This window comes from Solanum verrucosum, unplaced genomic scaffold (assembly GCF_900185275.1).
Source record: "Solanum verrucosum unplaced genomic scaffold, falcon-dt-bn FXZP01000062.1, whole genome shotgun sequence".
NCBI lineage: Eukaryota > Viridiplantae > Streptophyta > Magnoliopsida > Solanales > Solanaceae > Solanum > Solanum verrucosum.
This window is the reverse complement of record NW_026020477.1, coordinates 4,856,471-4,928,559: the sequence shown is the minus strand read 5'-3', so window position 1 is coordinate 4,928,559 and position 72,089 is coordinate 4,856,471. Positions and strand designations below refer to the sequence as shown.

At 35.3% G+C, this 72,089-nt stretch overlaps 2 protein-coding genes across 2 annotated transcripts in view; both read right to left on the bottom strand.

Annotated features, from left to right (window-relative positions):
* Positions 1-1,871, bottom strand: part of LOC125809336 (receptor protein-tyrosine kinase CEPR2-like) — a 4,491-nt gene extending 2,620 nt beyond the window's left edge. Inside the window, exons 1-2 of the mRNA XM_049488993.1 lie at positions 1,732-1,871; positions 1-659 (exon numbers count right to left, since the gene is read on the bottom strand). The exon at positions 1-659 is cut by the window's left edge and continues 1,988 nt beyond it. Coding sequence (XP_049344950.1) covers positions 1-569 — 569 coding nt within the window. The 5' untranslated portion in view covers positions 570-659; positions 1,732-1,871. The remainder of the gene's footprint in view (positions 660-1,731) is intronic.
* A 32,648-nt stretch (positions 1,872-34,519) lies between these two features.
* LOC125809346 (protein TIC 40, chloroplastic) lies at positions 34,520-50,708 on the bottom strand. The gene is made up of 14 exons (XM_049489004.1): positions 50,306-50,708; positions 45,512-45,626; positions 45,293-45,350; positions 45,172-45,189; positions 44,005-44,311; positions 39,117-39,211; positions 38,971-39,040; positions 37,818-37,896; positions 37,495-37,535; positions 36,988-37,033; positions 36,095-36,189; positions 35,448-35,551; positions 35,240-35,287; positions 34,520-34,939 (listed from the first exon to the last, which is right to left on the bottom strand). Exons 1-14 carry the CDS (start codon positions 50,499-50,501, stop codon positions 34,880-34,882), a joined length of 1,332 nt encoding a protein of 443 aa, XP_049344961.1. The 5' UTR covers positions 50,502-50,708; the 3' UTR covers positions 34,520-34,879.
* Between the last annotated feature and the right edge of the window lie 21,381 nt (positions 50,709-72,089).

Sequence of the window (72,089 nt, the reverse complement as noted above, 5' to 3'; positions counted from 1 at the left end):
TTCTTCAACTTCCCAAATAAATCAGGAAGTTTACCTTCATCATACTCATTTCCACCAAGGCCTAATGCAACCAAACTAGTCAACTTTCCAAACCAAGCTGGAAACTTTCCAGAAAAACAGTTATCTGACAAGTCTAACACCTCCAACTTAGCCAAGCTAGATAAATCAGGTATCGTACCGTTCATGTTATTGTCAGTAACATTCAATACTTTGAGATTGGCGCAATCCGCCAATTCACTTGGAAGATTTCCAGACAGGTCATTTGTAGGAAGCACTAGAGAAGTAAGGCTTTGGAGGACTGATATTGAAGGGGAAATAACTCCAGAAAGGGACTTATTGTCAAGTGAAATTTCAGTGACCAAGCCAGTGTGTTTGTCACATTGAATACCATAGAATTTACAAGGGGAATCTGAATATTTCCAAGATTCCAAGACATTCAAAGGGTCAACAAGATGCTTTTTAAATTCAAGAAGTGCTTCTGTCTCAACAGACAATGAATTAGAGAAAACAAGAAACTTCAAGAAAATAACAAGGATTTGGAGGGAATGGAGAGTTTGGATTCTAGACATGATTGAATATGGGAAGGGCTAAAGAGTCATTTAACAAGTGGATGACAAACTCCATAACAGATATGATGGATGCCCATTCTTAATGAGTAACTGAAAGAAGAGAAGTAGCAATCAGTAACCAAACAATGAAGTATAGAAACAAGAATATACATATAACAAACCCCTTTTACTTTAAAAGCAATGTATACCTAATCAAATGTTTGTTGTATAATAAGAAATTAAAAATATCACTTAAAAAGAATAAGATAGCTTATGAATTGAGTAAAGCACATATGAAAGATGTTAAACAGATATACACAAGACACATAAAGGATGTTGGGTGATTGGCTGATGTGTTTAAGATGTCAATTTGTATTTAGTTGTGGATTTACTATATTGCAAATGAATTTACATCTTTCTTTGAAGTGACTTAAGTATATAATGTTTCACTTGACTTTACAATCTTGGTTATAAGGAAAGATACTAAAGAGCGACCTTTGTTTTTTCATCTTTCCTACGATCATATTCTCCATATCTGAAGCGCAGGAAGGATCTGACTATAGTGGGATAGAAAATAACACCAGAAAAGATTAAAATCTTGAACTGAATAGTTCTAAACTTATTGCACCAACGTTGTGGCCTATTGGTCAATGAAGTAGGTGAGAACTATGAGGTAAGTTAAAATCCTAGTAGAGACAAAAAAACACTAGGTTATTACTTTTCATCTGCCTTAACTTTGGTAAATAGAGTTACATGATATTTATTATTGGTGAGAGATGACACATGTCTCATAGAATTAATCAAGATGCGCTCAAACTGACCCACACCTTTATTATTGAATGAACAAATTGGGAGATTCTAATTAATATGACAAATCATCAAAAAAAGGAGGAATGAGTATGGCATATACATATGGGAAGAGAAAAAGAGAGTGATGACAGACAAAAAAAAAAAAACATATAACTTTCATAATTGAGTCCTAACAACCAAAATCATACATTTTTGTGCCTAAAATCATTTAACTCTAATTAAATTTAACAGAAACAGAGACATTAAGTACAACAAAAAGTAGAATGCATATTTGGTATTAAAGAACATGTTATACTATAACTCAAGAATTTGTTGCATACATAATATTACAAAAACAATGAAGAAAGAGTTAAGAGGAAACAGAGTTACTTACCTAAAATATAATAGTAACAGTGTGTGCTTTAATTAGTCTCATGTTTGAGCAGCAGAATTCAGAAATCTAATGAGAAGAAAAAAGATTTGTTAAAAGGAAAAGAGTGTTATTGTGGAGTGAAGAAAGAAGGATGGTTCATTCATTTTAATTAATACAAGAAACAGTACCTGTGTTTTATGGAATAAAAAGAATAAGAAGCTGACAAAATTTGGGTAATAAAGGAGTTGTATAAGCACCAGACACTTTGATTGAGACCCATCTTTTCTCTCTATCTCATGTATGTAATCTACTCTCTTATGATATAATAATTTATATGATATAGTTTGACCAGATATCAAATTTAAAAATATTAGCAGTATTTTAAAATTTACGATTTAAAATAAGTTATTATTGGTGGAGTTAGAAGATCGATTAAGATGTGTCAAAATATAAGAAAAAAAATAATGTAAAAATTGAGGTCTTGAGGAGTGTCATATATATATATATAGTTGTGATTTTAACTAAGCAATGTTTTTCAAAGAAGGAGTGTGAGGCGACACCCCTCAACTATTGTAAGTCAATATTTGTAATGAAAAAGGTGAAATTGCTATTTTAAATTAAATTATTATTAACTATAAATGTGTTTTTGTTGGACGGACTAAAAAAAGTGTGTTATATAAATTGGGATTAATGAAGCATATTATTTTCATTTATATTTATGGGCACAACACAAGTAATTAATGGTATACTAATATTCATTAAATTATAGGCATGTTAGCCTATAAAATATATTCTTATACCATTAATTACATTTAATCTCTGAATATAGTAGGTTACTTTAATACTTCTGTGGCTTAATTCACACTTACTTTATGGAAAGAACATTTACTTGTATTTAGTAAAGGTCCCTATGATGGTTGGTTTAAATGGTAAATCCTAATAGCAGGAGTTTGAATATGAGTGGTAATATTTAGAAATAATATTTGAAGTTAAATTAAAAATGAATATATAGAAATTGGTGTAGTGAATTCACATTTCACTTGAAAAAATTATTCAAACTTGAAAAATTCAATATTACAATTTACACTAATAATTGGGGAGAAAAATTAATTTCAGCGAATAAATTTTGTCATTGATATCAAAAATTAAAACTATGTTGGTATTCAAACATGAAAAATACATTCTAAACAATAAGATAATGAAAAAACAAACTACATTATATATGAGCATAATAATATTAATTAGGAAAAATTATGCGGATAAGCAAACATCTACTAGTTAATTAGCTAACAGAGCTATAGGGTGTGTTTGGTATGAAGGAAAATGTTTTCCTGAAAAACAAAGACATTTTTGACTTATTTTTTTATGTTTGGTTGGTGAGTAGAAAATATTTTCCGAAAAAGATTTTTTAGTGTTTGATTTATAAATAAAAATATTTTTGAGAAAATATCTTTTATTTTTACTAGAGAGTAGAAAATAATTTTTGAATTGAAATTGAAAATATTTTTTAAAAATAAACTTAATGGGGTGGTGAGGTGCTGATGGGGGGGGGGTGAAAAAATAAAAAATTGAAATTGAAAATATCTTTTAAAAATAATTTTTTTTCGGGGTTGGGGTCAGGGTAGGGGTGGGGTGAAAATAAAAATTTAAAATTGGAAATATTTTTTAAAACAAACTTTAATTTTATTTTTTTGGGGGTGGTAGGGGGATGGCAGGAGGGGGGGGGGGTCGGGTAAAAAAATAATATAATTGAAGTTGAATTTTTTTAAAAAAAAATAAGCTTTAAATTTATTTTTTCATCAAGAAAAAATTTATTTTTTCAACAAAAAAATTGTAATTTGAAGTTGGATGAAAGTTTTGAAAAATGTTTTCATTAATTTTTAAAGGGAAGTCATTTCCTTAAATTTGAGGAAAATGAGTTGATTTGGAAAACATTTTACCCAACCTAACATGAGAAAATTGGAAAATATTTTTCAGAAAATGTTTTCCTTCATACCAAACACACCCATAGTTTGAATTAACTACCACTTACATCCTCTTTTTAGCTATAATTACGTGCACCTCTCTCCTCTCTTCCTCTCTCTAGTCTCTCTCCTCTTTTATACATACAAATTATACATATACATATACAATTATATGACATATATACAAATACAATTCTCCTCTCTCCACTCTCTACCCTCTCCCGCTTGCCGCTCTCCTCCCTCTCCTATTATCGCTCCCCAGATATACAAATACATATGTATACCAATTACATATAAACAATTATCTATCAGATACATATACAATTTGACAGATATACAAATGCAATTCACCTCTCTCCACTCTCTGCCTTCTCTGGCTCGCCTCTCCTTCTTTTAAGTTCTAACATGTAGCTACGAATCGTAATTAGAAAACTATAGTTATGGAGCCTAATTAAGTTAGTTTTAGTGGCTATTTAAGAAATTTCCTCTATTAATTATCTTCGTTGTCATGACTTTTCTAGAAGCATTTTCATTATAAAATGATAGTAATATAAACTTATGTGTATATTTTTTTTTCTTACTATTTTTAATAATTGTTAGAACTTAATGATATAAATAAAAAAAAATTAAAAATATTTCTCTCAAAATCTATGGTCAAATACACGATAAAACTTCACCTAAAATAACTTGTGAAAAAAATATTTAAAAATTTATGACCAAGCGCTTGCATAGTGTATTCCCAGCTAGCTGGAATGAATTAAAGGAAAGTGCTAAATGACCAGAAAATTTAAAAAACTATAATATATTTTTTATTTTAAAATAAACTGATCTTCTTTTCATTTTTTTGTTAAAATGTATTAGAATTAAAAGGATAAAAATATTTTAAAAAATAAAATAACATAAATAAAATATCATCCTGACCAAATTTTCTGGTTAAAAAGATTTTTCCTAAATTAAATATATTTTCCCATGTAAAAGGTGGATATTTATTGTATACTGGAAAGAAGACGTGTACTGAAAACAACATGCACTCGAAAAGGAACAGACGTTGGAAAAGAAATGAAAGACAAAATAAAATGAGTCATGTGAGATAATGTTCAACTCAAAAAGCATCCAAAAGTGTGGCTAATTTATTGTTACAACTCTAATCAAAATAATGACATTTTACGTCTCAAATTACTATAGGTTTAAAATGTTAGGCAATTTATGTTTTGTGTACTTAAGATTAACACGCAAAGTTAATAGATAGAGGTATAATCTATGTTTTCTGTGGTTTTACATAAAAACTGAAGGGAGAGAAAAAAAGATATCACACATTATTTATATATTTGTATTTATATTGTTCGATGTTTTTGCCGACGTAATATATTATAAAAAGATTCAAATCATTTTATCTTTAAAAATCATTAGTAACTATTCTCGAATCACAGAGAAAATTTAGAAAAAGAAGAATCAAGAAAATACGCAAAGTTACCCACAATCTTGATAATAAAATAGCTTTTATTTATTTGTTTAATGATTTTAATGTATTTTTTGTTATTTTTGATGTCTACATATATATTTTAATCCTTTTTAAATATAAATTTGTGAAAAGCTTCTCATTTAAATGAACTGCAACATATATGTGCAACACACGTATATATTAAAAACTCATCTAATTATAAAAAATAAAAATAAAAAGAGCTTAAACTATTAAAGAAAAGACAAGGAAATATCCAATAGATTGGAATAGAAACTTTTATTTAAAATTTGTCACAAGTATCCCTTTTTATTCATATTCAGGTACTACATTTTCCCTTTCTTAGTTTTTCCATTTCAAACTTCTATCAAATACTTTCGCAGTTCTATTTTATGTGGTATTTTTTTTTTATTCATACGTTAAATAAAAAAAAAAGAAAATTAATTTTAATTTTTTTATTTTAAAGTTAAGACTTCACATGTCCCTTAAATTCGCCTATTCAACATGTTGATATTTTCTTGAATTCTCAAGCATCTATAGGTCTAGCGTCAAAGTATATTGATATTTTATATAATTAACTTAATTATCATTAAATATTATACAACCAAGAAATTGTCGGATGGATATGATACTATAAATTTTGTATTTTTTGTTTTGCTATACTCCAAATTAAATTAAATTCCATCAAATAAATCAAAACGAATGAAATAAATATGTTAGTGATTGCAGTACATTTTGGAGGGGACATAACATAATGCTATGGGGACCAAATATAAAAGAGTAAAAGATCCAGCTCTGAAAGGCTGACTTTGGTCAACTCAAATTATTGATGTAAATACTTTTGTTGTGTTATAAAATAACCACTCAATGGAATTGATAAGACATGCTCCACTTGAGTAGAAGTTTATCTCACATTTCAACCCAATTATTTTCTTGTCAATCAAATCATATTAAGTATACTACTCCCTCCGTCCCTATTTACTTGTCCATATTTCCTTTTTTAGTTGTCCCTATTTAGTTGTCCATTTTGACAAATCAAGAAAGGACAACAAATTTTTTCCTATTATACCCTTATTTACACTTCTTGAAAATTGTAAAAGTGTATGTTGTTTCTCTCCAATTTATTTCACTTTAATTCAAATAAGTGGTTGTAATTTTGAAGTGAAAAGTTGTCATAAGGGTAAAATTGTAACTTCACTGTGCTAATCATTGTTGCCTTAATCTGTGTGTCATTTCTAAAGTGGACAACTAAAAAGGGACGGAGGGAGTATTCTATAATTTTGAGTCCTTGAATGGGGATAGTAAAATGAAAAAGAAAACTATAGAAATTTATCTCACATTTCATCTACTCAATTATTTTCTTGTCAATCAAATCATATTAAGGATACTATTCTATAATTTTGAGTCCTTGAATGGGGATAGTAAAATGAAGAAGAAAACTATATAGAAGGAATATTGTTAATAATCAAAGATATTCGTGCTTCTAACGTGGGCCGTCTTGATCATAAGGTCATTAAAACAATCGTTGGGGACTTCAAATTTTTTAGGTATATATATAGAGAGAGTAATTTCCCTGGATAGTCACCCATGTTTGGGAAATTACCTTGGAATATCACTTATGTTTGTTTTAGGACCACAATATCACCCAACTTTACCTCTTTTCCTCAAAATATACTTACACAAAAAAAAAATTATCTCTCTCCTAATAGGATGCCATGTCACATTATTCCTTTTTCATTATTAACATTTTTTTAAAAAAAATTTAGACAACCCATTTTACCTAGTAAAAAAAAATTACATAGCCCAAATATTTCGACCCTAGTTCTAGAGGATTAGGCGGCAAATCCAAATATGAGCTCCTCCGATTCTTCAAGAAAATATGTGGCTTCCTCCGATTTTTCAAGCGAGATAATGTTTTTATATGAGCACTAATGGGCAATGGCACCTTTTTGTTGAGTCCGGAGCCAAAAGTGCAACTTTTTTTCTTTAAAAAACAAAAATGGCACATCAAAAAAAAAATTAACCAAAAGGGCAAAATCGCTCCTAATGAAGCGATTTTGTTCTGACAAAAATTGACGCCGCTCCGCTAAAAGAAATAAAATTTGCTGCTATAACAGCGTTTTTATATTAAAAAAATTAAAAGCAAAATAGCAGCGATTTTGTTTAAGAAATTAAAAAAAAAGTTTTGAAGTTAAATCGCTACTATAGCAGCGATTTTGTTTAAGAAATTATTTTTTTTTAAAAAAATCCTACCCTTGCAGAGAATTTAATTAAAATTAAAACTGAAGCCAGCGATTTTCATAAAAAGCTTTTTTTAAAAAAAAATCTTTACCCTTTCAGCGATATAAATGAAGATTAAAAAAAATTAAAACTGAAAATCGCTGCTTCGACAGCGATTTTTTTTAAAAAAAACTTGTTTTTTTTAAATGGTTGCCGCTGGAAATTTATGTAATTTAAAACTTGTTCTTTATGTTTTTTTTTAATTCCTTAACAAAAAATCGCTGCTATAGCAGCGATTTCACTTTTAATTTTATTTTATTTTATAAAAAAGCTGCTATAGCATCGATTTTAAAGAAATAATGATTTTTTTTTTGAGAAAATCGCTGCCAAATGCAGCAATTTTTATTTCTTTTAACGGAACGGCGTCAATTTTTGTCAGAAGAAAATCGATCCGTCAGGAGGGATTTTGCCCTTTTGGTTAATTTTTTTTTTTATGTGCCCTTTTTATTTTTTGAAGGAAAGAAATGACCATTTTAGCTTCGGACTCCCTTTTTATTGATATTTTAATTCATTAGAGTAATAAGGTAACCATATTGTCAAACTACAAAAGATATAATGTTTTTAAAGAATTTTAAAAAATGTTAATAATAAAAAAGAAATTAAAGAAATGTTAATAATGAAAAAGGAATAATGTGACATGGCATCCTATTAGGAGAGAGATAATGTTTTTTTTTGTAAGTATGTTTTGAGGAAAAGAGGTAAAGTTGGGTGATATTGTGGTCCTAAAACAAACATAAGTGATATTCCAAGGTAATTTCCCAAACATGGGTGACTATCCAAGGAAATTACTCATATATATATGGGGTGGAGCTAGCATATAATTAGGGGGTTCATACTAACCCCCTTTGACATAAAATATTACTATTTATACATGGTTAACATTAATTTTTTGTATATACAGTAGATGTCGAATTCCCTTCGATTAGTTCGTGGTTTACTTCTTCAGATTTTGAATCCCCTTATTAAATATCCTAGCTCCACCTATATATATATATATATATGTTGATCAATTTAAAAATAATTTTTTCGTAAAACATATAATAGTAATTATTTATTTTATTTAATGTAGAGGTTGTTGTAATAATTGAGAAATAAAATAGTGATATATATTGATAGATTTGAAAGAAAAAATTGGGAAGGAATATAATAGATAATGATTATTTTATTTAATGTGGAGGTCATTGTAATAATTTAGGAATGATATAGTGTTTAGTAAATTGTTGCATCCTTTCTTACGTAACTATCTATTTTGTTGATTTATTTATATCGTGGCGATTATCATGAACCAACATTACTATTCATACATTTATCTTTTTATTCCCTTTTTGTTTTTGCTCTCCTATTATCCAATATTCTAAAGTTTACCAAACGGCCAAACATTTAGCATTATGTAAAATCTATTGCTGTGTTTTTATAAATACATAAAATATATTTTTGGTGTATTCTTTAAATTTCAAGTACCGCAACAAATCAATATTATCTTAATATCATTATATCAACTTATCAAATTCAATACAATCATTTTAATATTATTATATAGACTTATTAAATTTTTGAGTAAGGTTTTATTATTCTAATATTATATTAGATTTTTTCATTAAAAAAATTCATTCTTTACATTCTTACTTTGTAAGGTCTGCGTACATTTTAATGAAATTTGACTTTAGGCCCTCAAACTTGTTGAGACGGCCATGTTCCGAGGAAATTAATTGTAAAACATTTTTTTTTAAAAATTGACTTATTTTATAATAAAAAAGAATTTTACTGAAAACTTGTTTGCTGTTTGGTTAATAAGTGAAAGATATCTTTTACAAAGAACATTATCACTTATTAAAAGTCTCTTCAAGCACACGTCTTCATAGACATGCATGATATTCAAATGGCGTCAAAGGGCATTTTTGTCTTAAATTATTAAAATGAATTTTCAATAATTTATATATTTCGAAATTATGTAAAAAGTATTATAAATTACAATAATTAACAATTTAAAATTTTTTAAAAATTGTATAAAAATTTGATTAACTCTCCAAATTTTATCCATACCACACAAATTGAGACAAAGGGAGAAAAGACATAAATTGGGATAGAAGCTATAGCATATATTGAGTTATCGGTTTAGGTTAGATTTTGAACCGCCCTACTTGAATCTAGTCTGTTTAGAATTGAAAAGAGTAGCACATTTGATCTAAATTTTTATGAAATTTTTGAGTATTAAAGGTTAATATTATCTATAATATGTGTTTGTTAATGCAATGCTATCAATTAAAATTTGAAATAATCGTAAAAGATAAATTCTGCTGAAATGTGGGAATAGTCATTTCATTCGTTCAGCAAGAAATAAAATATTTTTCTACAACCAAACAGGAAAATGTCATTTTATTTTCATTCGATAAAAAATGTCATTTCTTAAAAAATATTTTCCCACTGCCGCCAAACATGAAAGAAGACTTTTACTGAAATTTTTTAAAATACTTTGTGTCATACCAAGTGGTATACACCCAAAGAATAGATAAAGAGTAGGATACGATTTACAGAATCGGGTGAAGATGAAGTGTATTGAAACGCGAAAAAGATATTATTAATATAAAATATCATTTATAATTTTATTTTTTAAAAAAACATTTTTAAAAAATTTACTTTTCTAGAATTTTTTTTTATTTTTTTTTTGGATTTGATGCAACAAAATTTAAATATTGATTAGCCGTCTATACATGTCCAAGAAGATGAAAGCCTAAGGTTGATGTCGTTTCTTCTGGAATCTTTTACTTCATTTATCTTCTTCTAGAAACTCTTGTTGTTGTTTTTTTATTGTTAGATTTCTTCTTTTTTTTATTTATTAGTAAAAAAAATGATTATTTTATGTTTATCTTTATCGCTACTAAATGGTGCTCTTCTAATTTTGTAATGTTATCCATACTTCACTTTCATTGATTTCTTTCAATTTCATTTTAAACCATTGAAAAAAATATATTATATATTCAAGCAAACGAGACACCATTAACAGTAAGTGGTGTTTGATTCAAAAAAATTGACAATGAACTTCTACTTTTTTTGGCAAAATAAATGTTTTCTCAAGAAAGAAAGAAAAATTATTTTTTAAAAATACCAAACTTTTTTCAAAACTTTGAACTAAATGTGTCAAGTCGTAACAAAAAGAAGGAAAAAAAAGTCTCAATATAACAACTACTAATTTCTTTCCTTTTTTAAATTATAAATTATCTCCTTTTTAAAAAAAAATAGTCATGGCTCGAATCCAATAGTTTTGACTAAGGAAGGAATAAACTCATCCACTGCAATGCTGCATGACTGCATCATACCTTTTGATAGTCATTTCATCAGTATTTGGTCAACATATGCATCAAACTGTCTCAATCTAAATCATAAAACGAAAATCAATTTTGTGATATTATTTAAGCTTATTCTAGCGATATTATGAGGAAATTAATTAGGTGTTTGGGACGTTGAATAGATAGGGTTAACGAAGATTCAAATTTGATGATAAAATTTAAAAACTAAATAATTTTTCTTGTTTAAATCCTAGTTTGGTTGCTAACTCCATTGTTTTCCCTTGGTGTTATTAAATGTCGTTATTGAAAAAAGCTAAAAAGAATCATTTAAGATAGAATAATATAAACGGCAGCTAAAATAGCACTATGCTGTTATTATGTCTTTGTTAGTTGACTAATAATAATATTCTTACTCCCATTTTTGTAGGCTTTTTTTTCTTGGCATTGGTCATGTCATGTTAATTAATATATGGGCTACTAGGACTTCAACATGCAAGTTATAATAAGGTAAAATAATAAATAGTTTTAAGTTTACAACACTTTTTAAGCGTTTCCTACTATTTTAATTTGTTTAGTTCAAGTTTGCATCGACTTTCCAAATAATATATTTGCACGTGTATATGAAAAACATATAATTTCTCTGCATATAGTAAGCAATACATATATATTATTTTGCTAGTTGTTATTTTGATGGACGACTATACAATTAGTTTTCTTCAAAAAAAATTCTACTCATCATTTTTTCAGTCAAAGACATTAGCTAAACTACCACATAATTAAGTAATTGATCATGCACAATCATATTAAAGGAAGAAGTAAGGGGAAAATATTAATTGTTGCTTAACTAGTTCTTAGACTAATATAAATCAAATGTGTTATTTATACTTCTCTGCCTACATCCAATCATGTGCTTTTTGAATAATCCAGAATTAATACTAACTTATTAATATGCGGTAAAACAATAATTAAGTACCTAATTGTTAATTACAAGAACATATTATTAATGATAACAATATACATTTTTTTTAGTTTATATTTTCCTTCTACTTTTCCGTATTTTTAGATTAGAAGTACGTCTAAAAAAAATAAAATAAAAAGATTAGAAGTACGTCTAGTTCATCCGATTCCTTTCGATCACATTCAACAGTGAGAGAACTCTAATTGTCAATTCAGTAGTTGAGCTTAGCTTGTTTAATTAAGTAGTTAACTAGACAGCTTTATGAAATTAATAGCCTAGCTTACAAAATGAGGAAAATTTTCTAAATACACATCTTATTTTATCATAATCTCTAAAATTTCCTACCATTTAATTTTTTTTCTAAAATCCCCTATTGGATACATTACTCTCCTCTGGCTGATACATCCCTATCCCCCTCTCGGATACATCCCTCCCCTCTTTGATACATCCCTCACCTATGTATTCAGATGTCTACTGATGTATCCGGAAGTCCATTGATGTATCTGGATATCCTATCCCCTCTCTGATACATCACTCACTTATGTATTCGGATGTCTGCTAATGTCACTACAACAAAAACAACTTTCAGCGGCAATAAATATTGACATTAATAAAGAGTGCTAAAGTCTTTACCGGCATTAGTTAAGTGTCATTAGAACCAATGTCGCTAAGGGCTTTAGGGACATATACAAAGAGTGTTAATTGTCGCTAAAAATACATATTTAGCGGTAATTAAATATTAATTGCCGCTAATGATCATTTTTGATGTAGTGTGTATCCGGAAGTCCAGTGATGTATCCGAGATCCATACATTTTTTGGAATTTTTGTAATTTGAAAAAGAGTATAGGGAAATAATATAATTAGCTCATAACGCTATGAGATTTAGGTAAATTATACAAAATAATATATATAATACCTATTATAGGAAAATATTCGGAATTATACAAAGTTTGTGATTTTTTTTTTTTAAAACCTTATTTTCAACTCACGTGTCTATTTTCTGAATATTAATGGAAGCTATGGAAGGGATAGAAAATGATACTTTGACTAGGCCCACTTATATAGCAAGATAATGCTGCATTGAAAATTATGAAAATGATTAATATATTCTTAGCTTTAACTGAGGAGTGGTTGTGAGAACAATTGGATCGATATGGGGTCATTTTCCCAATAAGTAGAGAATTTAACTATGGAATAACTACTTATTATAACTCATCCAACATTTTAGTTTGATGTGTTTTTAATTTGTAGTTAGGAGTCGGACTATTTTGGACAATTTGTATTGGGGAAAAGTAGTTTATGTGGCAAAACTCGGGTCGATTATATGATTACGATAAAACATATTGCTTCTGCTATTTGGCATCGTAGGATGTGATAAAATGAAATATATTTTCATTCTATGTTATTGTAACTTTTGGATATTGTTATTGTAACTTTTTGATATTGTTAGTGTGACATTTTAATATTTATAAAAATATATCATACATCACATTATATATCATGTTATGTTCATTGGTGAACATTATGTAACCACCAACTCTTCATTTCACCCGTTATTCTATATTTATGCCTTGTAACTTATGTAACCTTTGGGCCATTCATTTAGCAAATTTACTACCCATTATCTCCCTATTCATTGCAAGAAAGAATTCCTCACCTATAAATAGTAACGGTCTTGTGTTTAGAACAACAAGAGATATGTGAAAGAGTGTATGAAAAAGAAGAGAAATAATGTAAGAAAAGATGAGAAGTTTATGTTGGTATAGTGAAAGAGAGAGTTGAAACATAAAAAAATATTCTAAGTCGTCAACTATATGCATTATACAAAAGAGAGTAATTATATGTTGAAGGAAGTTGTTCTTTTTGTGGAGCTTTGGACTCTTCAACTAATCCAGAGATGTTTCAGTTGTACGACGTTAACGTTGATGGGCTATTGTAACCTGAAACGGACAAGTCAAGAGTGTTACTGCAGGATCAGTGTAGATTACACTAATATTTAATTCTCTCAAAATATATCGGTTACGATAGCTATAATTGTACACCCCTAGTTCGAAGGCCATAGCTAGAGTATAAGCTCCTTTTGTGGTGAGGCAACATGCAAAATTCATGTGAGAAAAAAGAAGAGGAACCTTCACACTATACCGACAAGATTTTAAGCTAAATACTAGTAGCAGCAATTTTTCTTTGGTTTCCCATCCGGTGTCTGGAGTCCACATTGGAACTCCAATTAAATCTGGATCGCGCACTGCAGGGCTCATTCAGGGGTAACTCTCCCAACATGATTTTTTCCATACCCAGGGCTAGAACCCGAGACCTCTGGTTAAGGGTGAAACACTCCCACCAGTACACCACAATCCATGTTGATAGTAGCAATTAATTGTACTAGGAAAAGGTCCTTATGGCAAATGAATTTTGGACACTTAATGCTTCAATAATAGAATGAGCCTATAAAGACATTTGTACTAGTCGTTTCCTTGGTGTCATGTGGTTGCATTTGCTACCACTTATCCAAAGAGTCATTTTCAATTGTAATGTGAAATCTTTGACATTTCAAATAACAAGTATGGGGCTAGATATAATACTCAATAATGCACTATTGAAGATTGCATGTTTGTCTTGTCTCTTTTGCTGATAGCTTTTCCTCTTAACACTCACATTCATTAATTAATAAGTCATAGCAATTAATAACCTCAATTCATTTAATAATTTATTTTTTCGAATATATAACTTTCTACAATAACGAGGACTAAAGCTACCATATTGCCTATACAGTATAATTCCATATTAGACTTATTACTATAATGAATAAGATCGTCAAATATTGATCTATTAGATCTTTAGAAATTAGACTTATTAATATTAAGGACATATAGAGTTGAATATAAGGCATAAAAAGTTAAAAGATTTTCGAATATCTTTAAATTCATAATACTAAATTCAGTATCTGATTTGAAATTCAGAAAAAATTAAAATAAAATCCGTAATCAAGTCCATAATGCCAAAATTCAAACCAAATATCCAAAAACATCGAATTTGAATTTCGAATTGGTCCAAACTATGTTCACCATTACATCGGATAGAAAACTTACCATCATTCAGATTCACAAGTTGAATTTGGGCATATTTACGGGTTGGTTTGGGCTACAATAGCTCACGTGTTAAAATGGGTTGTTGCCCAAATCAGCCCGTATGAGAATCAGTTAAGGAAAAACTACTTAATTACACAAATACTCCTATCATATTTACTAATTCTTTCTATAGTTTGAAATAATTATATGTTATCTCACTAATTAATAATTTCATATCAGATTTCAAGTCAGAAACACTTAGATACATGTATCACAGATACATGTAAATCCATATGTATACAATGTATTTGGAACAAGTTACACCTACTTTTGACCTCATGTATTCAAGATACATGTATATGGATGCTCCAAATACATGTATTGAAATCTGATATGAATGATAATTTCGAAAATTCATGGAAAGACACGTAAGTAGACTCTAAACTAGTGAAATTTGTGTTATTACTTAACCAGTTAGATGCTGGGAAGGTTACACATTGTTGGGTCATTTTTTTCGTCAGGAAATTACATGATGTGTCCCCCAAACTGTATGGACTTGATTTTTTGTCCCCCATAAAAAATGTCTTTAAAGACTAGTCTTTCTTCCTCTCTATGTATAGAACACACACTTTTGCCCCTCTATTCGTTTAATATTTTTTGAACAACTCTTCATGATCAATTGGCTCTCCACATTTATTTATTTATTTTTTTCCATTTTTCTCTTTTATTTATTGTTTTATCGTTTCTCTTTTTTCCATTTTTTTTTGTTTTCTCTTTTTTCTCAACTTCTATTTTTTCATTTATCTCTTTCTTTTTTTTTTCTTTTATTCTTTTTTAAAAAGAATTCTTCTCTTTTCTTTTTTCATAACTCTTACTCCTTTTATGTGACTTACTTTCCTTTTTAGCCAATCCTAAAAAGAATGACACATTTTTATATTAAGTAATAATTTAACTATAAAATGTCTATTTTACCCTTAATGAAATGATTTACTGCCACACAAATTTCTATAATTCATTTTGGATTACAAGTTTTAAAAGTTTTCCTTTCTTTCTTAAGCTCCGTGTCGAGTCAAACTACCTCACATAAAATGGGATGGAGGCAGTATTCTTTTTTGCTAATGAATCAAAAGTTGAGTAATTCGCAAAAATGATCTTCTTTCTTTGATATTTAAGTAAACTTAAGAGTTTAATTTTCAAGTTAGTTAACAACCTTTGTAATAAGAATATGCCACATATCTACTGTAGAAAATATGATGTATGTTAGCATCTAATAGATAAAGTAGTCTATGGAAAAGAATACAATAGTTTTGGAATAGTGTTGTCCTTGAGGCATAAGTTATTCTTTAAACCCCTGAGCTATGTATTGCCTTTGAGGCAAGAATTCTAGAGTATCCCATAAATTAGGCATAGTGAAATAGTGTAAATTGTTTCCCATGAGGCATATGTTAGTTTTGTTAAACCCCTAAGCTACGTTTTTCCTTTAAGGCAACAATTATTGTGTTCTCTCTAAGTTATATCTAGTGAAAATGGTGTAAATTGTTACTTATGAGGCACAACTTTTTCTTTGAAAATCCTTGGGCTAAGCCTTGCCTCTAAGACAAGAGTTATAGAGCATATGACAAAAACAAGATAAAATGTGGTAGTATCAAGTCTTGTGCATGGTGTGTAACTTATTGTTTTGAAGTTCTTTGTCTAAATCTTACCTTTAAGGAAAGAGTTATAGAACATCTCATAAGGAAAAACACCTTTTGAGATGCTTTATGGAAATGAGCCCACGTTTGATCATTTGAGAGTGTTTTGGTGCTTGTACTATGCTAGCAAACTGTCCAGATAATAATTTTTTTTGGCTCAGCCTAGAAAAATACTACAACAACTGAAAGGAAGGGATATGCTTATTTAAAGGCTCAAAAAGGGTACATGATTTATGATTTGAGTGACAATGTATTTTTTATTAGTAGAAAGGTCAATTTAAAGGAGTCGAGTATTTCCTTTTAAGGAAGAAGTTCTTGATGATTTGGATTTATTTGTTGTCACTTTAATAGATGATCCTAACCCTTCATCTAATGATCATACATATATAGTTGTTTATATGGTGATCCAGAGATTCTTGAACCTAACTAGGGCATAGAATTCATGTTTATATGTCCATTTTGTATCTACTCCTCCTAGTGCTAAGGTAAAATGATGAAGCACCACTCCAAATTTACTTAAGAGTGAAGTTGCCCCTGATGATGCATAAGAAGTACTTCCAAAATCACTTATTGAGGAGGAGTTCAAGGATATCACACAATCTAATCCAATTTCAGTTAGGCCTCTCAGTACTCTTAAACCTCACAAATGATTAAAAGATCGTGTTTCTACTATACAATCATTAAGGTTACCCTATTGTTGATTTTGGTTTCTTATAATCATTTGTCTACTATGTATAGGTGATTCACAAAGATCCTTAACAATCAAAGAATATACTTCCTTGGGGAAGCCTCTTAATATCCTTTGAGGATTGATGCAATAAAATAGGAAATAGATGATTTGGATTCAACTCTACTTGGGAGTTGGTTCCCTTACTATCAGATCATCAGACTATTGGTGCTAAATAGGTATAATAGAGCAAGGATTAGACTACTGGTGAGGTTGATAAATACAAGGCTAGGTTGGTGGCCAAAAGATACACTCAGAGGGAAGATCTTAACTTCTAGATTATTTTCTACCCTTTAGCAAAAATGGTTACTATCAGGATAACGAAGATGCATATATGAAGCTTCCTTTGTGATTTTATAGATGGGGAATATCAAAGCATACACGTTGCTTAAGTCTTTTTATGGTGTTAAACAACCTCACATACAATGAAACATCAAGCTCACCAACTAGCACCCTGAAGTTGGTCAAACAAGTCATCAATCCTGGGGATGGGATACTTATTCTTGAATGTGACCTTGTTCAACTGCCTATAGTCGATGCACATTCTGAGAGAACCATCCTTCTTCTTTACAAACAACACTGGTGCACGCCATGGAGAAATACTAGGTCTGATGAAAGCCTTATCTAGAAGGTCTTTCAACTGCTCTTTCAATTCCTTAAGCTCAACTGGATCCATTCTGTAAGAAGGAAAAAAAATAGGCTGGGTATTTGGAAGTAGATCAATTCCAAAGTCGATTTCCCTTTCGGGAGGAACTTCGGGAAGATCTTCTGGAAACACTTCTGGAAACTCATTAACCACTGGAACTGACTCAAGAGTTGGGGTTTCAGAGCTTGAATCCTTAACCCAAACTAGATGATAGAGATAACCCTTAGAGATCATATTTCTGGCCTTAAGGTAAGAAATGAATCGACCCATAGGCGCTAAGCTACTACCCTTCAATTCTAAGATTGGTTCGTATGGAAACTGAAAACGAACAATCCTAGTTCTACAATCAACTGAGGCATAACATGAATGTAACCAATCCATGCCTAGAATGACATCGAAGTCTACCATTTCTAATTCTACAAGATCTGCTGAGGTGAATTTCTGAGAGACTGTGATAGGGCAATTTCTGTATACCCGTCTAGCTATAACTAGGTCATCGACTGGAGTAGAGACTAAGAAAGGTTCTGAGAGAGCTTCTGGACTAACATCAAACTTAACTGCTATATAAGGAGTTACAAAGGAAAGAGTAGCCCCTGGATCTAACAAAGCATAAACATCGAGATCAAAGACTCGTAACGTACCAGTGACTACATCAGGAGAATCCTTCTGATTCTAGCGAGCCTGGAGAGCATAAAGCCTGTTTTGGCGTTGTCCTCCACCTGTACCAGATGAGTTACCCTGCTAAGTCGAGCGACTTGCTGGGGCCGCTGAAGTTATGGACTGAGCTCTACCATTTCTTCCTTGATCCTATTTAGAAGGACAATCTCTTAATCTGTGACCAGACTGACTACACCCAAAGCATCCTTCCTTTCCTGCAAGGCACTCGCCCGGCTGGTTCTTACCACACTTAGGGCTAGTTGGGTAGGTTTTGGTTCCTGAAACACTTCCCTGAGATTTAGAGCCTGATGCCCTACCTTTCTGATCTTGTCTGAACTTGGAGGACGGAACACTAGCTGATGAAGGTTCTGGAGCTGAAAATTTCTATTGACCCTGCGAGTGATTTCCAACACCCGATTTTTGTTGAGAATACTCATAGTTTCCAGTCCTAGCCTTCTTGTTCTCCTTAGCCTATTCCTTAAGCTTATCACCCTCAACCTGCTGAGCATGAGTCATGAGCCTAGAGATGCTCATATTTTCTTGTGACATAGCATTTCTACACTCTGTCTTCACCAAGTCTGACACTCCATATATGAACTTATTCATCTGAGCCCTGGAATCAACAACCATGTGAGGAGAATATATGGAAAGTTGGGTAAACTTAAGCCCATACTCTTGAACTGTTATACTACCTTGCCTTAAGTTCATAAATTTCTGAGCTTTCACCTCCCTTAGCTCTCTTGGGAAAAACCTCTCCAGTAAGGTCTCACTAAAGCAATCCCAAGTGATATGAGCTGCATCTGTACCCCTGTTCTCTTTCCACTGAGTATACCGGATTTGAGCCACATCCTTAAGTTGGTAAGATGCTAACTCAACCCGTTCATTCCCAATTACCTGCATCACTTCAAAGAACTTCTTGACCTCATCATTGAAGTTTTGGGGATCCTTGCCAATCTGCGATCCAAGAACTTTGGCGGATTCATCCTAACAAAGTCTCGCACTCTGGCTGCAGCTGACCCAACATTAGCATCTGCTGGACCTGGAATCCGCTGATTGTTCTGGTTGGCCACACTCTGAGCCAACATTTGAATGGCATCCAAAACTCTGCATTCGAAACTTCCTGATCTTGGACTGGAGGAGCTGCGTTTGCGTTCCTGGCGTTAGCTCTACGAGGAGGCATGATCACTGAAACGTAGAACGTCGAGTTAGAATGGAATTAGATCATACCTTACGCACGATAAGAGTAACAAGGGGTGAGTAAAAATAATACGGTACCCAACAAACAACCTAGAAAACAAGGCATATAGCTAGAAAACGATTACCCTTTACACTCTAACAGAACCTTTTCAAACTACAATTTGCACATAAATCAGCCCAACCTAGCAGTTCTACAATGCGTCTCACAAGTCCCAATCTACACAGTTCAATCTTCACAATTCAACAATCAAACAAATCAACTAAGTCAATCTTAATGTAAAGTAGTTAAGTTATACACATAAGTACAACAATCACAATTAACAAGTACTTCATGCATAAGCATCAAAAGGATCAAGTCACAATAATCAATATCTTGCCGAAACCATTTCTCATCGGAACAATATCACTAGCTGAAACATTTCCCATCGAATTTATATCAAATCACTAGCCGAAACCATTTTCCATTGGCTTTATATCAAATCACTAGCCGGAACCATTCCCCATTGGCTTTATATCATATCACTAGCCGAAACAAGTTTCCATCGGCTTTATATCAAATCACTAGCCAAAACCATTTCCCACCGGCTTTATATCAAATCACTAGTCGAAACAATTTCCTATCGGCTTTATATTACTCACCGGAAAAGACCTTGTGATCGGGATGTACCCCAAGATGATGCTAAGAGATCGCGATGAACCCCAAGATGATGCTACGAGATCGCGATAAGGGAGTCTTGCGATTGCGATAACCAAAATGGCCATGCACTAGAACCAGAAACCAACCAAACTCAAAATCATCGAAAGAACCTTCGGGATTCGTTCAAAACCCTGTATACATTAACCAGATATGTAAATCAATTTAACTAGACGTTCTAGACTCAATGGAACCGTCAAAATACGAATATAAGGTCTTTTTAACCCGACATTCGTGAAAACCACAAGAAACTAACTCACACCTAGGACCACTCAAAAATCAACTAAGACCTCACCTAGGCCTAAAATTATCCCCCGAATCCAACAAAACTCTCTAAATTTTGATCCTAGCATCCGAACCTCGAATGTTGACCAAACTCAATCCAAAGGCTAAAATCCCACAATTTCACAACTTAGGACCTCAAATCCTCAAAAAGACTCGAAATCTAAAACTGATAAATCTCACGGACCAAATTTCACATTCTGGAACGGTTGGAATCAACAGAATTCAATTTCGACACTCGAACCTCCAAAAAACATTGAAAACCATTTTCTTAACAACTTAGCCTTTCAAACTCAAAATTTACCAAATTCTCCACTTTTAACTCAAAGTTCAAAATCAACTTTTTAAATTTCAATCATAGAAGACTCGGGGTCAATCATGGGAGGGCAAAGTGGTAATTTTACAAGGATTCCTAAAATGACCGATCAGGTCATTACATTATCCATCACTAAAAATCATGTTTGTCCTCAAACATAAAACAAAAGAAAGTACCTGAAGCTTAAAAAAACTATCTGGCACGCATATCAGACTATGTCTCCCAAGTCGCATTACCAATTAAGCGATGCTTCCACTACACCTTCACTAAAACAATCTCTTTGGTCCTAAGTTTTCGGACCTGCCTATCCAAAATGGATATAGGCTCCTCCTCAAAAGATAAGTTTGGACCTAACTCCACTGAATCAAGGGAAAGTACATAGGACTCATTCAACACATACTTCTGAAGCATGAAAATATGAAACATGGGATGCACGACTGACAAACTAGGTGGCAAGGCCAATTTATAGGTCACCTCTCCCACACGACTCAAAATTTTAAAGTGCCCAATGAATCTAGGGCGAAGCTTGCCCTTTTTTCCAAACCTTATCACACTCTTCATAGGTGACACTCGAAGCCAAACATGATCACCATCCATGAATACTAGGGCTTGAACTCTCCGATCCGCATAACTTTTCTGTCGACTCTAGACTGTCAACAATATACACTAGACCATATAAACCTGCTCCATAGAATCTCTAAGCAAGTCTGCATCTAATGAATCTATCTTAGCTGAATCAAACCATCCGATCGGAGATCAACAACGTTTACCATACAACTTTCAAAAGAGGCCATTTGAATATTGGAATGATAACTGTTGTTATAGGCAAACTCTGCTAAGAGAAAATGTCGATCCCATCTAGCACCAAAATCAATCACACATGCTCGGAGCATGTCCTCTAACACCTGAATAATCCATTCGAACTGATCATCTTTCTAAGGATGAAAAGTTGTACTTATATCAAACCGAGTAACCAAACCATGCTGCAATGCCTTCCAGAATGGGAAGTGAACAAATAACCTCGATTAGAGACAATAGAAATCGGGACCTATGCAATTGCACAATCTGACTGATATAAAGCTTGACTAACTTCTCCATCATATATTTTACACGAATTAGGATGAAATAGGCGGACTCGGTCAATCTATCAACAACCACACAAATGGATTCATAACCACCTACAGTGGTAGGTAGTCCCAAAACAAAGTCCATAGTGATCCGCTCCCACGTCCAAGTAGGAATAGGCCTCTTCTGAGATATAGTTCCAAGCTGCTAGTGCTTACACTTGACCTGTTGACAAGTCAAACACCTAAAAAATACTGCAATATCCCTCTTCATACCACACCACCAATAGTGCTAGTTGAGGTCATGATACATCTTCACCACACCCGGATGGATGGAATATCGAGAACAATGAGTCTCTTCAAGAATCAGTCTAATCAACTCGCCATAACCGGATGGATGTTTCACATAGATGTAGTAGCTTTTTAGCATCGTGGACCGGTTCATGCTTTTATGCCAATAGTTGAGAGTGATAGTTGACCTGAAGATCTTATGATTTTGGCCGAGGAGGCCATATGGTAGTTCATCTAGTTTGCAGCAACAGTTATCTGTGGTAAGATCTTGCTATACTTGTGGGGATCCAGGTCATATGATGCGGCAGTGTGCTCTACAAACTCATCTAGGTCATAAATCGCAAAAGTGAACCTCGAGAAAGTGGGTACCTTCGCGAATCGGACCTTTGTTAACGCGAGGGTCGCGAAAGCGGAAGTTCTTCGCAAATGCAAAGTTCAACAGGTGTTGACTCTTTGCGAAAGTGACACAAACATCGCTAACATGAGCCTCGCGAAAGCGAGGTGCACCAGCACTTAGGCATCAACAGAATCAACAATTTCTCAAAACGTTGAAAGGACCCTCGGGATTCGTTTGGAACGTCACACACACAAACCAATATACAAATTAGTTATACTAAATGTTCCAAATTCACTGGAACCGTCGAAACATGAATCTGAGATCTCGTTGACCCGACATCTATGAAATCCATAAGAAACTAACTCAAATGTCTAATAAGGCTAAAACAAGCTCGGAATCTCTCAAACACTAACCAAGACCTCACCTAGACCTAAAATTATCCCCTAAATCCAATAGAACTTTTGGAATTCCGATTCGAGCTTCCGAACCCTGAATGTTGACCAAAATTAACTCTAAGGCTAAATTTTCACAATTTCACAACTTAGAACCTCAAATCCTCAAAAGGACTCTGAATCTAAAACCGACAACTCTCATAGACAAGATTCCACATTTTGGAACTGATGGAATCGGTGGAATTCCATTCCAACACTCAAAACTCCAAAAGACACCAAAATTTTTAACAAAGTTAGACTTTCAAACACACATCTTACCAAATTCTCAACCTTAAACTCAGAGTTCGAAACCAACTTACAAAACTCAATCATAAAAGACTCGAGGTCGATATTGGGAGGGGAAAAAGGGTAAATTCACGAAACCTTCCAAAAATGACCGACTGAGTCATTACAACCAGCCTGATTTATCATGTCATTAGCACTTTTCATGGTTTAGTCCATGCCACTTTTTCCAACTTGTTTATTTGGAATCTAAAATTTAAGGTAAAACAGTTTTGAGAATATACATATACTTGGACACACCACACAAAAATATATTTGTATACCTACGAATAATGGTATGCACTAGAGTTTTTTTTTCTCCACTCTGTACGTTTGTCTAGTGTCACAATTCGAGTTGTGAGTGAATTTAATTTGTAATTGTATCTCTATTATTGAGGGCTTACCTTCTGTCCCAAATGAATATATTGCTTGAATTTGTATTATTTTCAAAGCGATAGTCATATTATGTAGCTTCTAGAAAAATATTAATTATACACGTTATATACAAGGAAACTTTTTTGTAAAGTTATATCATGATAACATATATACTAATGGATGTCTCAGTCAAGTCATTGTGTACGCATAGTCACGTATATGTATGTGTTTTCAAGGATAATTAAGAAGTGTAGAATGTAACATTGGAACACCAATATTAGACAAAATGAATTTAGCCATTATATATCTTATGCGTGTATATATACCCATCTAATTGTTGGTTTAATGGAGGAAATGAAAAAAGAATAAAATAATTAATTATAAACTATTTTTATAACTCAACTCGAAAAACTAGCTTAGAGGATTATCACTTAATACCTTATAAAAGATTATAAATATATTCTAACCTCCTTCGCATGTCTAGAACTAATAATTTAAACCGTGGACACCCATAAATCATAATATAGGTGAATGTATAATAGTATGATTTAGAGGTGTCCACGATTTAAATTATCATAATATGAGAATAAAGACAAAAATATATTCTCAAAATAGGTACTCTCTTTTTCAATTAATGGGAAATATCCTTCCTACATAGTGATTATCAAGTTGACGTATAATAGTTTTGGAGGTATATTTGTTTGTCTCACTTAAGTTTAGTAATGGTTGTAAATGGTACTAGTGGGACTCCACTATATTGAGGACCAGGAACTTATTATTGTAATCTTATTCTAAGGTAAGTGACTAGATATCTTATTATTAGTCAAAAGAAATGCCACTAACTTCACTTTGATGCTAACTTATTAAAATTCACAAGTCTGACTTGAATAGACTAGCTATTACATTCACTCTTTATGATCTTATCCCAAGATATATGAGAAAAGTGAAAAAGAATAATGAAGAAATTTTTTGAGATGAATCGATTATCTTGAAAATGTATATATACACATGAATTTAAGGGAAAGCAACACACAATATTCATTTGAATCTATTTGGCATAATACATAAACATATTCTTTAATTTAGCCTCAACTGATATTATGTTAGATACTTAAACTTATAAAAATTGAACAAATAGACGCATACGTCCTACATGACATCCTACATAAAAATTTCGTGTCTTATGTGGTGTCTTACGTGTATTATGTCGCGTAGGATGCGAGTGTCTACTTATTCAATTTTATACAAGTTTAAGTGTCTACTTGTGCACACACAAAGTTGGAAGGCATAGATACCCCGTACCCATTAAAATTAAGTTAAAAGATATATTTATATATTATGTCAATCTATTTAATTACTCTTTTTTACTCATATACGTATACATATAAATTATCCAAGGAACACAAAATAATTACCCGTGTGCCTATTGAATGATGGGTCATTGCTGTTTCATCTTTGTTCTAATTGATTTCCACCGAGGGAGTAATTGAATAATGAGAAATTCATTCCTTTGAGCAAAATGATTAATCAAACATTGCAAATAAAATAGTATAACTTACATAAATTCTGTTAAGTCCTCTAATGGAGGTTCTGTGAGTCTAAGAGGAAGAAGACCAACAGTGAAAAATAAAATTGTGTATTGTATTGAATGAATCAGTTACAGAGTATGCTACATAATATATATACAAGTGCTTTTCTTCACTCCACTGATCAAGTTAGTTATAACTAACTTGTACTATTAACTAACTACTGCCACGTCAGCTAATCTACAACTAACTAATTAACTAATTTAGCTAATTACTAACTAGCTAACTAATTGTAGTGTCTTCAATACTCCCCCTCAAGCTGTACGGTGCAAACAGATTATATACACCAAGCTTGGACAGTAAAAAATTGTGTTGAGTTCTTCCCAAACTCTTTGTCAAAACATCTGCCAGTTGCATTTTTGAAGATACATGATCTGTTTGAATAAGGCCCTCTTGTATCTTTTCTCGAATGAAATGACAATCAATCTCTATATGTTTCGTCCTTTCATGGTATATAGGATTAGCAGCAATTTGAAGTGCTGCTTTACTATCACAAAATAGCTTTACCGGCAATTCCAATTCCACTTTCAACTCTTTGTACAAACCTATTAACCATACAATTTCTGCCACTGCATTGGCCATGCTCCTATATTCTGCTTCAGCCGAACTCCTTGACACTGTGTTTTGTTTCTTCGACTTCCATGAAATCAAAGAGTCTCCAATCTTTACTACAAAACCACTCACAGACTTCTTTGTCATAGGACAAGTGGCCCAATCAGCATCACAATAAACTGAGAGTTGCTTGGAGGCTGTGGATGATAACATAATTCCCAAACATGGTGCATTCTTCAAATATCTGACCACCCTCGATGCACCCTCCATGTGAGATTTCTTTGGTTTGTGCATAAATTGACTAAGATTCTGTACTGCATAACTGATATCCGGCCTTGTCATGGTGAGGTAAAGTAACTTACCAACCAATTTCTGATAGCCTGAGGGATCACTGAGTATCATATCTTCATGTGCTTCATGAGGTTCCAAATTCATGTCAAACTCCTGACTAGTGAACCTTTGATTAACCTCTAAGGGAGTACTAACTGGTTTGGTCCCTGCAAGACCAAAGTTTGAGATAAGATCTAAGGCAAACTTTCTTTGACTTACCATGATACCCTCCTTGTTCCTGGCAATTTCAAGACCAAGGAAGTATCTCATCTCCCCCAAGTCCTTGATCTTGAAATGAGTCTGAAGCATCAACTTGGTAGCAAGAATTAAGTGAGAACATGAACCAGTGATCAAAAGATCATCCACATAAACGAGGATGAGAACTAAATCAGAACCAGAACATTTGCTAAACAAGGAGTAGTCATGATCACTCTGCAGAAAACCTGAACTTAGAAGAGCTTCACAGAGCTTTAAGTTCCATTGACGAGATGTTTGTTTTAAGCCATAAAGTGACTTCCTGAGCTTACAAACTGAAGGAGACTCCCCCTCGCTAAGTAGACTAGGAGGAGGAACCATATACACATCTTCCACTAAATCACCTTGCAGAAAAGCATTAAACAGATCCATCTGATGTAAATTCCATCCATGCATAGCAGCCAAAGAAAGAACCACCCTCACAGTAACCATCTTGACAACCGGAGAAAATGTTTCTTGGTAATCCAATCCCTCTTGCTGTGTGTAACCCTTAGCTACCAGTCGAGCTTTATACCTCTCAACCTCTCCTTGAGCATTAAACTTGACTTTATAGACCCACTTACACCCTATAGCCTTCTTTCCATGAGGCAGTGTAACCAATTCCCAAGTGTGATTGTCATGGAGGGCCTGTAGTTCTTGATCCATGGCTTGAATCCACTGTGGGTTTTGCATAGCCTCTTCATAAGAAGTAGGTTCCCGTATAGCAGAGAAATTGCACAAGGACTGAAAATAAGCAGGGGATATGGATGCATAAGACAGATAAGTAGACATAGGATGAGCAGTAGAACAAGGGACATGATGTGAAGGAAAACTAGCAACAGTATGGAAAAAACCATGTAGCCAACTAGGTTGTTTAGAGGATCTACCCAACCTTCTAAGACTAGGCTCATTGTTAGGAGGAATAAGATCCTCAGAAGGTAAGGGAAGTGGAGTTAGTGGAGGTTGAACAGTGGGTAAATGAGGCTGAACAGTGGGCAGATGAGGCAATTCAAGTGGTGCAGCAGGAACATCATATAAGAGAATAGAAGTATGCTGATCATCATAAACAAACATGTCAGGAGGATTATTTAGATAAGGTTCAGGAATCTCAGTCAAAGTAGACTTGAAAGGATATTCATCCTCTCTAAAAATGACATCCCTACTAACAAAAAAGGACTTGGTGGACAAATTATATAGTCTATACCCCTTTTGTGTAGTAGAATATCCCACAAACACTGATTTAATAGACCTATGATCAAACTTGTCACCATTGGTACGATGATTAACAGCATAGCATAAGCAGCCAACAACCTTGAGATGTGTCAAACAGGGTTCCCTTCCAAAAAATGTAGCAAATGGAGATTTCCCTGTAAAAGCAGTAGAGGGCATTTTATTGATTAAATAAACAACATTCTATACACATAGACCCCAGAATCTGATAGGTAAATTTTCTTGAAACCTAATGGCTCGAGCAACCTCTAGAATCTGCCTATGTCTCCTCTCTACAACCCCATTCTGTTGAGGGGTATAAGCACAAGAGCTTTGATGAATAATGCCTGCAGATCTGAACAATTCATGACAATGAAAGTTAAAAAATTCAGAACCATTATCACCTCTGAAAACTCTGATAAAGCCATCAAACTGCCTGTTTATTAGAGTCAGAAAATCCTTCAGTACACAAACACATCACTTTTCTACTTGAGAAGAAATATCCACACCATCCTACTACAATCATCTACTAAAGTAAGAAAATATCTATTGCCATCATAAGTGGGGGTTCTGTATGGACCCCAAACATCTCCATGAATCAGCTCAAACACTTTATTAGACCTACTGGTACTTTGAGAAAAAGGCAACCTAGTTTGTTTTGCCAATGGACAAACAGGACAAGAAGGTAATTTGGAAGTAATTGATACATGTGGTATATGCATTTGCTGAAGAACCTTGTGAGGAATATGTCCTAGTCTTCTATGCCATAGATCAACAGTATCCACCACGCTTAAAGCAGTTGAAGGAGCAATAATGGAAGCATCATTGTGTCGCCAATAGTATAAACCATTCTCCAGACTACCAGTCTCCTTCACCTCCCCAGTGTGAAGGTCCTGCAGTAGGCAATGATCAGGATAAAACACCATACAACATTGTAGTTCTCTAGTCAGTTTAGAAACTGATAACAAGTTGTAGTTAAAATCAGGAATATACAAAACATGAGATATGTCTCCCTGAATGAGCCTAGATTTCCCAGTAAGAGCAATTGGGACTTGTTGACCATTAGGCAGGTGAACGTTGTTGAGCTCATTTGGAGGTAAACATTGAGTTTCACAAAGCAAAGTGGGAGTAGATGTCATGTGATTAGTGGCCCATGTGTCTACTATCCACTTAGAACCAGGTGAATTATGTACTACAGAGCAATTGACAATACCTGTAGTATCAGATGAGTGTGCTCCTGTGAAAGCCATATTTATTCCACCAACTCCATGAGTGCCTGTATTTCCATATCCAGGAATGCACATATCTGCAGATGCTTAAGTAAAAACACCAGAACCTGGAGTTGTAGATGCAGAAGATCCATGAAAACCAGCAGTGCCATGAGTGTGAGTTCTTATATGACTATTGCCCCCAACAGATCTGCCAATATCACCTGCAGCATTATCATTATGAGTAAAGGATAAATTTCCATAAAGAGGTGCAGGCATATGCCCTGCATTATGACCACCATACTCAGGATTAAACACATGTGGAGTATGAGGTGAAACAGATCCATTATACTGCACATTGTATCCCTCTTTCTTCTTTCCTTTAAACCAAGGAGGATATCCTACTAGCTGAAAACAATCACTCTTCATGTGACCTTTCGTCTTGCAGTGATCACAAAAGGCATTAGGATTCTTGTACCGAGGTTTTGGAAAAGTTTTCGCAGTAGTCAATAGTGCTGTGATATCATTTCCTTCAGATACAGCTTTCAATCCTAAGATATTACGATCCACATCAGAACTTTGACTCTCCTCCTCCACTATCATTGCATACGCCTGATTGAGAGTTGGCTCAGAAGTCTTCATAAGGATCTGCCTCCTCGACTGAGAATGTGACTCATTTAGACCTCCAAGAAATTGAAGCAGTCGTTGTTGTCGCAAATGCTCAACATAGTCCTTCGACTTTAGGCACTCGCAACTTGGAAATATCACCATTGCATCATACTCAACCCATAATTCCTTTAACTTTGTAAAATAAACTGAAACAATATCGATCCCCTGTGCAATTGTAGCAATTTCTCTGTGTATTTGGTAGATTCTCATACGATTGACCTTGTCAAATCGTTCCTGCAGATCTTCCCAAACATGTGATGCATCTGACGCATAGACAATGCCACTTAAGAGATTAGGAGCTACTGTGTTCATAAGCCATGATAGAACAATTGCATTATAGGTATCCCATTGATCATGATACTTAGTTTCAAAACTTGCCTTCTTACAGGTTCCAATCACAAAACCTAGCTTCCTCTTAGCTTGCAAAGCAATTCGCATGGACCTCCGCCATAACCCATAGTTCTCCGATCCTGTCAACTTAACAGGACAGAGCACAGATCCTGGAGTATCCGATGGATGCAAGTAGAGAGGATGTGTGTAAGGAATAACAAGCTCATTTTCAGTAGCCATTGTTGGTGATCCGACCTCTAGCTTTGATACCATGTTAAGTCCTCCAATGGAGGTTCTGTGAGTCTAAGAGGAAGAAGACCAGCAGTGAAAAATAAAATTGTGTATTGTATTGAATGAATCAGTTACAAAGTATGCTACAGAATATATATACAAGTGCTTTTCTTCACTCCACTGATCAAGTTAGTTATAACTAACTTGTACTATTAACTAACTACTGTCACGTCAGCTAATCTACAACTAACTAACTAATTTAGCTAATTATTAACTAGCTAACTAATTGTAGTGTCTTCAATAAATTCCATAATGTAAAATCTAAATTACCTTTTATCCCTATTATTTTTGTAATTACATAAATCTCATATTTTTTAGGTATTTCGGATACATAATTAAGGATCCAAATATATTATTGTTGATACATTATGTATCAATTTGTTGCACTTATTAAGGGGGGGAAAAAAAGCTGAAAAATCAAATTAAGATCTCATAGTATTCATCTATTGCACTAATTAAGGGGGTGGGGGTGGGGGGGGGGGGGGGAACTGAAAGTCAAATTAAGATCCCATAAATTACGCTATTCCATTCCAAATTATGTCAAGAATTCAATCACATAGTGTAACAAACCAAAAAATTCAAAAATTAAATTTCTTCTTCTTGTTTATCGTTCTTTCTATTTCATAAAAAAATTTGTCGAAATTTTGGATAAGCGAGGTGAGTTATGAAGGATATAAAAGTGATGAAATTGTTGTTGGAGAAACGATTTCTTTTGTGAATCTTCAAGTTCATCGAATATCCTTTTGATTTTGATTCAAGATTGTCGAAAATTTTGAGATTTAAAATTCTTCTCCCAGTTCATTGAAGATCCTTTCAATTTTGATTCAAAATTGTTAAAAAATTTGAGTTTCAAAATTATTCTCCTAATTCATTGAAGATCCTTTCAATTTTGATTCAAAATTATCGAAAATTTTGAGAAGAAACATCATAAAGATCCTTTCAATTTAAATTGATAAGTGTTGTATTTCTACTAGATACATTAAATAAGAAAGTGTTGCCCATAAAATTTTAGGTTTGAGATCTATACATTATTATTTGGTAATTGTTATTTATCAGATACATTTAGTATAAATTCGAATTTACGTATCATAACTAAAAAGTTTGTGCATGATGCATTATTATTTATGTATCTTATTTTGTTTGAGATCATGAAGATCCTTTCAATTTAAATTGATAAGTGTTGTATTTCTACTAGATACATTAAATAAGAAAGTGTTTCCCATAAGATTTTAGGTTTGAGATCGATACATTATTGTTTGGTAATTGTTATGTATCAGATACATTTAGTATAAATTTGAATTTACATATCATAACTAAAAAAGTAGTGTATGATACATTATTATTTATGTATCTTATTTTGTTTGAGAAATACTATATTTTAAAATTTTAAAAATACATTATACATGTAATTGTTCCAAAATAGCTTCTTTTTTTGTGTGTGTGATAAATAACACAAAGTTTATGTATCAAGTACATTTATATTGAACATGATAAACATTAATCGAAGATTCAACAACATTAGAGTTATGATCAATACCTTAAATATGAACAGTATACATTGCATAAAATAAAAGTTATTGTGGCAGTGATGTATCGGATCAATGATAACACTAACAAAGACTAATTTAAGACTCAAAACAAACGAGATACATTAAAGATTTGTATCTTTGATAGTGATGGCCGTGCAAAGGTAGATCCAACTTTTTTCTTCTTATTTTTTGGACGTTTTCAATAGTAGATACATTAAAAGAAAATAAATATTTTTCAAGAAAATTTTTCAACGATGATATGATTAACTAAAATTGCAAAGATTTAATAAGATTTCAATGGGGGCAGGGGGAGGAGGTAATTTTATTTTTATTTTTTAAGATGAAAATTTTTAAAAATAATAATAAAAGAAATCGTAAATTGAAGTGATGGAAAGAAATCTACCTCTTGAATAATTTGAAATCATTAATTGAAAATAGAAAAGATTTGAAATTCAAAAATAGATTAATTGATGTAATTATGGAGAGATTTGTAGGGTAAAAAAAGGAAGGAAAATCATGGGCATGAGATTTCAAATTAATGTATCCGGAAAAGAGGATGATGGGAGGAAAAGAAGGGATTTTTGATTTTTTAAAATGATAGCAAAAATAAGAAAATATGATAATAAATGGTGTGTAGTTAAGTAATTTTTCTAATAAAATATTAAACGAGGTTTTATTGAGCCCATTTGTAGTAAGAAGTATTAATTAAGTAGCTTTGGGTCAATGCTATTTTATTTTTGAGGATTTTCACAAATAACCATAGTTTGGATCATAATTATGAATACTAGCTATAGTTTAATTATATTCATACTAATAGTTTTAGATAGAAGAGAGGAGAGTGAGATCGAAAGATAGAAAAAAGAGGTGAGTGAAATCAAGAGAGATATATAGAGGAGAGAAGCGATCAAGTTGTAACTTAAAATATAACTTGCATCTCAATTGAAACTGAGATACACATATTAACAATCTCATCTCTCTTTCAAATCTCACTCGTCTCTCTCAACTCTCTCCTAATCTCGCACACAGATACATAAATCAACATATTGTACACGGATACACATTGTATCTCCCCTAAAATAAATACACACATATAATAAGTACCAAATTTTGTGATATACAAATGAAAAAAATATTGATACATTGTTTGAATATTGCATCACCCCTGAAAGAAGTAATCTAATACATTTTTTTCTAATAATAGTTGTATCCGTTTTTTTTCTGATACTAATATACAATGTTTTTTATACAGAGATACAATTTGCCATATCAATATGTATCAATCGAAGAAGATACAATTTGATAATAGGTGTATAATTGTTTAAAACGCAAATACATTTTATATATATATATATATATATATATATTAGCTTTATTTGCTTAGTTATGTAGTTTTTATTTTATTTTTGTTTCGTCTTTTCAAAGATAAAACTAAAGTATAAGGATAAAAATACTAACTAATTATTTTTCAGACTAATAAAACTACATATAAAAACAAATAATTAAAGTACAACGAGAAGTAATCAAGAAAATAGTAATATCAATATCTTATTTATCAAACTCATATTAATAGGATTTTTATTTTTTTTTGCAAATGAAAACAAAATATAGATCTAAAAATATGGCAATGATATCAAAATTAAGCTTAAACTATATTCTTTGATAACATTTTTTTAAAGAAATGAACATGTGCTCTATGATACCGTGTTAGTATATGATACATATAATATGTTGTTGGTATCACTGAAGATTAAAGAGTTTTTTTTTTTATAGAAACGAACTTATCCTTTATGATACCATTTCAATATATGATATATATCAATTTAATATCATAGAGGACTGAGCTCTTTTTAAAAGAAATAAATTAGTCCTCTATAATATCTTATCAATATATATATATCTCGAATGAAATTATGTTATGGAGAAAATAAGAAAATAAGAAAAGAGAAACTAAAAGACAGAAAAAGAAAGGAGCCAAAAATGAAAGAAAAATTTAAAGAACAATAAAATTTGAACAAAACATGAAGAAAATAAGAAAAACACGAGAAAAAGAAAACAAATGTAAGCAAAAGAAGAGTAGAGAATTTAAAAAGAAAACGGAAAAAAGATAATTTTGTACAAAAATTACAATGAGTAGGTAAGGATAATTTGTTTGATTTTTGTGGATATTTATGTATTTTTCTATTATTAGAACATATTGAGTTAATTTTTAGCGATCTCCATAGTTAATCATACGAAGAAAAAGGCTTCAAAAAGCTTTCTTAAAGGAGTTTTTCTCGGAATAGGATGATTATGAACCAACCATATAATTTACATAATGTGCAAAGTATATATAAGCAGTGTATATTTTATACAAAATATACATATATTATATTATACTTATAATATACATACCTATACGCAACATATACACACTATCATTATATATGTATTGTATACTTCTATCATATTGATAAACTAATTGTGCATCGGGTGGTATATTTACATAACTTGTCCTTTCTAAACTATATATGAAATATCGTAACTTATTAGTAATTTACCCTTCCCTTTTCAAACTGAAGTACGGTAACAATTCACATGGTCGTTTTATGCCTTGGACTCTTTTCCCCTTTTCAACCTCCCCAAAGCATCATTGTACCGTTTAATTTGATTCGCGAGGTGATCATAAGTGTTTTGAATTGAAGAAATCTCACTTTTGAAAATTTGAATAAGAAGTTCGATCAAAGTCAATATTTTGGATTAACGAATTAGAATTTGAGTTTTTCTAGTTCAATGATACCCTAGGGGTCATCTTTTATGGCCTGTTAGAGACCCATCAACTCCATAGTGAAGTATTTCATGACAAAGCAAAGAAAATAAACTCAAGATTTTGCAGGAGGTCCCCGGTGAGAAAAACATACCTCAAGATAGAAGAATAGAGCATTTTCGTCAAATCATACAGTTGAATAAGCTTTATGTAACTCTAAAACCATAAAGAAACTGGCAAATTTACATCTGAAGTTGGCTTCTAAAGACTACTGATAAGCCAAGGCAAGTATGTTAACATCCACAAAATTTGAGAAGGGCAATGAATTTATATAAAGGAGGCGATGTTTTCATGTGCATCCGTTGCAACAGAGGGTGCAAACTACATCTCAGAGCCCAACAATTCTGACTGATACCTCACTCAAACAGAACAAAAATGACAGCATTGTCACATAATAGCTATTTAAGCAGGAAGGAGAGAATCAAGGTGAACCTGACACCCCAGGGAATAGTTCTGATATTTTGTTGAAGACATCCATCACCTATAACCCATATGTATTAGGTATTTATCAAATATATACACACATACATGCAACATAATATGTCGTAGTAGTAACGAATATGTATACATTGAATTTGTGCTATACTGGGCAAACATAAGATGGAATAAGAATTTCTTTTTTTGAAGTATTGCTCAAAACTGTCAAACTGATGCATTTTACTGCTCTCTAGTATTAATGTAGTGAAGCAAAATGCAACTTAGTCAATAACAAGTACAAACTTCATACTCAAATTCATATCGATATCAAGAAGACATGTTTCAGATGAAATTACGTTCTTACCTCCTTGTCATTTTGATATTTTGCAATACTCAGTGGATTCTGAGAACACTGCAATAAAAATAAAAGTCAAGAGTGCATCAACATTTCAAGCAATAATAAATGCATGTTATATGTCCTATGATTATTCAAATATATGCTCTTTGGAACGTCAACAAATTCAAGAGGATATAATGGGGGTGGGGGGTGAAAGGGGGTAACAAGTGCATACATCCATGATGGCTGCTTGAACTCTTGGATTTTGGAAAGCCATAGCAACATCAGGATTAGCCATAATCTTTGAAATGACTTCTTCGGGAGTAAGTCCTATTTGATCTGCAACCATAAAAACAAATAAACAAAGAAAAATACAGATCATATCATTCGATATTTTTGGCTATAGCAACTGTTTGTAGCATGAAAGGAGGTCTTACTGACATGCTATAACAACAAAATTTTCTCCCCCCTTCAATAACATTTACTAGTATTTCCCTAAACATGTGTGCTCATGTTGGGCAGGTTGGTCTACAATATATTGTTTAGCGCATCTTAGCCCATTTAAACTACGGCCATGTTTGGGCAATGACCCATTCATTGACCCACCCAAATTTAACCCAAATAGTGCACTCCCCACCCCTAGTTCTGGTATTTTATTGAAGTCATTCATCACCTATTACCATATGTTCAACTATATGTGTTAGTAATGACTTTGTTGATCAGATGGAGATAATGAAAAATATATGTCGATACTCAGTGGAATTCAGCTATTGTTACGACCCTCTTATCCCCCCACCCTCCCCCTCCAGATTAGTGGGCTGCAGACACTGCTATTGTTGCAAATAGATTAGGAAAAGAACAATATAACTACTCTAAACTTACCAAATTGCTGCTTGATTTCAGGGCTGCTAAGATCAAAATTCTTCAAGGAATCCATCATACGGTTGTCCCATTCTGGGTTTCCACCCATGTTATTCCTGGGATGGGGCAAATGATGAAAACCCTGATAAGTTTTTCATAAGACACAAAGAGAAGTATTTAACACGAAATGCTCATCAACCAAAAAATGGCAGATGATTCAACATCTCTGTTTCTTTCCATGTTCTCTTCTTTTCTTTTCTTTTTTCCTTCCTTTCTTTTCAAAATTGAGCAAAGAACAACACCAAAAATGCAGAACTGCAAGCTGCCTGACCAAAGTAGGTAGTCCTACGAATATTTGATTCCAGACAGATAACTGATATCAGTTGATATTAGGTGTGTACTGAAGAATCATTTACAGCTTTGCATTGTTCTAGTCTAAACTAGAAATGCAATCAGATGGACAAGAATCAACTAGATGAGAACTACCAATTAGGGTCCAATGTAAACCAGTGTCATACATACATTGGAATGGAATATATTCACATTCAAGATGAGAATTTTAACCCTATTCAGGCAGAAGAAAAAGTCAGATCTCATTTGCACAAGTTCAAAAGGAACTGGTTACTCCAGTAAATAAAGTCTGTGGAAGGGTAGAGAATGAAGCAGTTCAGATACAGTAGTCACACGAAGATATGTTTTTCCTAACACTTAAAGCAAGTTATAGGAATGGCATAAGTTTCTATCCAAACAGCCTTTGCGACAGTGCTTATGGTAAAACTCAGTGGATGGATGTGGTACTGATAAGAATACGATAATCAAACAGAAAGTTTAGAAAAGTAAATGATAATACAAGTAATGCATTTTGGCATGGAATAAAGAAATATGCACTTGAAAGACAATTGAAGCAGACTTACATCATGTCCTGCAACTGTTGACGGTATTGTGGATTTTGCAGCATCCCTGTGATAAAATTAAATGCAAGACCATTTTAGTTTTAGTTTAATCTGATAGAGAAAGAAGATAAAAAGAGCTTTAAAAACTTATAGCAATGAACCATAAAGGTAGTGTAGTAGAGTCACAAGAAACCAGAATAACAAGTATGCCTGATAAGAAGAGGACAGGAATAAACAATTAATGGCATTTAACTCTTGTTCTTGCATCGTCCTACAACATAGCAATTCAGACAAACAGTCAATGATAAAAGAGGAAATGAATTTTACTCTAAAACCTGAACCATGAGTTGGCTAAGCACATCTAATGCGAAAAACACTAATAAGAAAAGTTGCACAGCTTAGGCAATGTCTACTAGATGTACTTGTCAGCACTTACATCCTTCTAGAGATCCATCAGTAGTTAAAATAAAGAAAAGGAGTACTGGAAAAGTCAGATTTCGTAGAAAAGTTCATCAGATGACAGCTCACATTTAAATGTTGTAGGGTTCCTCATCTCCTCGGGTAGATAGCTGCACAAACACCGAATAAAAAGTTGGGTTCTCATCAAAATAAAGCACAACTAGTTTATACACACAAAAGATATGTCACATAAGAATAAGATGAAAGGTCTGGTTGTGTTCACAAGAAAAGCAAAATAGATTTAACATAGAAGAGAAATGTCACTTTAGATTAATATTTCGCAAGAAATAAATAAATAAATAGAACGTTTCCTTCTCCATAAACTTTAAAAAAACTAGAATATGCAGTAGCAAACTAGTAGAACATCAAAGAAAAGGTAGATGCTATCTTACGGGTAAACCATCTTCTGCACTGTTGGATCTTCCATCATTTTCTCCAGAGCATCTACTGACATTAGAGGATTAGATTTTCCTGTTCAAGAAAGCAGATCATGCAAAATTACTTGTAGCTGAGAGAAGAGAGCATGAAGGCAATCTATTTTTCCATGAAAAAGAAAGCATGAAGGAAAATTAGGCTAAAGTAAAGTTACACACAACATTTTTTACTAATTAACAGACATGACCAATAAAGCTGGACTATTTATCACTCAAAACCTCCAACCTGAAAACAAGTTTATGGACACAGAATTCCATGAGATCTGTAAGAAATAAGCCATTCTTCCGTAAAACATGCCCGCTAGAGCACTTAGCATTTTTTAGGATGTAGGAAGTTCTACTCAGGTTCCCACAGGACACAATATTCGGGTCATTACAAAGTCACAGCTTCTGATCTGGATGTTCATCCTTCTTTTCTGAACTCTCATTTGTCTGTATCTCATGCAATATCTCATACAAAATGGATTATTGACTTTCAAGTTTATACTTTTTACCCACTTCTAAAAGAAACAAGTTTGTACTCATGCAATGGTCATGCAGCCTTTAGCCTTTGTTGGACTCAAAAGGATAGCATTGAAAACACAAAAAGTACTAAAAGTTATGTCATTTCTTGGAGTTTTACAACCAGGAGATTCACCAAAATAACACTACGTATCTATATTATGCTACAAACATACTGCAATTGCACAAGAAACTGGCCTTTCTCCCCATTTTTTCCTAAATAGAAAAAGACCCCAGAATGTGTTTTCCCCACCACATTATGGAACATACAACCTCATTTCATTTTGTCAAGGCATGAGTACAGAGTGCCCGGGCATTAAGCACTTCATAGTTTAACCACCTTGGGCATTGTTCATAGCTTACCACATCCTCCAAACCACCCTATAGGCTAAAAGAGAGGATCTATGTAGCTATGAAGCATGTCCATCTTTATTATCTATTGCAAGATTCTTAAAACTCAAATACAAATAATGATTGACAAAAAAGAAAAGAGAAAAATGACCAATAGAAACACGAGAAGGAAGATGGGAATGTGCATCTAATCCTGATGCTTGAATGATATCCGTAGTACAACAGCTATGCCATAAGGGCCAACCAGCAAGTAATTTACCAGTCGATGAGGTACTGTCAGATGTATTTGGACCAAATCCCAACTGTGAAGCAGCCCCATTTTGAGTTACCTAATAGAGATTCAAAAAATTATTGAAGTGCAATTGTTAGACGACACAATATTCCCAGTAATAGCTACTCACTGACCTGATCAACAGTTACTGAAGCCGTCTCAGTTGAGTCCTTAAAATTTTCAAAGGCACCCTTCTGGAATGTTTCATCAGGAGAAATGTCAACAAAAGCTGCAAAGAGTTTTATTCACAGATTTAATATCACAAGTTAATAACCAGAAAATCTAAATATTTTATAAGAGTACTGCAAAGTGTATCACTATCACAAAAAGGTGGTTCTAACTTGGGAAGCATTAGCATTTTTGTAACTATGGTTAGAATAAAAGTGAATTCCTCTGATATCATTAAAATGGATCTGGCTCCTCACTACAACTAAACCCAGGTATCAATTTCTACTGGTCCACAATAGTTCTTAGCATTTAAGAAAGATGTCAAAGGAGGATACAAGTTGCAAATCGGAGTTGCCCACTACAACTAAACCCAGGTATCAATTTCTACTGGTCCACAATAGTTCTTAGCATTTAAGAAAGATGTCAAAGGAGGATACAAGTTACAAAATCAGCATTCTTTCCGCAAAGTGTCCTACTATTCTTTTTGGAAGAGATTGTTATTCTGGGATATTAGTGGAGTCTAAATATGGCTCTGGTCAGGGACTGTTGCGGAAGGCATGCCAGTAATCTATTTGATTAGCAAAAGAAAAGAAAAAAACTTTTGATGATTGAGGCACAAATAATTTTTTTAAATACTTAAAACGTAGAAGAGCCTAAAATCCCCCTCAACTATATGAATTGGTACAAAACTACCCTCCGTCTACCTTTCGGCTTAAATACCCTTGACGTCAATCTTTTGTCACAGAAAAACCCTTATTTCTAAGGGTCCACACTCATAAGGTGGATGGGAGGGCAATATTGTACCAAATTCCATAGTTTAAGGGTATTTTAGGTCCTCCATCTATGAGCTCACATGATTGACCTGATTTTGGGTTTCATAGTAAAATCACCTCCCCCCTCTCCACTTCCTCTTTCTTCCACTTTTTCCTTCTTGGATCTTGTCCATCATTTAAAATTATTTTTAAAAATTTATGACAAAACAAGGGAGAAAAAAAGGACAAAAATAAGGAGGACATTCATATAGAAATAATTAGTTCATATAGAAGAATTTTTTTTCTTTTGTGTACCCAAAATTCAAAATATTAATATAAAAAAAAAATCTTTTCTCCTATTCTCACCCCTACCTTACCATGATAATATTATAAATTAAAAGAATATGAACAAGTAAGTTCATTCCAAGATCTTTATAAGAATAAGAGATTAAAAAAGAATTAAAAGAGGGAATGAGACAATTGTATAATTAATAAAAAATTATAATCTTTTTTTAGATGGACATTCAAACGCAGATTTTAGATGGATCCCAAGTTATTAGTTGAGTTATAACAAATTGGGTATTGGATTTAAAATAAACCAATAGAAAGATATCATGAAATTAGTAATTTTTTAAATATTATTTTCAAGCATATCGGGTCAAGATACTTTCACAAACTTTTAAATGAAGAAGGGGGCGGAGACATTGTGTTGGGTGAGTTGGCACACTCAGAAAGACTTCAGGACTTTGGGTACTGCAGGTGTTTTAGGATCGAGGAGGTTATACGTGCTATTAGTAGGATGAGCAGGGGAAGAGCGACCGGACCCGATGAGATTCCGGTGGAGTTTTGGAAGAGCACGGACAAGGCAGGTATAGAGTGGTTGACTGGGCTGTTTAATGTTATTTTTAAGACAGCAAAGATGCCTGATGAGTGGAGGTGGAGTACGATGGTTCCGTTGTATAAAAACAAGGGTGATATCCAGAACTGTAACAACTACAGGGGTATCAAATTGCTAAGCCATACTATGAAGATTTGGGAGAGAGTGGTGGAGATAAGGGTGAGAAGAGGGGTGTCCATTTCTGAGAATCAGTTTGGATTCATGCCGGGACGGTTGACGACCGAAGCCATTCATCTTATGCGAAGACGGGTAGAAAAATATAGAGAGAGGAAGAGAGACCTTCATATGGTGTTCATTGACCTTGAAAAGGCCTATGACAAAGTACCACAGAGTGTCCTCTGGAGGTGCTTGGAAGCAAAAGGTGTCCCGATGATATATATTAGGGCGATAAAGGACATGTACGGTGGAGCCAAGACTCGGGTTAGAACAGTTGGAGGTGACTCGAAACTTTTCCTAGTTGAGATGGGGTTGCACCAAGGATCAGTCCTTAGCCCTTTTCTATTTGCTTTGGTGATGGATGAGTTGACGCGGTCTATTCAGGAGAAGGTTCCGTGGTGTATGTTATTTGCGGACGACATAGTACTGATTGATGAGACGCGGGATAGAGTTAATGCGAGGTTGGAGGTGTGGAGACAAACGCTTGAGTCCAAAGGGTTCAAGTTGAGTAGGACCAAAACAGAATATTTGGGGTGCAAATTCAGTGATGCGTTGGAGGAGGTAGATATGGAAGTGAGACTTGCCACACAGATCATCCCTAAGAAAGAAAGTTTTAAGTATCTTGGGTCTGTAATCCAAGGAAGTGGCGACATCGACGATGATGTCACACACCGCATTGGGGTTGCTTGGATGAAATGGAGGAATGCCTCTGGAGTCTTGTGTGATAAGAAAATTCCACCTAGACTTAAAGGTAAGTTCTACAGAGTGGTAGTTAGACCGGCCTTGTTGTACGGAGCGGAGTGTTGGCCAGTCAAGAACTCACATGTTCAGAAAATGCAGGTTGCGGAGATGAGGATGTTGAGATGGATGTGTGAGCACGCTAGGAGTGATAAGATTAGGAATGAAGTTATCCGGGAAAAGGTGGGAGTGGCCTCTGTGGTGGACAAGCTGAGGGAAGCGAGACTGAGATGGTTTGGACATGTGAAGAGACGGTGCGAAGACGCCCCAGTAAGGAGGTGTGAGGGGCTGGTTGTAGAGGGTACGCGGAGGGGTAGAGGTAGGCCTAAGAAGTATTGGGGAGAGGTGATTAGACAGGACTTGGCTCAGCTTCACATTACCGAAGACATGACTCTAGATAGGAAGGAGTGGAGGTCGCGTATTAAGGTTGAAGGTTAGTAGGGTTAGCGTGTTGCCCTTTCTTGCGTGGGTATGGGTTGTTAGCGTGTGTAGTAGTCTTAGCCTTGCACTTGCAGTTCTTGTCTGTGATACCTATAGCCTTATGCTGTTTATTGCGTTTCACTTCTCTCGTTGTTCTATTGAGGCTACTGTCTCCTCTGTTGATTATTCACTATCTTTCTTATTGGATGGTATGTTTTATACACTGTTTTTTTAGAAAATAGTATGTTTTATACACTGTTTTCCTCGCCTTTAACTTGGATTTGGTGTACTTGAGCTGAGGGTCTTTCGGAAACAGCCTCTCTACCTCCACGAGGTAGTGGCAAGGTCTGCGTACACTCTACCCTCCCCAGACCCCACCTAGTGGGATTTCACTGGGTATGTTGTTGTTGTTATTGTATTATTTATTTGAGAAGGGTTTATATTTGGACCAACCATATTTGGCAACATAATAAATAATGATTTTACTTTAGGGGAGCTATTAAAAATAAGGGAAATATGAGCCAAAGGCTTAATTAATATCAAGGGTATTTTTGAGCCTAAAGGTTGACTTTAGGGGTATTTGGTCCGGGAAGCAAAAGGTGGATGGGGGTAGTTTTGTACCAATTTGAATGGTTGAAGGGCATTTTAGTCCCTTCTCCGTACTTAAAACGAATTAACCTCAAAGAAATTGAAATGGTACCTTCCTCCTGCTCATTCCTTTTATTTTAGACGGGTTACCCTGCACTTCAATGTAGAGCTTTTCTCCCAAAGACCAACCTTCCCATCCCCGTTGTCAGCAATGGGTTCTAGTAATACATAAGGAGGTTAGATTTCTAGGGCTATGTAGGATCAACATGGCTACAACTTAGATGGATTACCCTTTTCCTAGTTCAAACTTAGGGCGATACCCTTGCAGAGTGACAGCATAGCAATAATGTGTGATAGTGACTTCATGCATGAAAGAGATGGCAAGTGGTTTTAGGGTGAGAAAATACTTGGAAAATAAGAAAGAACGGAAAAGATGAATTTTCATTTAAAAGCTCAGAAGTTGACAAAGGATCACATCATGACACTCCAAATTCCTTCAAGAATGCATTGTAGATGGTTGATGTTCTGGCGTTTTCAAAATCAACGGCTAAATTGCTTAATCTTAAAATTTAGCGGCAAACTCACCCATTTAAGATAGTTTAATTGTTTCACTGATATACTCTAAGGGGTCGTTTGGTAGAGTGCATTAGTAAAAATAATGCATGCATTAGCTCTGTGTGTTAGTAGTGCCTTATTTGGTATACTTTTTCATGCTATGTATAACTAATGCTTGTATTAGTTACACTTTATTGTGTATTGAAGAGTGCATTACTAATACCATGGATTTCTAGGTACTAGTAATGCATAGGGATTTAATACATGCATTAGCATGGTTAAATACCCAATTACCCCTCAAAATCCCTTTTACATCTTTTCCACCATAATTGTGAAGAATATTTTTGTAAATAATTATCTTTATATAATGCATGGTTTTTTTTTTTTTGATAACCGAGAAATCCGTCATGGTATTTTTAATACACCAAACCAAAGAATGCATAAGAAATAATCTATGTATAACTAATGCAAGTATAACTAAACAAGCATTACTAATACACTCTATTTAGCATTATTTTACACACTCTACCAAATGACCCCTAATATCTTTCGGTTTAATAGACAAATCAACATTAAGGGTGATCAAAGCATGACATTGACAACGTCTACTCAAGGGTAAATGTCAAGAGGCTTTCGATGAACCTGCCTTCTTGCTAGATTTGCTGTTTTTCTATATGAAAGGAAAAAAAAAACAAACAAACACTAGAACCAGAAATAAATGATATTTAGAGTGCAATCATTATGTACCATTTTTCTTTGGCTCCTTTCCAGCCTCTGTATCATTTTTGACATTCACAGTTGGAGGTTCCTCCACTTTAGTTGCAGATACATCAACAGTCACCGGTTGAGATGCAAATGAAGCTGATGGTGTAGATGAGGTAGATGCAGTAGGTGGTGGAGGTGATGAACTAGCTGGACCTGACACTGGTGGTGGTGGGAATGGAAAAGGAAAAGGTGACCCAGGTCCAGGTGAAAAAGCATTGTTGCTAAATTGACTATTCTGGCCATTCATTTGTCCCATCATTGTTTTTAACGCTTGCTGCATAGCATACTTCTGGAAGCATGGGAAAACAACATGCAGAAATAGTTAAGACACATATGTAGGGCTTTATCGAATTTCTGTAGCTGCACTCAGTGGCCTCCACATAGGAAACAAAGAAATATATCCACGTACAATTAAAAACCAAAACATTTGAAACAAAAAGAATATGAAAGAAGTTTAAAACATGATTTTCCGCCACAGAGAATAAAAAAGAAGGCACCTAAAACAAGCAATCTCATTTTATGTTTTCCTGAGCAACTATTGTATCCATAATTCAGACCGACTCATTAGCAGAAATATTTAGGTGTTTAAAAGGAGGATAACCATTGAATTTATCTTTAAACTCACATAAAACAAGAAGAAAGAAATCAACTAAATTTAACAGCAAGAGTTAGGACTCTAAAAGAACAGACAAGTATAGCAAAATAGTTTTAAAAAAAATAAGTATATGGCTGGCCTCTCAATACCGGATTATGATGACGTAGCATGATTTTAATTAGTCAACATCGAAAGCATATTCTACAGTGAGGCCCTAGTTAATTTCAGAAGTATTCTAGCTTGATGTGCTCATCATCATTAATTTTGTAATTACAGATACCAGCAACTGATGCATGGTCATTCTTGTCTTCCGTATCTGCTTTGTTGGTCCCTTTTTCTTAATATGTGGTCAATCCTCTTAATACTACTGCTCATAAAAAACGAGGTATGTCCCATCATGTGCATGTCATATTATCGATAAGTTAAAATTCATATTTTCTCAAAAGTCTAAATTCTCTTAGCTGCCACTCTGATAGTAGCACTATAAGAAACAGAGTGAGATAAGCATCAAATTCATGCAGATTATAATTACACCTCATTTAAGAAGTACTTGCCTTTAGGTATGAAGCCACCTGCAATATATTTCAGAAAAAAAAAAAGTAAAAAGTAAAGAGTTAGTAAAAAAAAACGAAACAAGAGTGTAACCAATAAAATTGAAAGAATTCTCCTTCTCACCCATGCGAAAAGTGCTGAAAGCCCAACACCAACTCCAATCCAAAAAAGAGGAGACCCCCTGTAGACGACAAATAACAATAAACAAGTAAGCAAATCAAGAGATGTTAATTGTTAATGCAGATAGAAACACAATAACAGAAACATGTAAAGTGAGAAACTGATAGGTTAGGTTATATACAAGATGAAACAAATTAAATCGGGGATAATACAAATTATTACACTTGAGATGGTTGCGATGGAGCTGAAAATTGTGGATTTACACCAACTGAAGAAGTCTGTTGGCCACCTGAAGTTGTAGTGCTAGCAAAAGAACCCCTCCCTGATTTTCCCAGCACTGCATAGAAGACGTTTAAGGAAAGGCTCAGCAGCATAATTATTAGCAAGAATATAACAATGGATCACTAAATGATATAATGTATAAGAAATTTGGGACAAGAAAAGTGACTACATCCAGGAAAAAGTGGTTTTACCCTTTAAGATGTAGCAATTTTATGTATAATCTTTTCCTTTCCAACAACACAGGTTTTCTCTAATTTGGCAGTCTAGCCAGATATAAAACATACCGAATTTGTAGAAGCAACAACTACAGAGAAATTTTGTCGTTACCCATGTAAACATGATGTGAATGAATTTAAAGAACAAGAACCATCCAATAATTTATTCAGTTGTTTATTCGATCAGGTATAATAATATTGATAATGAAAATACTTCTGTATAGAAGTATTCCCAAAAGTAGAGAATCACAAAAGATATGACTCACTACGAAAGACACCCATTATACTACACAAATAGGAACCATCATAGGTGCACCAAGAGGAAATCAAAAGTAGGAAGTTACCCCTCAGATGTACAAAGTTGTGCCTTTCCTTTCAAATCTCCTATTTCTTTCCCACAATACTATCCACACAAGTACTATTGGAGATACATCCCACGTTTGGCATCTTCTTTTCACTTCTCTAAAGACCCAACTAAATAATGCATCCTTCACAGTACCCAGCATAGTTCATTGTATACCGAACAATAGAAAAAGCTCCCACAAATGTGATGCTAACCTAAGTTGCTCAGACTCGGGTGAGGGTGTCCTATACGGGTGCAGATCTAGAGGTCAGATCCTCTATGATCAAAATATTAAAAATTGGGGATACAAATCCATATATGGATACAGGTGCGGAGATTTAGCTAAAAATAATTCAAATTTCTAAAAATAGAGTTATAAAACTTAAATTATGAGATATTATGTGGAGAACTTGAGAAGAAATATTGATCAAGAGGAGAATCCATAAAAGGAAAGGGAGTGACAATAGAAATCTATAAATACAAGGTATTTCATTTTCTTCAATTTCACCTTAGCTTTTGTTTTGATTATAGAAATTATTGAATCTGTCCAAAATTTCTCCCTCGAATTTGGTCAAAGTACCCAAAACTAGTTGACCAGATTGGGTATGGACCCCACACTCACACCCATGTCATGTCGACACGGGTGCGGCACCGAAAGTGAAGAGTATGAGCAACTTAGATGCTAACTAGCATTGTAATAAGAAATGACCCATGTCCTACACGAGTTTACACATGAAGCATTAACTAACATCAGTAATCCTCCTCTTTTCAAGTTTTCGGTTGTCAAATTTGCATCCCTCTAAGCAAACAAACATACCTTTCCAAGCGCTCTAGGGGTCCAAACTGATGAGGGAAATATAACTTCACTCTAGCTAGCACCTTACAGTAGTAACTTTTCACTGAAAAATAGACTCCTGCTCTCTAACACCCAATTGTCATGGCTCTCTACCAGTAAATTTGCTTGTAGAGCATTTCAAGTAGACTTTGGAACTCCACTATGTCCCAATCCCAAAATTTCCTTCATAAATTTGAGATCCCAAATAACACGCACATCATGTGATCTTAGAACTTGATGTAGTATCATCTCTTTTTAGTACTCCCTCTGTCCCATTGTATGTGAGGTAGCTTGGCTCGGCACGGAGTTTAAGAAAGAAAGGAAGACTTTTAAAACTTGTGGTCCAAAATGAATGATAGAAATTTGTGTGGCTGTAAATCATTTCATTAAGGGTAAAATAGACATTTTATAGTTAAATTGTTACTTAATATAGAAATGTGTCATTCTTTTTGGGACTGACTAAAAAGGAAAGTAAGTCACATTAATTGGGACAGAGGGAGTATAAAATATTCTAGATTTTGGAAAAGTGATCCTTAACATGTTATATTCACACCTCCTGTGCCGCAAAGAAACTACCCTTTCATCCATCCCCCACCCGCAAAGAGATGCTTAACTCTTCCTTTCCCTGTATAATGTTCCTGCAAAGAGTGCATAATTAAAAGGATTCATGATGTTTCTTGTTCTCCAACACCCACCCCCATTGATAGCTAGAGCTCTTGAAGTCTACTCGGGCATGCTTCTTCATTCATCCATGTATGTTGATAACACCTCTCCATAGTACATGTTCCTTTATCCTAAATCTCCACGGCAATTTCCTTAGCAAGGCCTTGTTAAAAACGCAAAGATCTTCCTTTCCACTTTTAACAAATATATATTTTTGCTAAACCAATATAAAATTCTCCAATCTCCAAATCTTTTCTCTACCATACCCTATAATGTATTTTGGGAACAATATCTTATCAAGAAACTTGAGCTGGCAACTGCATCAGGCCGCAAGTAACTTTTTCCTGACATAAGAACATACTACATATTGGGATCATTCTTCAAAAATTAAAACAATCAATTTCCAAATTACACATTTCTAAATGATATATTAGATTTTTTATATGCTTAACCACTTTGAGCCCTGAACTATAGTTACTAATCAACATAATATGCCCTGCTTGTAATATTTTAGAGAATACTTTTATATTTTAGGCTTTCTCTCCTTTTATTTTTTTCCTTTATCCAAGTGAAGGGCATATGAATACCTAGTTACCTACATAAAGTGCACTAGATGGACTTTTGGCTCTATTGTTGCATGCCTCCCAAAATATAAGCCCCTATAGGCATGATTTCATTGGGGTATATTACTACCCGTCAGCAACAGCACAAAACTCGAGACTGAGTTTACATCAATTGAGAGCAGGATGATGCAGACACAACCGGAAGTGGGAAAATCTTTCATCCTAGAGATTTTTTACTTGTAGCATATTTTTGGTAGTTTTAGATCTACATTTATGCATTGTTTCATCCCCAGGTCTTTGGTCTAGTAGTGAGAGCATAACTTGTGATGTTTGGGTTAGGCGCACTAATGGGTCCAAACCTTGTAGTAGTCAAAAGCCTGGTATTTAAGTGGAGAAGGGTGGGCGGTCCATTATCCACCAAGTTTCAAACAGTGCACCATTAGCAGGGATCTCTCAGTTATCAAACAAGAAGAAAAGATTTATGTATTGTTCTTCTTAGTAAACTACTTGAGCTTTAGGCCACTATATTAAGCTTCCATAGCAGTGCGATTTTGAGTATTTAGGTGTGCTGCAGTGAATTTCATGAAATATAACTAATTCATCTATAAGCCAATTATTCAATGATGTCCTTCTTCATTTCCAGTCCTACTTACCTTATAAATCAGCATGTAACAGTTTTTTATTTTTAGATGGAGCATGAAACAGTTAAGATCTTATCAATTCTAAAATGAATCCAAAAGCTGGCAACATAGAGATACCTATGTAATCTTTCCAGTAAAATGAATTATATTAGCATACATGTGATCTTTTGATACATTGATATCATTAACCAGTACAGGTTACCATTTACGGAAGCACCCACATTAACCTCATCAATAGATTCCTTGAAATCAGTCACCATGTTCTTGATGTCATCCACAACTCAATAATCAGAAGACATCATCTAAACTATGAGTACCAAAAGCCTTCATTTGCAAGATACTTGATTTGCATTTGATAATGATTCTAGCTCGGGTAGTAAGTTTTACCATCTACCCATTAACATAGTCAAAAGTTGCAAAAGTTATTTTACTTTTGCAACCTATCAGCCTATACAGTTACCTCACAAACATAGCAACCTTTCTGAATCCTATAACAAAATACTGAACTGACTTAAAATCCATTAGTATCTAGACAAAAAGAATTATCATTAAGTTTATCCATCCCTCTGTTCTTCACATCAAAGTTCACCGCAGGACACTTGTTTTACTAATAGAAAACAATATCGACAAAGTGTCCTACCCAACCAAATGACAAACATATGCACAAGCAAGCAAATCCACACAAGAGACAACTAGCAGAATGTCACAGCCCTCGCACTTTAAACAATTCCACACAGACATCAATTCACTTATTTTAGTATGAACAAATTGGCATTTATGCCTACCAACAAGCAGATAAATCAAGAAACATTTTTAGTACTGAAATTTTCAAATATTTCTCTCAAAAGATAACTTCTGTTAATACTGAATTTCTTGTTTGAGATGCAGCCAAGCTTTAGACAAATATAAAATGGCTCCTAGTCTTATAGAAACAGCAAAATTAACATGATCAAAACTCAGCCTAATGCACCCCTAACAAGTAAATATATCTAGAAACAACTCTAAGAACTACAATGCAAAAGAACAAATCTACTCTTTCAGTGATGAATCAGATAAACACAATACACATACAAAGAGGAGACCAACGGATAGATTTATTAATAAGAATAAGGAGCACTTCACAGAACCAACAAAATTTGAAACAACTCTAGTAACCATAATTCAGAAATTTCTCTTAAAAGATTGCTCCTCACAGTGATTAATTTCTACCATAATATGCAATCAAGTTTCAGAGTAACACAACATTCATTAAAAGATTCAATTTTTACATGAAGAGAAATCAAAACTGCACTTTCCAACTACTAAATAAACAAAAAAAATAACACACAACACCACAATTTCGAAAATTATCTTTCAGGACAGCTAATTATGGGTAATGAACATCTACTTTAAGATGAACTGAAGCTTCAAATAAAACACAGAATACATTTAAGATAAAAAGAAATTGAGAAGTAGATAAAAGAGTTGAAAGTACCAATCTTTTTAGTCAGCCTTGGACTCTGAAAACAAGATACCACCTCAAAACAGGTTGTGGGTCTGACAATTCTTCCATTCTTGAAGGGTCTTTTGGGTAGATGAGGAAGGCCAAACAAGGGTTTATTTGAAATTACTGGGTTTGAAGAGAGACCCAATACCATTTTAGGTGAAGAAACTATACATATGTTCTCCATCACCTTGAAAAATACTCAACTTTGTTTGCTGATAATTACTGAAGAAGAAGATCAGAAGTGCAAAAGGGTATCTCCTTTTTCGCTTATTTTTCCAAAGAAGAGAGGAGCAGTGTGATATCGGCTGGAGAAGAGTGTTAGAATTGAAAATGGAGCGGGTTATATGGATAGGTTTTGCAGCAGCTTTCTGCCCCACCATAAAGGTTTAAGGTTGAGTCAAGGATTTGGTAAAATGTCCATCTAATATGGTTATGCTTATATTTTATTTTTTAATTATTTCATAAAATTATACATTAAATATATTATTGTTATGATGTATTAATTTGTTGTTGTTTCTAAAAGTAATTCAATATCTATTTCATTATATTTTTATTACACGTGTAATTGAAACTAGTTCAATGTTTATAAAGATCAGTTCTAAAAGGTTATATATTATATAAAAGTACTTTTTTTTTTGTTTTCCACTCGATGTCTGGTATTCCACCTTGGAGCTCGATTATTCTGAACTCGTGTCGCATTTCATTTGGGGAGAAGCACTTCGTATCAAGAATTTTTCTTAGCCGGAACTAGAACTCGAAAGCTCTGATTAAGAGAGGAGTAGCCTTGTCTACTGCATCAGATCCTTTAATGATATACAAAAGTATATAAAAAGTGAATAAAAATAATCGTCTTTTGGATTTTCTTCTTTATTTACAAAAAAATAATAAAAGGTTTTCTATATATTAGAAAAGCCATGCACTTAAAATTCATTTTACGGACATTATAGTCATTTTAGCTCTTAGTACGGGTGTACTAATGTGTCAAACACTTGTTTGCATTTGCTAAGTTGAATCATTATGTGACCTCCATTGGTGTCTTTCTCTTGATTTTGCCTATTACATCCTTCTGCTCTCTTTTTAATAACATCGCTTTGTAATGAGTCGTATGATCATTTTATTTTTTTGAATTCATTTCAATTTGAATCTTTTGTTAGCTTTATGTTGTTTATAACTTGGGAGAATGGGTGGCGCTGTGATCATATGAGGATTGGTTGAGATTTTCAATTTTGAAAGTTTAAAATTTGAAAAGTTTGACCAAAATTAAGATATCGAGTTGACGAGGTCGGTTCCTAGTTCTAACGATCTTGTTAAGTATAGAAGATCATTTTTAGCTTGATTGGATGGTTTGAATGATCACATGGTGTTTGAGAGAGAGTTGAGCCTTTAGTTGAATTTTTGGAGTTTTAAAAAAGTGAAGTTTGACCATAGTCAAGACGGTCTTGTTTTTTTAAAAATCAATAATAGGGCATAGCCCATTTATTACCAAAAAAAACGTTTTTGACCCAGGCCCAATAGTGACCCGGGTTTATCAACAAACAACAAAACACAGAAAAGCTAAACAAGGAAACTAATTGAGTTCAAATGGTCTAAGAACACCTCATCTTCAGGAAAACTTCATCAATATTCCTCCGAAACGCCTCAAATTCTTCAATTTATGTTGAACCAGTATTGTTGAGCTTGAGTGAATTCCACATAGACACATAATGTCTCACAAGTATCATGAATTCGACCTCATTAAAGACTTCTTCGGCTCAAAATGGGTTCAAACAACAGATCTACGAACTTATAGCCATGAACCATCAACACTTCATCAAGAATCAATTGAGGTGATAAATACCCCATGAATCTTTCCCTCTACACAGAATGGCTTCTAAAGAACTGATATCATTGTGAAGAGATCCATCTCCAAAAGGTATTTTTGACTCAACTGGCCCCTAATTGCTAAAGTTTTTTTTATATGAGTAACCATTGATCAACATGTGAATCCTTTGTCTTTGTTACAGAAGCTCCTATTATTGCGTCTGATTCTCCGAGTCCTTTCTTGTTGACTTGTCACATTAATTCTTAATTGCCTGGTTGTGTATTGAATCCATTGTTTTGCATCTTCTGAATTCATACATTTGGAATTTTTCTTTATTCCGTCACTAATATTTTTCTTGCTTGTTGTGGTAGTCAAGACGATCTTGTATTGGTGATTTGATGTCTCTAACATATTTGGAACATGTTTTATGATCGATTCGTACTATTGCTTTGCATTTAGAAGGTCTCGGATGAGTTTTTGGTACTTTCTTGAAGATTGAAATTTTGACATATGAGTTCCAATAATGGTACCATCTAAATCAAATGAGCTTCAAATGGTCTTTTGATTGAACCATTAGATATATATTGTAATTGTTGACATCCAATTTTGACCCTCCATGATTTAATTAATTTTTGGAGTTTCTTCAATTCTAAATAATTGTTTTACAAAGATTAAAATATTTTCAAAAGCAATTACAACGAAAAATTGTCATTGTCAATAAATAAATAAAGATATTTCTACATCACTTATATAGATTTATATAAGCTTTACTTTAATAAATATTTGAAAATATCTGACCAAATTAGTTTCTAAATTAAGTATGCATTTTATTCTTCAAAATCAATTAAGTTACATAATTCGTCTCTTTATTTAAAAATAATTATTTTGTGTTGGTAAAATTAATAAGCTCGATAATTAGTCAAAAATATAATTTGTTTCATTTTCAATTTATCAAAATCAATTTTTTTAGGCAAAAAAACCTGGTCCTCCTTGGCCTTACCTTGCAAAACCTTATCACGAATCTTACTTTGATTTTATCCAGAAATGCAGACCTTGCGTCTATACTAACTAGCAATCCACCCCTCTCAAATATCTCAAGTCGCATATAACTGTTAACCAAAGCCTACACTTTCCTAGCCAATAGATGTTTGGTAATTGGTAAGCAATCCTAGCTACCAATGCTCCAAGCTAATCTACCTGGCAAGTCTACCACATTAGCCTTACCTAGATAATAAAAAGTGGTTACATCATAATCCTTTTACAACTCCATCCACTTACATCGCCTCAAATTCAACTTTTTTTGTGTGAAAATATGTTATAGAGTATGGTGGTTAGTAAACACTTTTCAGCGAACTCCGTACAAATAATGCCTCCATATCTTATGTGCGAAAACTATAGTAGTAAACTCCAAATCATGAGTAGCATAATTCTTGTTGAGCATTTTCAATTGTATAAAAGTAAAGGTGATAATACTCCTTTCCTACATCAAAGCAACACCTAAACCAAAACATGAGGCATCACAATGTACAATGAAATCCTCACTCTCTACTAACAATGCAAGAATAGGAAGTGATCAACATTCTTGAGTTGATGGAAGCTATCCTCATATTCGTTAAACCAAAAGAAGGGTACCTCTTTCTGAGTCAGATATGTCAAATGAGAAGGAATAAAGGAACATTCCTTCACGAACCTACAATAGTAAGTAGCCGACCCTACAAAACTATGAATCTCGGTCATGAAGGTAAGCACAAGCCAATTCTTAACTGCCTCAAATTTTATGAGTCTACCTTAACCTCTTCCTTCGAAATCACATGGCCTAGAAAGGACACCAAAGGCAACCAAAATCAACACTTATAATATTTTGCATAAAGTTTTTTCTCCTTGAGAAAACTCAACAATATTCTCAAGTGGTACTCATGTTCCTATTTACTCTTAGAGTAATAACCAAATATATCATCAATGAAGATGATCACAAATGAATCAAAGTAGGGCTTAAACACCTTGTTCATCAATTCCATGAAGTAGTGGGGATTATTTAGACCGAAGACATCATCGAGAACTCATAGTACTTATACTGCTCCAGAATGTAGTCTTAAGAATATCGTCAGTCCAAATTTTCAATTGATGATACCGGGACCTCTAATAACTTTTTTAGAAAACCAAACCACTCTGCAGCGGGTCAAACAAATCATCAAATATGGGCAAAGGGTACTTGTTACGAATTGTAACCTTATTTAACTACTGATGAGTAAATTACCTTCTTCTTTTTTTAACAAACAACACTGGAGCATCCCATGGAGATGCACTATAATGGATAAATCCCTTAACAATTCTTGAAACTAAGCCTTTATCTCCCTTAGCTCAGCTAGTACAATTATATATGAAGGAATAAAGATGGAATGCATGCCCCATTCTATGTCTATACTAAAATCAATATCTCAGTATGGCGTCATGCTTGGCATATCAACAGAAAATACCTCTAGGAACCCATACATTACAAAAGATGACTCAATGGGCGGGACTTCGACACTAGTATCCCAAAGATGGGCTAAGAACATCAATACCCTCTCCCAATTAACCTTTTGTCATGAATAAAAGATATATATTTCATAGGAATATGATGATAACCACCATCCCACTTAAGACTAGTCATCCTCAATATGACTATAGTTATTGTCTTAGCATGACTGTCTAGAATTGCATGGTAAGAGGATACCCAACTCATCCCCTGGATGATGTTAAAATTCATCATGTCACCAAATATACCCTAGGTGGATACCCTATGAACATAACACTACAAGAATGGTACACCTTATCCACAACAACAGAGTCACCAATGAGGGTGGATAGATGAATAAAATATCAAGAAAATCAAATACCATATACAACCCTATAGCAAGCTCAATAGGTATATACGATAAGGTAGAATCTGGATCAAACAAACTAGTGGTCATTCAGTCATACACAAGAATAATACCTATAATAACCATGTCTGGTGCCTCTACTTAGGCCTGCTTGGAAAAGAAAAGAAATGCACATTATCACATGCCTAAGCATCACTCTACTAGATGAGTAACTTCTCAACCTGCATGTACACCACCATGGTTAGCCTGGTTGAAACCTTTACGGTGACCACCATGTGTACCTTATGGATGACCTTTCCCATTACAACCATCTCTTTTTCCTTCTTGACCCGAAGCTTAAAGAACCTGGTGAGCCTTCAACAACGCCTAGCCGTAAAATGCTCACTTTGGCCGCTTAAGCGGCCTAGTTAAAGAGGTGTGCCTACCTCTTAAGTGGCTAGACATTGCTAGAACATCTCCATGGACACTTAAGTGACCATCGATTAAGCAAGGATAGGGCCGCTAAAATGTTTATCCTTTAGCAGGCAAGTCCTACTTAAGCGACACCCTATCCGCTAAAGCATCTACCTCTTAAGCGGTGCCAGGGCCGCTTGAGCGACTGCACTAACATAGTGCACCAGCCAAATGAGTTATGTTTTAATGGACTCCGCTCAGGTGCTTAAGATTGATTTGGAAACCAATGCACGCAAATGAACTATGTTACCTTACCAAATTTGACATTCTGAACTCAACGGAGATGTCAAAACTTCCAACGGAGGTCCTCTCGAGAAGAAGTGGGTCCACACCCAAAGCTCTATTTTAATCCAAAATCCAGAAAGTAGCTCAAAATGAGCTTGGAAGTCTCAGGGCCCGCACCAAAGCTCCTTCTAGATCAAACTCGACATTTTGGAGCTAACATAACTGTTAGAATTGCATTCTGAGGCCGTCTATCTAAAGTTTGAATCGAAAACAACCATTCAAGTTTTGAAAGATCCAAAATACAAAAAATTGCATAAAAACCAAACGCATGACTATGTGATTGATTTGTCAGTCCCAACAAGTCGTAAGACTTGGGTTCGCTTAGGAATGCTCTAAATGCCGAAACACAATATAGGGAAAATTACATAGAGGGTCATTACAACATCCACTATTAAAAAGGCTTTCGTCCTCATAAAGTAAAGAGTCAAGAAAGACCTAAATTCCCAAATAGATGGGGAGAATGAACTCACATCTTTACTCAGTCTCCAAGGTGGCCTTCGTTATTGGATGGTGCCTTTATTAGACCTTAAAAACATGAATGACTCTCAAACGCAATCGTCTCACATCTTTGGCCAAAGTAGCAACTAGTTTCTTCACCAAGGTCAAATGGTCATCCAATTGAATTAAGTCATACCGGAGCACATGAAATTCATCATGAACATATAGACAAAGCATAAAACATGAAAAATGGGATGAATAACAAAAAATTCAGGAGGTAAGGCCAACTCATAAGCAACATCACCAATGTTCTGGAGAATCTCAAATGGCACTATATACCTAGGCTAAGCTTGCCCTGCCTAATAAATCTGATCACACCCTTCATGGGTAATACTCGGAGGAATACCCAATCATCAACTTTGAATTTCAAAGGTCGGTGCCTATGGTCAACATAACTTGTAACACCCTGGATTCGAGAAAGACCGAGATGCAGAATTTCAGAATTTACAGGTGCCACCGACGGAGGCCAAACCACGGTCCGTGGTCTGGACCACAGACCTTAGGTAGGGTCCGTGGTTGTCCATCCTAAAATCCCAGGAAGAACCACGATCTATGGCCGGACCCACAGACCATAGGTGGAACCACGGTCCGTGGTCCAGGGTCCATGGATCGTGGCCCTCAAACCAGTCCCAAACGCCAAACGATGCCTTGTCAGGACTGACCGTCGGTCACTCCATGGTCCGTCGATCAGGTCTGTTGATGGCCTCATCAACTTTTAAGTTAGGGTCGTTTTGGTTTTTTCCCCTATGCATTGGGCGTTCAAACTACGTCGTTTAATACATAAACTACGTTGTTTTACTCAGTTTAAGCCTTATAATCTAGTTAGAACCTACCTAAAACCTTTATTCTCCAAAATGACCAAAACTTAGAGCGAAAAAGAGAAGAAAGAGGTGCCAACTTTCTCAAGAACACGCAACAAGTTTTCTTCAAGTTTCAGCCTCAAAATCGAAGGATTTCTCCGTAGATTTTGTCACCAGGTATGTGGGATTTCACTAGTGGGTTCCTTTCATCCACTAGGTCCTTAGAACTCAGTCAGATTTCTGATTTTTTATATCTTGTTTAGACTTAGGGTTTCTAAAACCTTGGAAAATTGTTGTGACTTAGCTGTTGTAGTATTCATAATCGAATTATCATGTTTTCTTGGAAAATTTGCTTAGTTCCTTGCATGAAACTCAGAACCCTAGCTGTGTAGATTCTCATAGTTCATGAATTACACTTTCTAGGTCAGTTAAACAGATAAACATGCTCCAGTTTTCGAATGGTACATTGTCAGTTCTTAAATGTTGCATTCTCAGATTTGTATGTCAGAACATTGAGCTATTCAGTATTTCAGTTATGTTGTGTCATATACATTTCCAGTTGGGAGTAGGCTTAGCACCGAGTTGGACTAGGGTTCAGCGTACCCTCATAGTCTAGAACTACGTGCCTTCATAGGAGTATAAGTCCCCTCGTTGGGCATCAGATTTAGTGATCACACCAATCATGCATTTATACCCTTGACAAGGTATATTGGATCCTCTCGATGGGGCATATACATCGAACTTCATGTTTAGCTCACGTGGTTTTATGTCGGTTAATAGTAGCTCCCACAATCAGACTCTGGTGCATTAGACCAGGTTTTTAGTTTATACTTCAGTATTCAATTTCAGCATGTTGTGTTCATGATTAGTACTTGGTCATTGCATTTAGCTCAGTTTTCAGTTATATTCTGCATTTATATTCTATTTAGATTATATTATTGCTCAGCTATATTTTGTTTAGCTATTATCTATATCATGCATGCTCAATACATTCCAAGTACTGACACATACTCTATGCTACATCCTTTCATGATGTAGATTCAGGTACTCAGCATCCAGATCTTGCTTAGATCGATTCTCGATCCGTATTCAACAGCTTCAGTGGTGAGTCCTCATATTCTGAAGACAATAGACATGCTTTCATTTCAGTCTTTACTTTCAGTTTTTGTTGGAGTTAGCTGGGGGGGGCATGTCCCAGAAACTCAACTCTAGTAAGTTAGAGGCTTTTCAGACATAGTACTAGAATCAACTTGACATTTTAAGTTTATCTTTCAGTATTGTTAAATTCTTAGTATGTTTTTATACTTTAGACTATTGGGTATTCCCCACTTTCAGTTATCAATTGATTTAGCTTCCGCATTAGTTCATGTTTTCATTTAGATATCTTTCAGTATGCTTATGATATGCCAGCTTTAGGGTTAGTTTGGGGTCACTCATGCTCCTATGTCCCGTGTTACATCAAGAGGGTAGCCTTGGGGCGTGACGAACTTGGTATGAGAGCATTAGGTTCAAGAGTCCTAGGATGTCTGAAAGCCGCACTAAGTAGAGTCCTTTTCATGGGTGTGAAGGGCACCACATCTAATGGAGAGTGACTACGAAGTGTTTTAGGAAAAAACTTCACTTTCTTATTATTCTTATCGTGCGTGGGTATGGTCTCCTTTCTAATTTGTCGTTATACGTTTCAGATCATGCCTCCGTGTAGAGATAACGCACAGAATGCTAATTCACGCAATGCTAACACAGTTCCTCTAGTCCTAGACCATGAGGTTTTGAATGCGGAATTTTGGAATGCGATCCAACTTTTGGCTCAGAGTGTGGCCAATCAGAACAATCAGCAGGCCAGTTCCTATTAACACTAATGGTGGATCAAATACAGCTAGGGTTCGAGATTTTGTTCGAATGAATCTGCCTGAGTTTCTAGGGTCGAAGGTTGGTGAGGACCCACAAAACTTCATTGACGAAGTTAAGAAATTTTTTGGAGTGATGCAAGTGATTGGTAATGATAGGGTGGAGTTGACATCCTACCAACTTAAGGATGTAGCTCACATTTGGTTCTCTCAGTGGAAAGAAAACAAGGGTGCGGATGCAGGTCCTGTGACTTGGGAGTGTTTTACTGGAGCTTTTTTGGATAGGTTCTTTCCAAGGGAGTTGAGAGAAGCTAAGGCACAAGAGTTTATGAATTTGAAGCAGGGTACCATGCCAGTCCAAGAGTATGAACTTAAGTTCACCCAACTCTCCAGGTATGCTCCACACATGGTTGCTGATCCAAGGGCACAAATGAGTAAGTTTATGTTTGGGGCATCCGACTTGGTGAAGACAAAGTGTAAGAATGTTATGCTGTTTGAGGATATGAATTTCTCCAGGCTTATGACTCATGCTCAGTAGGTTGAGGGACATAAGCTTAGGGAAATGTCTAAGGACAACAAGAAGGCTAGAATAGGTAACTATGAGTACTCTCAGCAAAAGTCGGGTGGTGGGAATCACTCACAGTTTCAGCAAAGGAATACAGCCCCAACACCTTCATCAGCTAGTGCTCCATCCCCAAGTTTCGACAGGATCAAAAAGGTAGGGCATCATGCTCTAAGTCTCAGGGGAGTGCTTCAAGTAACATGACCTTCCCAATATGTCCAAAATGTGGTAAGTATCATCCCAACGAAGTCTTGCAGGCAAGTAAGGATGCTTTGGGTGTGGTCAGTATGGCCATAGGTTGAATGATCGCCCTTCTGCCAGGCTAGGGTAAGGAGGTAACAACAATAAGGATCAGTTTATAGCTCCAGCAGCACCAACAAGTTGCCTAACTCAGCAGGGTACTTCATCTGGTACAGGTGACGGTCAGCGCCAGAACAGGTTGTATGCTCTCCAGGCTCGACATGATCAGGAAAATTCTTTTGATGTGGTCACTGGTACGTTGTGACTCTTTCATTTAGATGTTTATGCATTGTTAGACCCAGGGACTACACTGTCTTTTGTAACTCCCTATATAACAGTAAACTTCGGTGTCAGTCCAAAAACTCTGTCAGAACCCTTCTCAGTCTCTACTCCAGTTGGTGACCCAATTATAGCTAGATGGGTATACATAAATTGCCCTGTCACAGTCTCTCAGAAAATCACCTCAGCAGATCTTGTAGAGTTAGAAATAGTAGATTTCGATATCATTCTAGGCATGGATTGGTTGCATTCTTGTTGTGCCTCAGTAAATTGTAGAACTAGGATCATTCAGTTTTAGTTTCCAAATGAGCCAGTCTTAGAGTGGAAGGGTAGTAGCTCAGTGCCTATGGGTCGATTTGTCTCTTACCTTAAGGCCATATAGATGATCTCCAAAAGGTATATATATCATCTTATTCGGGTTAAGGATTCAAACTCTGAAACCCCAATTCTTGAGTTAGTCCCAGTAGTAAATGAGTTTCCAGAATTGTTTCCAGAAGATCTTCCTGGAGTTCCTCCCGAAAGGGAAATTAAATTCAGAATAGATCTCCCTCCAGATACCCAACCCATTTCGATTTCTCCTTACAGAATGGCTCTAGCCGAGCTTAAGGAATTGAAAGAGCAGTTGAATGGCCTTCTAGATAAGGGCTTCATCAGACCTAGTATCTTTCCATGGGGTGCTCCAGTGTTGTTTGTGAAAAGGAAAGATGGTTCTCTCAGAATGTGCATTGACTATCATTAGTTGAACAAAGTCACCGTCAAGAATAAGTATCCCATCCCCAGGATTAATGACTTGTTTGACCAACTTCAAGGTCTTAGTTGCTTTTCTAAGATAGACCTTAGATCCCCTGTCATCAACTCAGAGTCATAGCTAGTGAAATTTCGAAGACAGCTTTCAGAACTTGGTATGGTCATTATGAATTTGTAGTTATGCCTTTTGAACTTACAAATGCTCCTGCAACTTTCATGGATTTAATGAACAGGGTGTTCAAATAGTATTTGGACTTGTTTGTCATCGTCTTTATTGATGATATCCTCATTTATTCTCGAAGTGAGGAGGAGCATGCGACTTTTCTGAGAGTTGTTCTGCAAACTCTCAAATATTGCCAGTTATTCGCTAAGTTCAACAAATGTGAATTCTGGTTACAGTTGGTCGCTCTTGGTCATGTGGTATCAAACGAAGGGATCCGAGTGGATTCATAGAAAATTGAGGCGGTACAACACTGGCCCAGACCTACCTCTCCAACAGATATTAGAAGTTTCTTGGGTTTGGCTGGTTATTACAGGAGATTTGTTGAAGTATTATTATCCATAGCTTCCCCATTGACCAAGTTGACTCAGAATAAGGCCAAATTTCAATGGTTAGATGAGTGTGAGAAAAACTTCTCAGAACTGAAGACTAGGTTGACTACAACTCCGATCTTGACTCTACCAGATGGTTCATACGGTTATGTAATATATTGTGATGAATCCAGGGTCGACCTAGGTTGTATGTTGATACAGCGAGGTAAGGTCATATATTATGCTTCTAGACAACTTAAGGTCCATGAGAAGAACTACTTGACTCATGACCTTGAGCTTGCAGTCGTAGTATTTACACTAAAGATTTGGAGACACTACTTGTATAGTGTTCATGTTGATGTATTCACAGAGCATAAGAGCCTCTAGTATGTGTTCACCCAGAAATAGTTGAATCTTCGTTAGAGGAAATGGCTTGAATTCCTCAAAGACTATGACATAAATGTGCTTTACCATCCTGGTAAGGCCAATGTAGTGGCTGATGCTCTCAGCAGGTTGTCCATGGGTAGTGTAGCACATGTTAAGGATGAAAGAAAAGAGCTAGCCAAAGATGTTCACTAGCTTTCTCACTAAGGAGTTTGTCTTATAGATACATTAGATAGTGAGGTGATAGTTCAGAATGGATCAGAATCTTCATTGGTAGCAGAGGTTAAGGAAAAATAGGACAGTGATCCTATATTACTTCAGTTGAAAGGTGCAGTTCATCAGCAGAAATTTGAGGTTTTCTCCCAAGAAGGAAATGGTGTGCTTCGTTACTAGGGTCGCTTATGTGTTCCTAATGTGGGTGAGTTGAGGCAACAGATCATTACAAAAGCCTATAACTCCGTGTATTCCATTCATCCAAGTGCCACTAAGATGTACCGTGATCTGTGGGAAGTCTTTTGGTGGAACGACATGAAGATGTACATAGCAGATTTTGTGGCTAAGTGTTCTAACTATAAACAGGTTAAGGTAGAACATCAGAAACCAGGAGGTATGACTCAGGAGATTAAAATTCCTACATGGAAGTGGGAAGTGGCAAATATGGACTTCATTACAGGTTTACCTCGTACTCGCAAATAGCATGACTCCATTTGGGTGATAGTAGACAGAGTCACTAAGTCTGCTCACTTCTTGATTGTCAGGACTACAGATTCAGCGGAGGACTATGCCAAACTCTACATCAATGAGATAGTCAGGTTGCATGTGGTTCCCTTGTCTATCATCTCAGATAGAGGTCCTCAGTTTACCTCTCATTTCTGGAAATAGTTTCATAAAAGTCTTGGTACTCAGGTAAATCTCAGTACAATATTTCATCCACAGACGGATGGTTAGGCAGAATGTACCATTCAGACCTTAGAGGGCATGTTGAGAGCTTGCGTGATTTATTTCAAGGGCAATTGGGATGATCACCTACCTCTCATAGAGTTCGCCTATAATAATAACTTCCATTCAAGTATTCAGACGGTCTCATATGAGGCACTATATGAGCGTAGATGCAGGTCCTTAATTGGTTGGTTTGAAGTAGGTGAAGTAGCCTTGATTGGGCTAGATTCGGTTCATGAAACTATGGAAGAAGTTCAACTCATCAGAGATAGACTAAAGACAACTTAGAGTCGTCAGAAGTCCTATGCAGATGTGAGGAGAAGGGACTTAGAGTTCAAAATTGATGATTGGGTTTTTCCTAAAGGTGTCACCTATGAAGGGGGTAATGAGATTTGGCAAGAAAGGGAAGCTCAATCCTAGATATGTAGGTCCTTACAAAATCCTGAAAAGGGTTGGTAATGTGACTTATGAGTTAGAGTTTCCCGCAGAATTAGCAGATGTTCATCCAGTCTTTCACATTTCCTTATTGAAACAGTGTGTGGGTGATCCGGTATCAATAGTACCATTAGAGAGTGGTTGTGAAGGATGGTCTCACTTATGAAGAGGTGCCAGTAGATATCCTTGACCATCAGGTTCGTAGGTTGAGAAATAAAAAAGTAGCTTTAGTGAGTGTTTTGTGGATGAGTCAGTCCGTAGAGGTAGTTACTTGGGAAATAGAAACAACCATGAAGCCAAGTATCCTCACCTCTTCCCTTCCGATTTTGTTTCAGCTTAAGGTAATAGTTCCTCTCCAGTCTATCGGTTTATTCTTCCATAAATTCAGTTTTAGTATCTTGTCCCTTCAGTTGATCTTGCATTTCAGCATATTTGCATGTTCTTGGAACTCAGTTCAGTTAGTTATCAGTTTTTAGTACTTAGTGGTAGGGATTGCAACTCATTCCCTCATACTAAGCTAGTTTAGACTTCATTCGAGGATGAATGTTTCCAAGGGGAAGATAATGTAACACCCCGGATTCAAGAAAGACCAATATGCAGAATTTTAGAACTTGCAAGTGCCATCGACGGAGGCCAACCCACTACCCGTGGTCTGGACCACGAACCGTAGGTAGGGTTCATGGTTGGCCACCCTAAAATCCCAGGAAGAACCACAATCTACAGTCAAACCCACGGACCGTAGGTGGAACCACGGTCCGTGGTCCAGGGTCCTTAGATCGTGGCCCTCAAACTAGTCCCAGACGCCAAACGACGACCTACCAGGATGGACAGTCGGTCAGTCCACAGTCCATCGATGGCGTCGTCAGCTTTTAAGTTAGTGTCATTTTGGTGTTTTCCCTATGCATTGGGCATTCTAACCATGTCGTTTAATACCTAAACTACGTCGTTTTACTTATTTTAAGCCTTATAATCTAGTCAGAACCTACCTAAAACCTTTATTCTCCAAAATCACCAAAACTTAGAGCAAAAAAGAGAAGAAAGAGGCACTAACTTTCTCAAGAACACTGATGAGTCCACAAATTGGACTGATTTAGGGCTATATTTTAATAGAAATGGTGTCCTCAAATGCATGTTTTATCTTAATATCTAATTAAAACCCTTAAGTTTCAGTTATTTGAAGTTTTAAGGAAAGCATGGACACTACATCACAAAAAGGAACGAAAAGGCTGAAAAAAATGAAGAAATGAAGGCCTGAGGATCGTCGAGTCTACTTGGCGAGTCGCTGAAGGGTCTTACTTTGCCTTTTGTTCCAGTGTGCAGAACCCTGAAGGAAAGGATCAAGTCGGCGAAAAAAGGAAGCAGTCGGCGCATCGTCGAGAAGTTTCACGAAGCAGTACCATGTCTCTTAATAACCCAGAGCACGACGATGTTGAGGGCTGGTGCAAGACGGCGATGAAATACACCAAAGGGGGAATCGCTGAGTTGATCGGCGAATCTGACTAACGACGTCGAATGATCCGCTGCATGCAGAAAAAATCTTTAAAAACTATAAATACTAGTTAGAGTGTTTGTTTTAGTGGGGAACAATTATTATAATTTTCACTTAGAGTTGAACAATTGTGATAGTTTTCAGTTAGAATAGTACTTTTTGATATTTTTGCGCTAAGTTGGAGAGGGTTTTAAAGACTTGAAGAACAAGAGGGTTTCATATCCAAGGATTTGGACTTGGGTCTCTTGATTTCTTCATTCTTGGCCTGTAACAAGACTAAAATCTTCATACCCATTTGAATGCAAGCTCATTTAGGCATAAATTTCTATCTCTTGATGTGTGGCTAAAAACCCGCAATTCTTGGGGTGTGATTTAGCGAATATGGGTTAAGATAATTGTTGGGTCTTGCTTGCTGATAGTCTATTCGTAGTTTAAATGTGATTTCGATTAGTGGTTGTGGATGAATTTAATGAATTTGTAGTTGCAAATACAAGTTTATTTATGTGTTTTCGGCTTGTTCAAGGGAGAGGTCGTAAAACTAAGACCACTAGATTGATGGCCAGTGTGAGTGGGTCGACATGAGGTTTAACTCGAGAGAGTGAATCCTAGTCCCATGTCTATACACTCAGCTCAAGAGAGTGAATCCTAGTCCCATGTCCATACACTCAGCTCGAAAAAGTGAGTGGGTTAAGGCGTAGGCTGGTCTTCATGCGGCAAGTGGGTGTCCGAGAGGAACATATTTGAAATGGGGTAAGTTGCTCGAGAGAGAGTTTATCCCCCTTAAAGATTAGCCTAGTGACAATTACTCTATGAATCTTCTATCGAAAGCATGTACCCAATAATCTAGCTTAACCCGTATTCCCGTCACATCCCAAGGATCCCCTCTTATTACTTAGAAACACTTGTTGGTTTTGCTGTTTTTTTACTTATTAGTGACAAAACCCCATTGTTAATTGACACTTTTGTGTCCCCCTTTAATTTACAATGTTTTTACTCGTTAATGTCTTTAGCTACGACTAGTTAGAACTAAATTTTATTTTTCTATAAATTCTCAAAACCACCCTCTTGGGACGATCCCAACCCTTGGTTGGGTTACTAAACTACTATACGATCGTAGACACTTGCATCGGAAGTTGTGTCTTGATTACGCAAACATCAAAATGGTGCCACTGCCGGGGAGTGGTGTTATTTGAGAATTTTTAGATTAGTAGAATTTTTGTTCTTCTTAGTTGTAGTTGACTCACCTAATTTTTAGTTTTGTTTTGTCTGCTTGTGTGAATGTTTCAGAAAACATGAATGTAACGATAGCAACGGTAGCCAGGTGGGCCACGAGAATGACATCGATAATCTTAATGATGTCCAAGAGCCCAACATCAATGACCCCTCATCTCATGGGAGGTGTTGGAGCCATCCATTTACCCCCAGCCGAGGGAAATGCAGTGTTCCACATAACGAGCACCATGTTGCAACTCTTGCAACTAAAGGGACTTTTCAGTAGATTGGCTTATGAGGATCCTCACGAGCATCTTCGAAACTTCGTAGATGTATGCGGACCATTCTCGTTCAAAAACATCTCTCAGGAGTCTGTCCGATTAAGGTTATTCCCTTTCTCATTGATGGGAGAAGCGTGCAAATGGCTAGCCGAGTTGTTGCGAGAATCCATCACTTCTTGGGAGGAACTGGTAACTGTATTTCAAATGCGATTTTTCCCTCCCTCGAAGATGATGTCACTTAGGGATAACATCCAGAGCTTTAAGCTTTTGGAAGGAGAGCCTCTGCACGAGACTTGGCTACGGTTCAAAAAGTTGGTGCTACAATGCCCAACCCATGGCTTGCCTGATAACATGCTACTTCAGTATTTCTACTAGAGTTTGGATTCGGTAAACAAAGGTGTCGCCGACCAACTCTCGCCGGGAGGCTTAATACAGCAGCTGTATGCAGTAGCAACCCCAACTTTTAGATGGTATGACAACCATCAACAGAGCATGGCACACTCGTGAGGACCAAGTTTTCCCCCTCACCTTCAAGCTATCCAAGGAGCAAATTGAAAAAGACAATGAGAGAGACCAGAACATGGCCAAAATCATGACGTAGCTTGATATTTTATCCAATCATGGGGGCTGGTGCCCGTAGTGTCAACGCTGTAGGGGTCGGGTGTGCTAATCCCGATAAGATGAAGTTTGAAGCCTTGTATAACGAGGAGGTAAATTTTCTAGCCAACCAAGACGGTGGCTACCACTCAAATTACCCAAGGCAGGGTGGTAACCAATGTTGGGCAAGAGATGAAGGCTGGAAGGATAAAGATCGTGAATGGAGAGACCGAAATCCAAACTGGAAAGATGGGGAGAAGGATAGATATGTGCCTCTCCATGAGCGCCAGAAACCTAGGGATTCGAAACGTGGTAGATCTGAGGATATGCTCTCACATATCCTCAACAAAGTTGAAGGGTCAGACAAAATGCTAAAAGGAATTAAATAAGATGTATCTACCCTTTTCCAGACCGTCACCTCCCATTCAGTTTTAATCAAGAAGTTAGAAACCCAGATGGGTCATATCTCGTCTCACCTAAATCGGAGACAGCAAGGGGGTTTGCCGAGTGATACCATGGCTAACCTTAAGAATGAGGTTTGAAGGTGGACTTGCGTCGTGCCATGACGTTAGCTAAGGCGCTGTTTGTGAGGCAACCCAAAACCCTTTATTACTTTATGTTGGTTTGATAAAATAATGGTGTGTTGATTGTGCAAATGGAAGTGTGGAGAGTGAATGACAAGTGCAAATTGGCGAGCAACAGGTCTAATCAGCGAATCGCCGAACAGTTCAGTGACTCTGAACTAGACCGCCATTAGACTCAAGATCATCTTGCATTGGAGTCTGTAAAACTCGGTGAGCACAAGAAACTATTGGTGGATCACCGATCGTCTCAGCGATCCCGTTAGAGACCGCCGTTTGGACTCCCACACAACATGGAGGTTCTGTAAACTTTGGCGGAGCAAATGACTATTTGGTGTTATGCCGAATAGATCAGCGATCGGGACTAATATCGCCGAATGGAGAAAAAACTTGACGGTCTTTCAACCAAAAGTTTCAAAAAAAATTAACTTCATTTCCTTCCCTCACTTTTTTACATTCCCAAATTCACACATGCACTCTAGTTTTATATTGCTTGCATTCTCGGAGTATTTTGGTTGATTGATTTGTGTTTGGAGTCGAATTACAGTGCTTCCTAGCATGGCAATATCAATTTGATCAGCACAAAAGGTTTGTGTCCCGAACCCCATAACTATCTTGTCAAAATTGTACTTATTTGCAAATGTGTGATCTTGTCAAAATCTGTTGAACCTCCCTAATTGGGTTTAATTGTTTATGTGTCGATTTTTCTTCTAAAACCTTGCCTTTATTGCCTAAGCTGTGAGATCTTGTTCCCCAATGCATCGAGTGGAGTTATTGTGTGATGTGTGGTATTCGTATATTATGGGTCCTGGTCAAATTTATGTTTTTTGTGCTTAAATTGCATTTTCGGGGGTTGCGGGGTTGATTTTGAGAAGTTGGGTCAAAAGTAGGCATGTTGGGTCATTCGGCGAGCTGTGACGAGTTCGCCGAACTACTCCGCGGTTCACCTAATTGCCTTACCTTGCCTTTGATATCATGTTTTATGTGTTGTGGCTTCTTTATCTTTCGGCGAGAAGCATGAGATCGCCAAAAACTCATGGCGACTCACCAAAAGTCTTTTTGTTCGCCCTTTTGTCTACACCCCTGACCCCTTTTGCACTATAACTTTCGGAGGACATTCTTTTATTCACTGAAAGTATTCGGTGATTTTCCGAATGGATTGCTAAGTTTGCCTGCATTTCTAACTTTATCTCAAGGCTTTATAGACCTGGCTAGACCAGAAGTTGAGGAAGAAATATGCCACCCCGACATATAAGGGCACAAAACTCCAGAAGAGATGCAGGGACGACAAATCACCCCAAAGCAAGGAGCGAGAACAAGAAAGCCAGTTCCAGTAAGAGGATTCCCATTGACCCTAATGTCCCTTTGTGGGCTCGAGGGTTCATTAACGCGATACATGCCTTTGGAGCAGCTTACTATTTGGACAATACGGCTAAAGCTAATATCGATGCAGCAACTGAGGCAAACGCAGACAATGAAAACCAGAGTTAGAATGACAACACTCGGGGCACTGATGCCTAGACACATGGAGCGACTGCTTAGAAAGGATCCATTTTTTACCTCCCTATTTGTCTTCCTTTAATTTACATTCTGGATACTTTGTTATTTGTATTTGAGGACAATTGCTTTTATTTGTGGTGGGGTGAGACCCACCTTTGTGTGCTATTTGATGTTTGTATGTTGTGTATATTTGGGTTGTTCTGTTTAACTGCGTGTGGACATTTAAGCTTATGGCTCCCTTCTTGTTTTAATTGTAAAATGATTTTGACCATTCCAAAATTTTTTAAAAAATTTTCACACATTTTTGCCACCCCTCGTATGCGCTTTAAATGTGGATGTTCATTAGCAAATTTGATTCTCGGTTCCAATCAATACCGATGACTTGAATAGTGCTCTCAATCAAACGAACATGAATGCGCGGCTACGATGAGTCCAAATGAAGTTGCATAAACAATATCTGAACTCTTTGCATCTCGTTATGACTAGCCTTGTATCAAATTGATTCTCTTGTGATGATCATTGCACACTAGCGAAAGTGTGGAGTCTTGTTTGACTTATAGTTTCAATGCCTAGTGTGATGAGCTTACTTGTGAACTATGCATGATAGATCCTAGAATTTGCCTCGTTGGTCTAATCAACTAAGTGATGTTATCTCTTGATATGATCTTAGACAACTTCTACGAGTGTGAGCTAATTTGACATATACCTCTTTTGTGACTTACCCGGTGAGTGTGTGAACCGCTTTTGAACACCCTTCGAGCCTTTCCCTTTTCTTCGGAAGAAACTTAATGAAAGAAATGACCTTTCTCTATCCATCACCCATAATCGTCATGAAGTTGTGGTTAGTTGAATAGCCAACTTAGGCCAAAAGCCTAAGTTGGGGGTGTGGTGAAAAGAAAAGGCAAATCAATAAGTGCAAGGAAGTCCCTCCTACCCATGGTTTTGAGTAAAATGGAACCCCTCCATATATAAAAAAAAGACAAAAGAAAAAATAAAAAGAATGAAAAAGAAAAGTTGTGGAATAAAGTTGAAAAATGAAAGGGGGTTCCCAAACAATCCATGGAAAGTGAATAATAGGATGACTTATGAGCACTAAAGAGAATGATGAAGGAAAAGGAAAGGAAGTGTTGTGAGCACCACATTTCATGAGGATGAAAGTCACTGAGCCTAAATGATCATACCTTTGCACTCAGCCCCATTACAAGCCTTGAAAAGACCTTTTTTGATCTTGAGTGAGCTGAAACAAATGTTGATTGGAAAATGCGGGCAAACCTATGGGTGAAATTATGTATTATGTTCTTCTTTGTGAGTGTGAGCGTTGCATCTGATTCCAAAGCTTTAAACTGTTAAACCATTTTGTGAATATGGAATCATCCTTTGTGTGAGGGCATTTGAATACTATACTTGAGCTTGAACTTGCATTTGAAGCAAGTACTGTGAGCATGAGATTCGTTGATATTGGTGAGTCACAACTTGAATCTTTGAGTGCACATTTGATCTTTGCATAAGTAAATTGAGTCTTGTTGTGTGCATTCATGACTGAGTCTTGTATAGCACTATTCAAGACACCCTTTTTGAATGGCTGAACTTGAGTTTACTTGAGGACAAGCAAACGTTTAAGTTAGGTGTGTTAATGAGTCCACAAATTGGACTCATTTAAGGCTATATTTTAATAGAAATGGTGTCCTCAAATGTTTATTTTATCTCAATATCTTATGAAAATCCTTAAGTTTCAGGTATTTGAAGTTTTAAGGAAAGCATGGACACTACGTCGCAAAAAGGAACGAAAAGGCTGAAAAGAACGAAGAAATGAAGGCCTGAGGATCGCCGAGTCTACTTGGCGAGTCGTCGAAGGGTCTTACTTCGCCTTTTGTTCCAGTGTGATCAGCCCTGAAGGAAAGGATCAAGTCGGCGGAAAAAGAAAGCAGTCGGCGCATCGTTGAGAAGTTCCGCGAAATAGTACCATGTCGCCCAATAACCTAGAGTACGATGATGTTGAGGGCTAGTGCAAGATGGTGATGAACTATACCAAATGGTGAATCGCTGGGTTGATCGGCGATTCCGACTAACGACGCCGAATGATCTGCTGCAACACAAATCTTTAAAAACTATAAATACTAGTTAGAGTTTTTGTTTTAGTGGGGAACAATTATTATAATTTTCACTTAGAGTCGAACAATTGTAATAGTTTCAGTTAGAATAGTACTTTTTGATATTTTTGCTCTAAGTTGGAGAGGGTTTTGAAGACTTGAAGAACAAGAGGGTTTCATATCCAAGGATTTGGACTTGGGTCTCTTGATTTCTTCATTCTTGGCCTGTAACAAGACTAAAATCTTCATATCCATTTGAATGCAAGCTCATTTAGGTATAAATTTCTATCTCTTGATGTGTGGCTAAAAACCCGCAATTCTTGGGGTGTGATTTAGCGAATATAGGTTAAGATAATTGTTGGGTCTTGCTTGCTAATAGTCTATTCGTAGTTTAAATGTGATTTCGATTAGTGGTTGTGGATGAATTTAATGAATTTGTAGTTGCAAATACAAGTGTATTTATGTTTTTCAGCTTGCGAGAGAGATAGGTCGTAAAACTAAGACCACTAGATTGATGGTCAGTGTGAGTGGGTCGACATGAGGTTCAGCTCGACAGAGTGAATCCTAGTCCCATGTCCCATGTCCATACACTTAGCGAGAGAGAGTGAGTGGGTTAAGGCGTAGGCTAGTCTTTATGCGGCAAGTGGGTGTTCGAGAGGAACACATTTGAAACGGGGTAAGTTGCTCGAGAGAGAGTTTATCCCCCTTAAAGCTTAGCCTAGTCACAATTACTCTACAAATCTTCTATCGAAAGCATGTACCCAATAATCTAGCTTAACCCGTATTCCCGTCATATCCCAAGGATCCCCTCTTATTACTTAGAAAGCCTTGTTGATTTTGCTGTGTTTTTACTTCTTAGTGACAAAACCCCATTTTTAATTGACACTTTTGTATCCCCCTTTAATTTACAATGTTTTTACTCGTTAATGTCTTTAGCTACGACTAGGTAGAACTAAAATTTATTTTTCTATAAATTCTCAAAACCACTCTCTTGGGACGATCCCAACCCTTGGTTGGGTTACTAAACTATTGTACGATCGTAGACACTTGCATCGAAAGTTGTGTCTTGATTACGCAAACATCAAACACGCATCAAGTTTTCTTCAAGTTTGAGCCCCGAAATTGAAGGATTTCTCCGTAGATTTCATCACCAGGTATGTGGATTTCACTAGTGGCCCACTACAAGAAAGTATATAATTGGCAACAATTTTTTAGCAACAATAGTAAAATTGTTGGCTAAAATCGATAAATGGCAACAACTTAATAAAATGGTTGCTATATCATTAAACTTTTAACCACGACTATATACTTTGTTGTTAGCAAATATTTTTATGTTGTTGCAATATTATATAGTCAA

What these genes read in the sequence shown, in the direction of transcription:
- LOC125809346 (XM_049489004.1), bottom strand. Translation starts at nt 50,501, where the DNA reads ATGGAGAACATATGTATAGTTTCTTCACCTAAAATGGTATTGGGTCTC. An exon ending in TGACAGTACCTCATCGACTG is followed by an intron (nt 37,897 to 38,970) that starts GTAAATTACTTG and finishes TTTCTTGAACAG; the next exon opens with GAAAATCTAATCCTCTAATG. An exon ending in GTGCAGAAGATGGTTTACCC is followed by an intron (nt 37,536 to 37,817) that starts GTAAGATAGCAT and finishes GTGTTTGTGCAG; the next exon opens with CTATCTACCCGAGGAGATGA.